At 42.1% G+C, this 69,776-nt stretch overlaps 7 protein-coding genes across 15 annotated transcripts in view; 2 read left to right on the top strand and 5 right to left on the bottom strand.

Moving 5' to 3' along the window:
• The window catches only part of LOC143474829 (uncharacterized), an 11,060-nt gene extending 7,989 nt beyond the window's left edge, over window positions 1–3,071 (bottom strand). For all 3 annotated transcript variants that reach the window (XR_013120865.1, XR_013120866.1, XM_076972447.1), the window contains exon 1: window positions 888–3,071. Coding sequence is in view for 1 of the 3 variants with exons in the window: in XM_076972447.1 (XP_076828562.1) it covers window positions 888–2,488 (1,601 nt within the window). In the remaining 2 variants the exon portion in view is untranslated. The remainder of the gene's footprint in view (window positions 1–887) is intronic.
• Window positions 3,072–9,528: 6,457 nt separating this feature from the next.
• LOC143475529 (Fc receptor-like protein 2) lies at window positions 9,529–17,079 on the bottom strand. Of its 7 annotated transcripts, none has more exons than XR_013121040.1 (10): window positions 17,037–17,079; window positions 16,535–16,570; window positions 15,792–16,064; window positions 15,401–15,676; window positions 14,629–14,886; window positions 14,441–14,505; window positions 13,975–14,091; window positions 13,645–13,722; window positions 13,201–13,278; window positions 9,529–11,039 (listed from the first exon to the last, which is right to left on the bottom strand). XR_013121040.1 is itself a non-coding variant. In XM_076973396.1 (10 exons), the coding sequence occupies exons 1-10, from the start codon at window positions 17,065–17,067 to the stop codon at window positions 11,035–11,037; spliced, it is 1,251 nt and encodes a 416-aa protein (XP_076829511.1). In that variant the 5' UTR covers window positions 17,068–17,079; the 3' UTR covers window positions 9,529–11,034. The 7 variants fall into 7 exon arrangements, 4 of the variants coding, with proteins under 4 accessions (XP_076829511.1, XP_076829508.1, XP_076829509.1 ...); XM_076973396.1 differs by having other exon boundaries at window positions 14,407–14,505; XR_013121039.1 differs by lacking the exon at window positions 9,529–11,039 and adding an exon at window positions 12,747–13,079.
• Window positions 17,080–19,474: 2,395 nt separating this feature from the next.
• LOC143475549 (zona pellucida sperm-binding protein 3-like) lies at window positions 19,475–21,408 on the bottom strand. Its single transcript, XM_076973417.1, has 8 exons — window positions 20,805–21,408; window positions 20,612–20,730; window positions 20,435–20,538; window positions 20,187–20,364; window positions 19,992–20,109; window positions 19,836–19,921; window positions 19,667–19,758; window positions 19,475–19,582 (listed from the first exon to the last, which is right to left on the bottom strand). Exons 1-8 carry the CDS (start codon window positions 21,375–21,377, stop codon window positions 19,524–19,526), a joined length of 1,329 nt encoding a protein of 442 aa, XP_076829532.1. The 5' UTR covers window positions 21,378–21,408; the 3' UTR covers window positions 19,475–19,523.
• A 2,346-nt stretch (window positions 21,409–23,754) lies between these two features.
• LOC143475560 (zona pellucida sperm-binding protein 3-like) lies at window positions 23,755–25,708 on the top strand. The gene is made up of 8 exons (XM_076973428.1): window positions 23,755–24,374; window positions 24,449–24,567; window positions 24,644–24,747; window positions 24,818–24,995; window positions 25,073–25,190; window positions 25,261–25,346; window positions 25,424–25,515; window positions 25,601–25,708. Exons 1-8 carry the CDS (start codon window positions 23,802–23,804, stop codon window positions 25,657–25,659), a joined length of 1,329 nt encoding a protein of 442 aa, XP_076829543.1. The 5' UTR covers window positions 23,755–23,801; the 3' UTR covers window positions 25,660–25,708.
• A 10,250-nt stretch (window positions 25,709–35,958) lies between these two features.
• Window positions 35,959–37,921, bottom strand: LOC143475312 (zona pellucida sperm-binding protein 3-like). Its single transcript, XM_076973131.1, has 8 exons — window positions 37,318–37,921; window positions 37,125–37,243; window positions 36,948–37,051; window positions 36,700–36,877; window positions 36,505–36,622; window positions 36,349–36,434; window positions 36,180–36,271; window positions 35,959–36,066 (listed from the first exon to the last, which is right to left on the bottom strand). The coding sequence occupies exons 1-8, from the start codon at window positions 37,876–37,878 to the stop codon at window positions 36,008–36,010; spliced, it is 1,317 nt and encodes a 438-aa protein (XP_076829246.1). The 5' UTR covers window positions 37,879–37,921; the 3' UTR covers window positions 35,959–36,007.
• An 11,035-nt stretch (window positions 37,922–48,956) lies between these two features.
• Window positions 48,957–50,919, top strand: LOC143475311 (zona pellucida sperm-binding protein 3-like). The gene is made up of 8 exons (XM_076973130.1): window positions 48,957–49,572; window positions 49,647–49,765; window positions 49,839–49,942; window positions 50,013–50,190; window positions 50,268–50,385; window positions 50,456–50,541; window positions 50,619–50,710; window positions 50,824–50,919. Exons 1-8 carry the CDS (start codon window positions 49,000–49,002, stop codon window positions 50,880–50,882), a joined length of 1,329 nt encoding a protein of 442 aa, XP_076829245.1. The 5' UTR covers window positions 48,957–48,999; the 3' UTR covers window positions 50,883–50,919.
• An 11,696-nt stretch (window positions 50,920–62,615) lies between these two features.
• Window positions 62,616–64,628, bottom strand: LOC143475555 (zona pellucida sperm-binding protein 3-like). Its single transcript, XM_076973424.1, has 8 exons — window positions 64,021–64,628; window positions 63,828–63,946; window positions 63,648–63,751; window positions 63,400–63,577; window positions 63,205–63,322; window positions 63,049–63,134; window positions 62,880–62,971; window positions 62,616–62,766 (listed from the first exon to the last, which is right to left on the bottom strand). The coding sequence occupies exons 1-8, from the start codon at window positions 64,591–64,593 to the stop codon at window positions 62,708–62,710; spliced, it is 1,329 nt and encodes a 442-aa protein (XP_076829539.1). The 5' UTR covers window positions 64,594–64,628; the 3' UTR covers window positions 62,616–62,707.
• Window positions 64,629–69,776: the final 5,148 nt, after the last annotated feature.

The following is a 69,776-nucleotide window of genomic DNA, read 5'->3' as shown; positions in this document are numbered from 1 at the left end:
AGCAGTGTGATTTCCCTAATTTTACGACTGTGATGTGCCTGGCCAGTTTTTCCCCGTACCACACCAACAGGCCTCCAGAATCTCGACCGCGCTGGACTGAGCTTAATTTGATTGAGGGCACAATGACCTCACAGTAACCTGAGGGACAGTGGGTGGGCGTGTCTTCACGACACCACGTCTCTGTGAGAATGAGGACATCTACACCTTCAGTGTTCTTTATAAAGTCAGGATCTCTACTCTTCAGACCAAACGCTGAGGAGTAGAGACCCTGGATGTTCCAACAACTGATATGAAATGAGCGCATTTATACAAAGTTTTAAAATACATCAATTAGGTCTACATTGTGAGACAAAACAGAAGAAATTATCTACAAACAGTAGAGTATAAGCTATTTGGAAATATTATTTCAAAAAGTATATTAACCAGTGCAATTTAGCTAAATAGATAAACATTGTATTGAACAGTGCAATTATTATTATTTATTTATTTATTTATTCTCTTCCCAGAAGTAGTATACTTCTCAGAAGTAGTATAATAGCAGTATATAGAAGTATATTTGCTTGAATATGAACAGGAGACGTTGCTCTTAATTTGGCAGCAGTCTTGTACACAGGGTGTAAAGCAGCTCTTTTATTTCTCCTAGCTCATGTGTAGCTGATGGGGGTGCTTTGGGTGGGGGTGGGGGTGCCTGTGCCACTGCAGCGGCATAGCTCTGTGGCCTTTGTCGTGGGGGGGGTTTCCTTACAGGTGATGACTTCTTGGTTGGGGGGTGTGGAGCAGCAGGTGAGTGTGGGGCTTGTGTGGATGCAGGTAGGTATGGGGAAACAGGAGGGTGGGTGTGAGGAGCCCAGGGCCTGCTGAGCCTGGCAGGTGATATCGGGGCATACCTTGGGATATACAGGGGGGGTGGTCTGAAGGAGCCTGCAGGTGGTGTGAAGTGTGGTGCAACCGTGTTGCGGCCCAGGGCTGCATCTTTTAGGGTCTTCGCAAAGATCCGGACGCCGTCCTCATGAAGGTGAATTCCATCGTGCATGTGGCGGGGTGTGATAGAGTGGTGGTAGGCCAGGTGGACGTTTGGTAGAGACGCACATCCTCTGCTGATCTCCGCGTTAATGCTGCTGATGACGTGAGGAGGAGTGTCGGAACGTGCCAACAGAGTAGAGATGATGATGCGGCTCTCGGGGAACTCTGTGCTGGCTCTCTCTGCCACTTTCCTTACTGCCTCTGCAGTGTTGCTCCGCTGGGTGTGGAGGTCATTAGTGCCTGTGTGGATGATAATACACTGAGGGCACCCAAGGGCCTCCTTTTTTAGAAGCTGGAGGGTGTGGCCAGTGGTGCTGCAGCGTTTTGCTGTTATCGTGTGTCCAGGGAAGAGCTTCTGGGGGTCAAGGAACCTTCTGTTGGAGTCCATGAGTAGCACGACATGAGGTTTCTGCTTTGCTGATGTGGCAGTAGTGGGCTGTGGGTGAGGCGTGGGTTCAGCAGGAGTTTTCTGGGTGTGTGGAGGTGGGTCGTCCTCCTTTTCAGGTGGGTTTGGCTGGTGAGGGAGACTGAGGATGTCTGAGCTGGGAGGGCTTGAGGTGACTGAGTGTTTTGTGTAGTCAGTGTCTGGTGGTGTTTGTGTGGAGGCTGAAGCACAGGGTCTGGTGTTCTGGATCTGTTCTTTCACGTCCTGTATCTGTGTTGTTAAAGTTCTCACTCTTTTTATTTCTTCTTCTTTTAGTTTTGCTATCTGTGCTCTCAGGCTGTGATTTTCTTGCTGTAGCTCTCTCAGGCTCACTCTGAGCTCAGCGATGCTGGCCTGACTCTCCCTCTGTATCTGGAGCACCTCCTCTCTGAGCTGTTGGATGGGGCTGGTGGAGCTGCTGGTGTCGTTGTGTGAGAGCCTGGCCTGTGTGTGTTCTTTGAACTCAGTAAAGTCCAGCTCCAGCATAGCCAGACTCTCTCTCAGCTGCTTGTCAGACGGGGATGGGGGCGGGGCTGTTGTGGGCTGTGTGGGCGGGGCTGTGGTGAGCTGTGTGGGCGGGGCCTCTGAATCCTCTTCAGAGTCAGTACCATTCACAGTGGTGCTGTCTACCTCTCTTTCTACCTGAGCTCTCAGGTGAGGAAAGCTCAGCTGAAAGGAGTTGAGGCTGAGCTCATTTCCCTGCACTAACACTGTCCCTTTAGTGTAATAGGTGATGGTCAGTACGGGGTTCTCAGTGTCCAGGAGTTCGTCTGTACAGACGGTTATCCTGCCCCCCCTGCCGATCCCCTCTTTGAAGGTGAAGTGGTAGTGGCTGCAGATAGCAGATCTCCAGGCAGACAAGGCGGCAGTGTGGAATATCAGGTTGTTCTTCACCCTATTGCCGTGTATTTGTATGTAGTCTGCGTACAGGGTGTCTGGGTTCTCCTGTAGGATCTGCTGCTTGTGTTTTTTCTTGGCCTGGGCGCTCCTGCATTTCTCCGGGTACGCAACCTCTCTGCACGGTGCGGCCTCCGTCTCCATGGTAACCACACAACGTATCGGTTTCTAACGGCTGCGTCTGGAGCTTAGCTAGTTAGTTTAGCGATTAGCCTGAATTACTAGCGGCTAGCGGAGTTTTAGCTGTTTATAATCTGTTTAAAAATCGGTTTTACAGACTTTCTGAAGTATTTTCAGTGTTTTCTTCCTACCTCTCTCTCTCTCGCTCTTTGGCGCTCTCTCTCTCTCTCTCCCTCTCTCTCTGCGTGTGTAGTGCTGTATTAACTCCGGCCGGTGTGTGTGGAGTTCCAGGTCTCTTTCTGCTGATTTGTCCAATGGTTTAGCAGAAATATGAAGATAAACTCCCAAAAATGTTCACAATAGATGTAATAAATAATATTTTAAGGTTAATTCTTCTGTTTGTCGCACTTTAAGACCCAAATTTGAAAGTATTTCAGGAGCTCATTTTAACTGTGGCTTCCCTCTCTCTCTCTCCCTCTCTCTACACCTGTCTCCCTCTAATTACATCTGTCTCCCTCTCTCCTTACTGCTGTCTCCCTCTCTCTACACCTGTCTCCCTCTAACTACACCTGTCTCCCTCTAACTACTGCTGTCTCCCTCTCTCTACACCTGTCTCCCTCTAACTACTGCTGTCTCCCTCTCTCTACACCTGTCTCCCTCTAACTACACCTGTCTCCCTCTCTCTACTGCTGTCTCCCTCTAACTACTGCTGTCTCCCTCTCTCTACTGCTGTCTCCCTCTCTCTATACCTGTATTCCTCTCTCTACACCTGTCTCCCTCTAACTACACCTGTCTCCCTCTCTCTACTGCTGTCTCCCTCTCTCTATACCTGTATTCCTCTCTCTACACCTGTCTCCCTCTAACTACACTTGTCTCCCTCTAACTATACCTGTCTCCCTCTCTCTACACCTGTCTCCCTCTCTCTACACCTGTCTCCCTCTAACTACACCTGTCTCCCTCTCTCTACTGCTGTCTCCCTCTCTCTATACCTGTATTCCTCTCTCTACACCTGTCTCCCTCTAACTACACTTGTCTCCCTCTAACTACACCTGTCTCCCTCTAACTACACCTGTCTCCCTCTCTCTACTGCTGTCTCCCTCTAACTACTGCTGTCTCCCTCTCTCTACTGCTGTCTCCCTCTCTCTATACCTGTATTTCTCTCTCTATACCTGTCTCCCTCTAACTACAGCTGTCTCCCTCTCTCTACTGCTGTCTCCCTCTCTCTATACCTGTATTCCTCTCTCTACACCTGTCTCCCTCTAACTACACCTGTCTCCCTCTCTCTACTGCTGTCTCCCTCTCTCTATACCTGTATTCCTCTCTCTACACCTATCTCTCACTAACTACAGCTGTCTCCCTCTCTTTACACTTGTCTCCCTATAACTACCCCTGTCTCCCACTGACTATATAACCATATAATCCATATACAGTACCTAAAACTTACTTGAAATGATTTCACTCACATTTAGACATTCCAGTTGCATATTTTAGTTACTTAGTTATTTTTGATTACAGTAAAAGTTTTGAAATCATGTAGACATTTACTGTATTCAAATTTCAATTACTGTAAACGTGTGCACCAAGGTTGAGGAATACAGCAAATGTAAGAAAAGGCATTTCTGAAATTTGAATCTAAATGAACTCAAAACTTCCTTATGAAATATAATCTACATGTTCATACTGTATCTAATGCTGCAAAACCACTTTCTGTCCTTCATAATATCAACACATGCATATCATGCATTGTTACATTACTGTAACAAAAATATGCATTAAAGTTCAATGTCCATCTGAAATTATTATTTTCTTTCTCATGCATGTAATATAATCCACTACTTGTTACTGTAATCTGAATGAATTACTGTAAAGAATTGCCATTTTAGCACAGTTGAGAACTCTCACCAACTCTAAAGGATGAAACAGATATCTACCTGATATTTACCGAAACGATGTGACTGGGGGAGATGAGCAAGCTGGAACACAGCCACGGCTCCCATTGGCTGGACTGGACTGAGATGGATTTCCATTGGCTGGGCTGGAAGAGGTTCTCACTGACTGGTCTTGATGGACCCCAATTGGACAGGCTGATAGAGGCTCCTATTGGCAAGGATAAGACAGAATCCCATTGGTTGGCTTCAGATGGACTCCCACTGGCTGGGCTGGGATGGATTCCCATTGGCTGAGCTGGGACGGATTCCCATTGGATGGTCTTAGATGGATTCCCATTGGCTGGCTTGGGATGAACACCCATTGGGTGGGCTGAAAATAGGCTCCCAATGGCTTGTATCACCTTTGTTGTTATCCCAGGGTGCTGTTGGGGTGTGTGTGTGTGTGTGTGTGTGTGTGTGTGTGTGTGTGTGTGTGTGTGTGTGTGTGTGTGTGTGTGTGTGTGTTTCCAAAACTGTGAAGATCCTTCAGTGAATTCTTCATCTGTTTCTCCACTTCACCAAATATTTGCACCACTATGTCACATGACTGAAATGACAAGAGAATGATTCATGAAAAACTGAAATGAATTTAGCTTAGTGATATGAAATCATGGGTATGTTCATCTCTTTATTAATCGGTTTTTAATGGGGTCTGACTGAGGGTTTGAAATTCACTTTGGCAATTTCAATTCAAATGCAAACTGGAAATGTTTGTATGCATATACTGTATATACCCCACTTGTCTTAGTGGTACATTCTGAATAGACCCAATGAAAGGGCCTGCAGTGACCCTATAGGCACTCCATACATACCCCCCACCCCTCTTCCTCCTCATGAGGAGGGGTAAACACTCCCCCCTGAGGCTGTCTTCCATCTAGCCCTGGTGGTCCCACTGAGTGAAATCACAGATGGTATTTCAAAAATGCACCAGAAGTCTAATGTTTATGTTATCATATTACCTTCCATTTCGGGATACGAACAGGACTCATTGTATCCATTTGGAGTATCTGTGATCGGATGTGAGCTTGCTCATCGTGACGTCTTTATTTCATGAACTGAAATCTAAAACAGATGTTGTAGGTAGGGACAATTCACTCATCATCAGAAGTAATGCATTATGACTCATGCAAAATGTGATAATTGTGCTGTTTTGAAGTATTCTAATATTTCCAAAAAGCATTTAAACATCCACAACATGTGAAAAATTACAACAGAATCTCAGCCATCCAAGAGGCCCTTGGCCTCATGAACACACTCGCACTGAGTTCTGCAGTGGAACTTCAGCAAATAGAGGACCAAGAATGGTACCGGAAGCTAATCTGAGCAACACTGGCCCAGACATGAAGGTGGATTATTTCAGTAGAAGGTCCTTTGCAATGCGTCCCCAAGTTTCAGAGAGGCTGGGTCTCGAGAGAGCAGTGCAGGACATTACAGCGGGAAGAAACCCAGACTGAAAACTGAGCCTGATCCCAGAGCCTCAGGCTGGGCCACAGTTACCATAGTAACAGCTCACAACAAAGGCAAGCAAAATTTTGAACCATTCTCAATCATTGAAAAGTTATTCTAATATTTTCTAAATATATCATTATTAAAAATAATGATTAATCGTAAAAACCTTTAAAAGGTTTTATAGCTATAAATAATTCTAGCCAGAGATGGGGTGGTGGGATACATATTTATGGAATGTTTTACTGTAACAGTTCATAACTATACATGCAGCCTTAAGTTTTGTAGCTTAGTTCAACGTTCCTAAAAGCTCCTGAACTCCAGAACACTGCAGCTGATCTTCAACGTTCCAAAGAGCTCCAGAGCTCCAGAGCTCCAGAACTCCAGAACACTGGAGCTGATCTTCAACGTTCCAAAGAGCTCCAGAACTCCAGAGCTCCAGAACTCCAGAACACTGGAGCTGATCTTCAACGTTCCAAAGAGCTCCAGAACTCCAGAGCTGATCTTCAGCATTCCTAAGAGGTCACTCCACTACTGCCTTCAGATGACTGGCTCCTGGGACTGATAATATCATATTGAAAACTCTGAGACATTCCTACAAAAGTGCACCTTCTCCCTCCTACTTGATGACAATTTGGTGGGCTGAGCTCCTACTTTCTTCAGACTGAAGTTTATCTCTGACAAACGTTTAGAAAAAACACTAGAATATAACCTAATCTATATATGCCCATGAATTGTTTTTGCACTGAAATGTCTAGTAAATGTTCTCAGATCATCTGTCAGTCTAGGATTTTCTGGTGATTTTTGGTTATGGCAGTATGTTAGATTAAGGGTATTTTCTACTAGCTAAGGATACTTTTCTGAGTAGACTAAGCACTTTTGAAAATTGCTTTGGAGTGTTTGCTAAATTCCATGAATGTTAACGTAACTGTTTTCAATTACCCACTTTCACATGCCGTTTTGGGTTTTTTCCATCTTGAGCAGATGAATTGATTGGACAGACCAGTCCTGCAGTTCCGTGTGCCGTACGGATGTGGAAATGCTGACCTGGCTGAACGTAACACGGCGACGTCAGGACGGCCCCGCCCACACTCTAACTCTAGCCAATGAGAATCAGACAGAGGAGGTGTGAAAGCTAATCTGGTTGCACCTCAGTGTGCTGTGGACATGAAGCCCACATATCCTACCACTACGCCTCACGTGGCCACGTGTGTTTCCAATGAACCCTGAAGCTAAACAAGGTGGCATGTCACACATGTTCGATGGTGTGTGTTCTTTTGGCAAAAACATGCCAGAGAAAGAGTATTCTATGTACAGCTAAGTGTTAGACTCACATGAACAGTGTGTTCTGAGTTCAGACCTTGCCTACAAGGTTAATGGAGAAAAGGTTCTTTGTAGTTTACATATCAACTAAAGACCAAGATCCAGGTTATAAAAATCAAACTAACTGTTTAGAATTTGCCTAACAAAATCAGACAAATGGACTGCTGATTTTGGCTCACTGGTGTAGACTGGTTTACATTTCTTTGGCTAACTGGTGTACACGGGTTTACATTTCTTTGGCTAACTGGTATACACTGGTTTACATTTCTTTGGATAACTGTGTGTGCACCATTTCTTTGAATATTGATTGATGTACATTGTTCCTTAGGCGTACAAATGTGTTTCTTCAGGAGATTTGTTCACTGTATCACTCATTTGGCCTCCAATCCATTTTCAGTGGGAGTGGAATGTTACGGTTAAAACCTGCTGAGACACTGAACTCCCCAACGTTACAGAGCAGAAAGTGTTTTTGGTTGTTTGTTTTTAATAAATGATGTTGTTGGAAAGTTCGGGTTTGTGTTGGTTAGTGGATCACAGTGACCATTCGGCTTTTGAAGTTGCAGGATGGATTCTGTGCTGTATCAAGCACTCTGCATTATAGAGTTTATGAGAAATAAACTGATATAATATGACAGTAACATTTGCTCTGCTTACATTCCTTGCACACGAGCACCAGTTTATGTTGCAGTAATTAGAGAGCATATTTCATGTAAAGATAACCTGACTGATGATCTGCCTATTTCCATAATCACATAATAATCAGAAATTCTGTCATAAATCTCAATTCTTAATAGAACATTGAAAATCTTTCATAATATCACTGATGAAAAAACCACGTGTTGATTAACAATGTCGTCTCTCATTGCGAATTCCTGCAGGTTCAACATGTTCTTCTATTAACCTCAAAGAATTTATTTGTATTGAATTGTTCCTTAAACCAATGTAGTGAAGAGAAGTTGCACAAGAAGAATTGAGGTCTAAATACTTTTGGAATGCCTTACAAAATCATACACGGGGTCCAGTGTTTCTAAAAAGTCCATCACAGAGCAGATGACACCACGCCCCCTGTTTGAACATGCAGAATAGCTTAAAGTAGCAGATATGAAGTGATAACTCTCCCAATTTGTCCGTTCTCCTTCTCTCTCTGTGTCTCCTCGGTCAGATTACGTTTGCGAACATAAGGCCTGTTGACCGATTCTTCACCCTGTGCAACACACCTCTCAGGTGGCTTCACACTGTTTAAAGAGCAGTTTCCTGAACTTTATGTGGCATTATTGTATCCTGGGCCTCGCACACAGACGCGCAGACGCGTTTAAAGGCGGGAGGAAGCTCAACGGGTGAATGAGCCCTGGATGTCTTTCACGCTGATTCGCAGCAGACAACCGTCTAACTGCAGCTCCGCAAAACATCCGTGAATAACTGCGGCCCTGTTAGGAAGAGCTGGGGTGGGTTACAACATCGCAAACCCCCGGGGAACTGAGATCTGTGTTTGCCTTCCGTCTTCCTGTCTCTCGTGGACACACATTGTACATATACAAAGATGGTTCCATAAATACATTTACAAAGCCCATTAAATGGACAATTAATGTCCTCAGAATTTCTCCCCTTCTGATGTTAAATGGGTGGTCCTAATGTTGGGGGACGCCTACGTCAGCTCTGCTTGTGTGGCGTTTGAGCCTGTGGGATGTCAATCATCAATGCTCATTTGAATATTAGGACCACACCCAGACTAAGCCAGTTAGACACATTTCTAAACAGTGTATTATAATATTTCTTGGTTTTTAAATATAAAATGTGTTGAATGTTTTGTATAATAAAATATTATTTTGTATTTTGTAGGTCTTTAAATGTTGTGTGTTATTATTATTTTAATGTTGATATTATTTTAATGTCTTAGGGAATATGTAAGACCTTCCACATGTCTCAGACCAGCATGTAATATTTAAATCAGTCTTTACTTATTCTAGGCACTCTGAGCTGGTTCCGGTTCTGATTTAACATTTAATTTAAATCTGCAGTGTGACCTGGTTAGGGGGGATAGTTTTACACGACACATTATTCTTAATATAATACCACCGATCTGATCAAGCGTACGGAAGTCTTAATGCTGTAGTGTATATAATGATAACCTAACAATTATGAAAGTTGTCTCACACTGCCCCCTTGTGGTGGAGAGGATGTCCAACAGATTGCCGCTTCCTGCTGCTGTACAACACACACAGGATCAATTAACCACCACAGCAGTAAAGCCCTCCCCCCCGGAAGATGGACCCTGGATTTGTACAGGATAACTTTGTCCTTTTTAATATATTTATTTTATACTTCATTTTTTTATTTAATGAAAAAAATGGATGTTAAAAAAATTTGATTAAATCTACTGCCAATATGAATATTTGCCCAGGAAGAACATGGCCACAGTGTTCTTGCCACATCTGTCAGATAAATGATTACAAAGCAAACTGACCCAGCAGGAAGGAGCAGAATGTCCATCAAAGACAACCATGTGTGACCAAGAATACAGGACGAACGTCCCAGTGTGTGGGGGGGGGGGGGGGGGGGGGGGTACACAGACAACCAGCGGTGTGACCAGGGGTTAAAGGTCATGGAGACTTTAAGTAAGTAAGTAAGTAAAATACATTTATATAGCACTTTTCACAGGCACAAGCCACAAAGTGCTTTACAACGGAAAATAAAATAAATCAAAGACACAAAAACACACACTATAAAACAGAAATAAAATACAGTGTACAAGGTCTACAGTGTCAGCTGATCTTAAATGTGGAGGAAGTATGTTCCACAGTTTTGGAGCAACCACCTTAAATGCTCGGTCTCCACGAGTCTTTAGACATGAGCGTGGCACAGACAGTAAACTCAGGTTGTTTGACCCGAGTAATCGTGATGAAGTGTAGGGGTGGAGCAGGTCAGCGACATACACAGGAGCTGTGTTGTGTAGTGCTCTGTATGTTAAAGTTAAAATCTTGAACTGGATCCTGAATTCTACAGGAAGCCAGTGTAGAGATTTTAAAATGGGTGTTATGTGAGACCGTCTGCTTGACTTGGTCAGTAACCTCGCTGCAGCGTTTTGAATTATCTGTAAACGTCCACGAGCTGATACACTAATGCTTGCAGGGCTGTCGCATAGCTGCGACCGTAAGTGGTGAGCGATGGTTGTGCAGCAGGAGACGCTGGAGACATGTCCTGGAAATGGACACTCCGTAGTAATGTCCTGTTCTCCTCGGAGGGACGAGGTGGTAGAAGAGGAAGGCACACGTGTCTCACCAGGAAAACGACACGTGATGATATTGGTGGTGGAGCGTGAGCAGACAGTTCCAGCAGTGGTTGAAGGAAGCGTAGTGTCTTCCTAAGTTATTATCTATGTCAAAGATCATTTAGGGATATCAAGAACACTGAGTTTCTTTCTCCTTCATGACAGTACGCGGCTACAGTACAGACACCCGGAAAGCCAAGTTAAAAACGTCTTTAAAAAAACAAAGTTGTGTTTCACATAGAGTTTAAAAGTCCTCTCCCTGTATCTCACCATGTCTCTTTGTTTGATCATTCCGTCCACTACCGTCTCAGCGCAGCACAACGTGTCTTTGTGAAGTCCTCGTGCTGTTTCTTCATGCCTGAGCTGGTTTCTCTCTCTTTCCTCCGCTCCAGTGTTCGTCTGTTCCGGGTTCTGGATCTCCTGTTTGCTTTGGTTCTGATTTTTGACCCTGTGTGTCAGGCACGGCCAGGGAGACAGGATGAAATTGAAGAGGAGACTATTTGAAACACGATCCATAACGGGCAGGCAAACCCGTAGCAGCAGGCTGATGATCAGGCAATCAGCAAACAGAGTCCAGAGGGGCAGATGGGAGCGCCGAGCTCGGATCACCCTGGGGAGAATGAACAAATAACGGTCCAGACTCGAGAAGAGGCTCCGGAGACTTCACACACCGTGATGGGAATAACCAGGTTTAACTAAGGCAGGAAACAGGTGCAGGGGTGTGGCCAGTGATGCGTATGGGAGGAGGCGGGGCAGGGGGTGTGACTCTGTTACTATATGTTCTGTGATTGGCTGTGATCTACCTGTGTGTTTGGTGACAATAAATTCTTCACACGTATTTCTTATTTGCACTAACTCTGCAAAGGACATTTGAAATAATACTGATAAAAATAGTTTGAAAGCGATTTTAATTTCCTCAAAAAACAATATAATATGAATTTTTTAAAGATGCAAATAATTTAATTATTATTAGTTTAATTTAATTAGTTTAATATTTAGGGCAGACCAGGTATGGTTGTAACACTTTTTGCTTCAGCACCTGTAGCTCAATGAATTTTTGAGCTAGAATTCTCAAACTTTATACAAAGTACAGACATTTGTTTACTACAAATGGCATCAATTCAAACCTCAAATATCACAGCCCTCATGAGTTGATGTCAAATACATGGTGTTCCCTTGTTACAACCTGCCCCACTACCAGGGTATGTTGTAACACATGCAAAAACAGAGGCCACACCATGCAAAATGCTTCAAAAAGAGGTTTTTAAAATAAAATAACAGTCCATAAGAGTCTCTCTGTCTCTGTGACTGACCATAACTAATATTCACTAGTGATGGGCACAGCAGTTCTTTTAGATGAACTGAATAATTAGAATCAGTTCATTAAAAGATTTGTTCAAAAGATTTGTTCACCAAATTGTTCAGTGCTTATCCACTTTCTGTTTTACTCAGGAGTGTGTGTGTGTGTGTGTGTGTGTGTGTGTGTGTGTGTGTGTGTGTGTGTGTGTGTTTGTAAAGCTTACAACGTGGGAACTTCGACCTGAATACACACCAATAAAGTGGGGACGTGTGTCATCGTGGGGACCTAAAATCGAGTCCCCACGAAGTTAACCATTGTAGCATGTATATTTCGATGAGATACACCCCCACCAAAAATATCTCAGAAGTCCCCAGCATGTGTGTGTGTGTGGTGTGTGATGTGTGTGTGTGTGGTGTGTGATGTGTGTGTGTATGTGTGTGTGTGTGTGTGTGTGTGCGTGGTGTGTGTGTGTGTGTGTGTGTGTGTGTGTGTGTGTGTGTAAATTAATGTACTGGAACAAACTTATTTAACAATATGTATGCTTAATGAACACTAATACAATGTACCTGTGTAAAGAACATGTAGGTCCCTCCTACTCTCCCCATGTTACAACCATACCCGGTCTTCCCTTCTCTATATCTCTTATACATACATAACTTACATTTAAGAACCTTAAATGACACCTGAGCACATTAGGGACTTGGTGCTATAATACTGGATCTCCAGCTTAAGATGTTTAAACGTTCCAAACGCTGCTCTCACGAGGACGCTTTAGAAATGCACGTGTCTATTTGACATTTTACACACATTTTAAATCCCTCCTTTAGCGCAACAGCTCCACCCCCTAGTGGACAAAAATATATCTGCGATTTATACAAGTAACAAAATGAAAAATAGTATAAGAACGTATTTTACTTAAATAGCACTTTTAATTTTGCGTTCAACCTCAAAGCGTTTAACAAAAAAGAATTTAAAAAATACAGTTGTTAGAATGTTATAATTAATCACTTCCAAATAGCAAGATAATGTATATGTATTAAATATATTGCATAGGGTATATTTATAATTAAATGAAAAGCTTCTGAGATACAATCACACACACGTATCTGTGTGAACTCTCAGTGCAGCAGTGTCCGAAGCTGTGTGTCTGCAGTAGTTATAGGACTCAGCCAAACACCATAAAATGTTTCACTGCTTGCGTTTCAGGCTTGTTCACAGCACTGTTCTGTGGTCAGAGTGCCCTGTAAGCACAACCTCCTGTGTGTTATGCCACGGTGACACTCTCTGCTTTAGCTGTAGTCTACTTCAGCTCCGAGTACACAGAATCAGCAGCTACACTGGTCTTTTCTACTGGAGGAAAAGAGCTTGATTTAAACGAGAAGAACAGCACCATATCTGTATTGCTAAACACACACTGCTTATTACAAAACCTGCACACAGTTACACATTTGAAGTCACATGATCACTTTACCTTGTTTCCTCTTTTCGTTATTTGTCGAGATCAGTGTGATGTCAGCATAAGTCACATCAGTGGGTTCAGAACCAGCGTCTGCAACAGCGCACAACCACAACAGAGAAACACAGCTGAAACCTTCTCAAAGACCTGCAGCTTTCTAACAAACCAGACACTCACACACTCACACACACACGCTCACACGCACACACACACACACACACTCACACACGCACGCACGCACACACACACACACACTCACACTCACACTCACACTCACACAAAGCCCTTGGTGGGGTTTCAGACCAGACCTTTCAGATACGTTGATTTGTCATCAGTTGGCATCGTTCAACACGAGATGTTTATATGTAGTTATGCTTACATAGATGAGGCTCTGTTATGATTATTTGGTATGTGAGATATTGCTTGGAATGTTATAGTGTTAAATAAATCAGGACGCACTTTTGTTCGCTGGTTTCTCGTTTTTGAAAATAATGCCTTGAGAATAAGTGACATCACTGGGTTCTGCTGCAGGGCCACCTGGTGGAGAATTCAAGGCGTGAGTCAATACACAGGCTTCTATGATTTACAGTTGTGCTCTTTGATTGGACAACATCATGAATGTTTACACTTCCTACAAAAGAGAAAACAAGGGAAAAACATTCCCAACTTGACAAGTGTCAGGAAAAAAGTAAATCTGAAACTTTCATCAGAAATGGCATAAAGTCATGCTGCTTATTACAGACTGCATGATTTGAATTAAACATACAGAAAAACATCCCTCTGACTGACCTGCCTGTGGTGGAAGACCTGGCTGAGAGCTTTTACAGTCCACCTCCTGCTGGTTTTGGTCTGATGTCTGGTTGCTGTTCTGCTGATGTCCAGTAGAGGGAGACAGACATCCGTGACCTTGTCAATACAGTAATTAGATTAGATTAGATTTAACTTTATTGTCACTGTGCAAGTACAAGTACGTGCCAATGAAATGTGGTTGGCATCTAACCAGAGTGCAATAGAAAACATTATTTACAGAAAGTGCGGTAGTGCTGATTCGTAAATATAAATGTAAAATTGAATGTAATATAGAATATGATACAGAATATAATACAGTTATATGGTATATACAGTAATATATACCATATAACTGGTATAATAAAGTAAAAGTGTAAAATATTGTACGCTTTATGCAGTACGTTTTAAGTACATTTTATTCAATGGCCAGACCTGTCTGAGCTTTGTAGTAATAAAGCAAGATCACCAAGATGAGCAACAACAGAGATGAACCCAGACCCACAGCAACCAGACCAAGAGGGTTGTGACCAGCTGAAAGTCAGAATAACATGACAACACTTTAACTCTGAAGCAATTCAGTACATGATTGAAATTCTTTCCAAACACTTGTAAAGCCTATGCTATTGTTTTTGTAACAAATCATTGCATCCTCACCTCTGACTGAGATCCAGCTTTTGGGGGAGTCAACTTTTTCTGAGTGGTTACAGTAGTAGAAACCCTCGTCTGACTTTGTGACAGAGTGGATGGGCATTTCTACTGTGGTCTGCTTCTTGATGAGAGACCCATCTTTATAGAAAGCAGCGATGACATGAGTAGCTCTGTGATTGGTTGTGTTCTTAACCAAACAACGTAGAATCAGACGATCTCCTTCAGTCAGAGGATGGACAGGGCTGTCCAGGATCACACTGCCGTCTACACCAGAGACAGTACGTAATAATAGAAATATAAAAACAACCATGCATTAGTAATGTATCGCAAGAATCATTACAACATGAATGCTGTTCTGATGAACTGATTCCCTCATTAGCACCTTAACTAGTGCTAGTTTAGAAGAGGAACTAAACTGTGTAGGATAGTAGACCTCCAGGATGCCTCAGGCATCTCTGGGCTGCAGTATAACCACATCCTCATTGGAGGCTGCAGAGTGTTGTTGTAAGAAGGGAACCTCATGAGTGAGACGAGGTGTTGTAATGCAGAGTTGAGACAAACACTTTTAATCTGCTTCATCTGCTTTGAAACTGCCCAGTTCTGTTCTTTCTCTACTCCGACACATCTAATCCAGTCTAAAATCTTTGCTTCAGGTCAGCTATGAATAAAATAAGTTTGTAAACCCTCCAGCAGTCACATCTCGTGCAGTGTTCCTAGTGTAGACTCATAATTGGGGACATTGTGTAATCATTGTCCTTTGCACTACATGGAGACTCACTGTGCACTGTGATGTTGACACCGATGCTGCTTCCTGCTGATTCAGACTGACACCAGTACACTCCAGTGTGGTTTGTGTACAGGGAGCTGATGTTGCATGCAGATCCAGTAACTGATCCCCAGCCTGATGAACAGTTTGACGCTGCCCCACTGTATGTGTATCGCCTCACTCTCCATCCAGTAGAGTCACCCTTGACCTCACAGCTCAGTGAGAGAGAGTGACCACTAAAGTGTTGAGTTCTGCTGGGAGTGACGTTCAGAGAGGCTGAGTGCACACCTGTGTGACAGAGAGGTGCAGACAAGCTTCAACAAGAGCCCTGCTGGTGGATAACACAAACTCACTGTTCTAGACCTACACTCTTGAATGGCTGGACCAAGCTGGTCAGACTCACCTGATACAGTCAATATAACAGCAGAACTTAAATGTGATGTCTGATTAGTTCCATTATGATGTCCTTCACATAAGTATGCACCAGTATGAGACCAGGTAACATAACCAAGACGGTATTCCTGTCCCACGTGGACAATGACAGGTAAAGTGTTCTTATACCACTTATACGTCCATTGAGGGTTCTGTTCCCCCACTATCTCACATCTGAGAGTGACCTTCTCCCCTTTGGACACATGCTGGCCAGGGTTAATGGTCACCACAGTCTGTGGTTTCCCTGGATGAACAAAACAGGATAAATGTTGGAATCCAACCTGTGTTTACATCTTACAGAATGCTACACATATACATAATGATGAATAAACTTGAATTACTATTACTAAATAATTAGCATCATTTAGTAACGCACAAATGCAAGTGCTCAGTAAATGAACAGATTAATAGTCTCACTTGGTACAATTAGATTACCAACATATCTGATCTCATATGCCTATGCATTTATCTAAATTGGTCTGTAGGTAAAATTAGACTTTAATACTAGTGCACTCATACTGTCTTAAAACTGTACTAATTATCTGGCTGACTGAAGACTGTGCTGTTTGTAGCTAAAACCTGATCAGCACATGTGTACATGGGTATGTAGATATGTAGATATGCAGATAAGTAGATATCCAGAAATACAGATATGTAGATATGTAGATATGCCGATTAAAAGTTAATATTAACTTTAACTAAACTTTATATCACCTTGAGCAAGTCCAGTCTGAGCAAGTGAAATCAGCACTAAGCAGGACAAACAGAAAAACAAAACACATTTAGAGGAAACTACCCAAATACAGTGTAGTACAAATAATTACCCAAATATGGTGTATTACAAAATCCATTATGAAAGAGCCAGAAGTGGAATAAAGTGAAGTTCAACCAGCCAGTAAATACTGACTTCACACTCTGACCACTGTGCTAATCTGTACTGTTCCTTCAGGGTAATTTTAATCTGCTGATCTGAAGCTGTTAGACTCCATTTCCACCTGTGTGTACCACCAGCACCCTCATTAGCAGTGAGTTCCCCTCCCACCAGGACACCATCCAACTTTGTGCCATCCAACTCCTCTCACATTCAGCTCGTCTTTACAGGCAGTGGCACCCTGTGAGTGAACAAACTCACCACCTGGACCTCATCTCTCAGGAGTCTGAATAACTTCACATGCATCCTCACTGTAATGGAGACATAAAGAGACCTTTAACTCACAGAGCATCACAGAGAGGGAACCCGGCTTCATACTGGCACAATGATGAATGACTCATGCATTTCCTGTGTTCTTACAGTTATAACACATCCCCGAGAGGTGTGTGAGTGAGTGAGAGAGAGAGAGAGAGAGAGAGGGGAGGGAGGGAGAGAGAGAGAGAGAGAGAGTGGTGTGAGAGATGGACAGAGAGAGTGGTATCATGATTGGATCTTTTTCAGTAATGGAACAGCCTAAACAGTTAAAATTTTTTTACATATTTTAAAACATATTTTACTTTGTTGGTTTTTAATAACAGCACAAACAGAAGTGCTCTGTAAATTAAGAGATCTACAGTCTCATTTAATACAATTAGGATACCAGCATATTGTAAAGGGTGCGGTGTGAGGAGAATGCCAAGACAAGCAGCCCACGTAAACAGTTTATAGTTCAGGAGCGGCCAACCCACGACTCTTTGTGCCGTGCTGTGCCCAGGTCCGATTGGGGAGAGGTCAGAGTTCTGGACCCTTACGTTTATATTGAAGTTTGAGTTTTTTTTTTTTTATGTGCTTCTTGCTTTGCTTGAGTTCACCCTGGTATTTTCGTCAGTACACACAAAGTTCATTGTTGAAAATTACTTTGTGTGTTACATTTACAGTAAATGGCTGAGCAGAGGTCTCTGTGTGTGTGTGTGAGAGAGAGAGAGAGAGAGAGAGAGAGAGAGAGAGAGAGAGAGAGAGAGAGAGAGAGAGAGAGAGAGAGAGGGGAAGGGATGGGTGATGTTCAAGTGTGCCCATGTGTATGATGTGGCTCTTTGCTGTAACAAAAAAAAAGTGGCTTTTGGTCTCTGACGGGTTGGCCACACCTGCTGTACAAGATTATTTGGGTAATATGTTAAATATGACTTTGAAATTACCCCCTCCAGGACATCATGCATACAGCAGACATCACACATACACATGGGGAAGTGTTGGGCTTGACTGTATAGTTTCACAATGTTCCAAGTTTAGGTATTTGGTTTGCAATGTCAATGTCTTCATCTTCACAGAACACAGCTTCAAATGTTCCCTGTTCAGAAAGGTCAAACTTGAAGCACTTCCAAGAATTAAAGGATTCACCAAATTCAAACAGGTTATGTAACCCAAGATTATCTCCAGTGACTTCCACAATGCTGCCATGTACACAATCCCTCAAGGCTTCTTTTCCCTCAGACTTCTTTCCCCCCCTTTTTCTTTTGTTATTCACAAGAGGCTCAAAAATTGCCTCAAATCCATACATTTGTACATCCTGTATATGACAAAGTCCACAGAAATGTCTATTTAAACCCACAAAAGGGTTGACTTGTCATAGTACAACTGAATCTGTTGAGTATTTTAATCTTTAGCACACGGCGTTATTCAACAACGGGTTAAATACTCTATTAAATGTGAAAGGTTTGATTTATTTTTGCAAATTTCACACACAATACTTCGTTGAATCACCTTTGGCAGCAGTTACAGCCTCAAGTCTTTGAGTGATGCTACAAGATCGGCACATCTGTTTTTAGGCAGTTTCTCTCATTCCTCTTTCAGAACCTCTCGCGCTCCATCAGGATTCATGGGGAGCATCGGTGCAGAGCCATTTTCAGATCTCTCCAGAGATGATCAAATCAGGTTCTGGGCTCTGGCAGGGCCACTCAAGAACATTCACAGAGTCGTCCCAAAGCCACTCCTTTGTCATCTTGACTGTGTGCTTAGGGACGTTGTTCTGTTGGAAGATGAACCTTTGACCCAGTCTGAGGTCCAGAGCACTCTGGAGCGGGTTTTTCGTCAACATCCTCAATACGTTGCTGCAAGGAAACTAAATAAGGACACTACAGAAAAACAAAAATCACAAAAACATTACTTTTCAAATTCAAGAGTGATAGACACCCATTGAAAAGCATCTTGCAAAGAAAATGGCAGCAAATGAACCAAAGGTGGCAAAAAAAAAAAAAAAAAAAACCTATGACACGCTGGACCAGCATCAGCAAAATAATTAATTTTAAAAAAAAAAAAAAAAAAAAAAAAAAAAGCACGATCCTCCAATCGAAATCGCTCCTCAAAGCTCTGCTCAGTGGAGGAGTTTGGCGATTGATCGCGATATAATACTTAATTTGTCCATTTACAGGAGATGAAATTACCTCAACTTCATTCCAGGAAGAGCTCCAAGACAAGACCTGCCCCTTATGAGGACACCTTTCTCCAGTGGCTTCCACCAACCTTCCTTTGTTCCTCATGTCTGGTTTGAGCATCAAAGATGCTACGCAGGAGTACAGCAATCTCACCTCACCTTTGGCAGTTGGTCATTTACTCAAAACACCATGTATAAACCCAGCTCAAATTTGGGTTTGATCACATTACATTTGGCAATTAATACATCTATTTACATCCCAGCTGAAGACCTAGACTGGGCTCAGCCCAATTGCAAAGCAACACAGGACAAGTTGTGGAGTCACAGCACAAAGTTTATTTCAGTCTAGACATGGAGACCCATCAAGCACTCTCCTCAACCATGATGGGACCAAGGATTACTTCCCCTTCTAGCTGTGTACCTGCAAAAAAAGGGAATCACGTCTAGTCCAACACCCAGACCCTCTCCAAGAAGCATCAGGTATTAGAGCATGGCCTACACGTACCTCTGTCCTCAGACAAGTCTCGCCACTTCCGCAAGCTACAGGTGGTGTCACAGCAGCCACACACCTGGTTGACACCATATGCTTCAGTCCACCTGTGAAGCCAGAATACCCAAGCTTACGAGCAAGGCCTCACCAGTAACCTGCTGGTTTCAGGAACACAGCCACATACCTGTTGCTAGAGAACGAACAAGCTTTGTGCTCAGCATCAGCAGGGTAAGAAGCTGGAGTTGCCTTCATAAAGCATGTGAAGTAGAGCTGGAGAGACAAGGGTTAGTTCATACAGCCAGTCATTCTAGTCACCCCCCTACCAAACATGGTTACATACCAAACCACTGTTGTCCTGCTGAAACTTGAATGCCTCTAGCTGAAACCTCAGGTGGTCTGCTTCAGTTTGGGGCAGGAAGTGAGACTGGGAACCCGTGAGCTTGGCATCAATCAGGCACCTGCAATCATTTGTGCAGTTAGACCAAAGCTACTTGACCTCCGCAGCCATCACAAAGCCCAGAAGGATGCCACTCACCCATGGTTATCAATGAAGGCATAACTAGGGACTGCATTCACATCAGGAACCACCGTGGCCACACAGGTGTCCAGATACACACGAAGGGGCACATGGTAGAACTGAATTACAGATGCCTCAACACTGATCACATCATGCAGGAAGTACTGGTTGGAGAGCCTTTCAGATTTCCAGTCATCTGGAGAAGAAACCTCATTAGATCAAGTTCTGGCACAGATCAGCAAGTCTGGTGTAGCCATGGGACAAACCTGTCATGAGCCTCAGGGAGAAGACGAGCTGTTCCTCAGCAACTTGGGTAGAAGCATATGGGATCCAGGCAGGCATCAGAGCATTGCTGCTTACATTGTGGAGCCTGCAAAGCATTTGATAGTCATTAGATTGAACAGAGCCTTCCAAATACTGAACAGCACATTTGGGTCCAATACCTTGGATAGTGACACTCTATACGAACCACAGCACCAACAGTTCGCACAATAGGAGTGTGAGCAAAGTTGTGGGGAACATAGCGGACGTAGAAGACGTAGACCAGCTCATCCTGGGTCATCTGTTAAGAAAGAACTGGTGTTATTGCACGCAGATTTAACACAGCACTGAAGAATTGACTGCATAGAGACTCACACTGGTAGTACTGTTGCAGCCCTGCAGTTCTGACTGGAAGATGAGGACTTGAGCAGCACGATCCTCCCCACTGACGGCACAGTTTCCCAGGGTGACCTCAGAGGGATTTATCAGCTCACCAGTACCAAACAGGTCCTTCTTGACCTCCACATGTATGCCAGTCTCACCACACTCTGCTGCTACACTGGCAGCAGGAACAGGGGGGCTCATCTGAAACTGCATTAGTGGCTGTCTTGCTGGTACCTGCGGTTCATTGGGGAAATGCCACACCACCTGCTTCACAGGTCCCTGCAGTACTTGCTGGGACTGAACGTTGGAAGTCTGCTGTACAGGTACCTGCACAGGATTCCAAGACTGCTGGCTAAATGAGCCTTGTGCAGGCCCTGTGGGGCTAGAAACATGGCTCCCCTGAGAAACCCCTCCAGCAACAACTTGCCTTATTGCTTGTGGCTGCTGATGAGGTTGTAGTCCAGCTGGAAGTTGAGATTTGAACGCTCCTTGTAGTTGTGCATCAGACAACACAAACACATCCAGCAACAACACCACACCAAGCCCCACTTTATTCAAACCCATTGTTCTTCTATCTAATAAAATAAATTAAAAAGCTCACAATAGCAGTCTTGGTCGACCATTCCATTTTATATCTTAAAGGAGGCTTGTAGCCCCACCCCCTCCTAATGAACTTAACGCCCCTCTGAACCTGATGATGAGATTGCTACTCTTTCACAGCTGACACAAATCAACACTCCTCACTCTTAAAACAGGTTCTTAAACTGTTGTTTATGTGGGTGTATGGTTCTATAGAATTGCACTAAATAACTATTAGTTCCATATGGCACCTTTAAAGAATTATCTTCTTTTATTTTATTGATTTAATGTATAATATTGCCATTATTTATCTTTAAAGTATGCCCACACTACAGAGTAATTGGTCTGATTTTAAATCCAGTTTGCCCCTCCTGATTATTACATGATTTCAAAATCATATTTATTTTATCTTCCCAAATAATCTCATGATGTTCAGAATATGTAGTAGTGGGCAAACATTTTTAGAATAGCACAAGGTTTTGACCAATTTTGCTGCCTCAGTTTATTTAGAACCTTATGTCAGAGGTTTATATGGTATAATGATATATAGCAATCCATATATTTATCTTTTTATTGACAAATGCATCCAGTTTAAATAACTAAATAATCTTATTATTAGTCGTCAAAGCATCGGAAAGTGATCACTAGTGATGTTATTTGGACATTTTAGTGATGTACGAGCATTGAATGGGAAAGAATGAATGATTTACATAACATAGATGGCAAGGACTAAAATGCTCCAAGACAAAGAGGCACCTGCCTGGTTCTTTGTCCATGTGTAGTGTTGGTGCTGTGGGTTCCTGGAGGACTAGAGGGGAGACACCTGCATCTACACCACCAATGAAGCCCTAGTGTGTTTGAAATGTATCTCAATGATAATTCTATTTATGGAAGAATTTTAATTTGTGCATGTGTGTGTTTATGGCAGGGGCATATGAATGGGGAGGGGGTAGTTTTTGTGTGGCATATGTAAGTGGGTGTGTGTGTGTGTGTTTGTGTGTGTGTGTGTGTCACACCTTGCTTCCAGGTGAGGGCAGATACGATCCAACGAGACTGTGGGTTATATTAAAGCGTGATGGCAAGCCACTATAGCCGATTCAGTACAAGGGTGTTTTTAATGAACACCCTAAATAACACTGCCATTAACTGAAAATGACAAAACACAAAAAAGTACAAACAAACCAAAGAAAACTACTTACAGCAACAACTCAACTCACAATACATTGGTTGAACCATAAACCAACCATCTATACCTCTCCCCTAACAGACCTGGGGCCTCATGTACGAACGGTGCGTACGCTATGTTTCACGCAAACGGTCAGGGCCCGTATTTATCAAACTTCTTAGAGTGGAATTTTGGACTTAAGTGCTGAAAAATTCTTAGATTTGCTCCTACTCACAGAGTTAAGTGTAAGTGCCAGTTATCAAAACTCTCAAGTATAAGAATCACTCTTACTCTCCTGAAAAGTTAAGACTGCACCAGAGGACTCATAAGTCATTAAGAGTTGCCACCAGGGGGCTGAGATGGCACTGAGAAGACAGAGATGCATGCAAACCTTCATTTTAGGTACACATACATTCATTCATTATCTGAACCGCTTAATCCCACTAGTCGGGGTCACGGGGGGCTGGAGCCAATCCCAGCATCTCCGGGCGAAGGCAGGGTACACCATGCGCAGGTCGCCAGTCCACCGCATGGCCAACACACATGCACGCACTCACACCTACGGGCAATTCAGAGTGATCAATCAACCTACCCGGAGGAAACCCACGCAGGCACAGGGAGAACATGCAAACTCCACACATCTCTTTTTATTAGGATTATTTATTAACTACGTAAATACGCTGTGTTATTTCACAAAATTATGACAGCAACATTATTAAGTTAAATGTGAAGGTACTGCAACATTTTCTGAATTTTATCTTGACATGTCTCAGGAAATATTATTGAACATGAAATCCGATCCAGTGATTGGTTCTTGCAGGGGGTTTTGAAACGACGTCATCCAGGATCAGCTTAGCGGCACAGCCAGGTGTCATAAATCAGCTCTGAGACTGACACTTATGAATTGCTCCTACACTTCGCTTAAAGTGAGACTAAGAGGCTTGATAACTAACTTTTAGTCTCAGCTTTTAACTAAGAATTATTTTAGACATAAGTCAATTCTTAGAAACATCCTTAGGAGTAATTCTAAGAAGTTTGATAAATACGGGCCCTGATTTAAGAGTGAGGAGTGTTGATTTGTGTCAGCTGTGAAAGAGTACTAAACCTCATCATCAGGTTCAGAGGGGCGTTAAGTTCATTAGGAGGGGGTGGGGCTACAAGCCTCCTTTAAGATATAAAATGGAATGATTAAACCAGACTGCTATGTGTGAGCTTTTTAATTTATTTTATTAGGTAGAAGAACAATGGGTTTGAATAAAGTGGGGCTTGGTGTGGTGCTGTTGCTGGGTGTGTTTGTGTTGTCTGATTCACAACTACAAGGAGTGTTCAAATCTCAACTTCCAGCTGGACTACAACCTCATCAGCAGCCACAAGCAATAAGGCAAGTTGTTGCTGGAGGGGTTTCTCAGGGGAGCCATGTTTCTAGCCCCACAGGGCCTGCACAAGGCTCATTTAGCCAGCAGTCTTGGAATCCTGTGCAGGTACCTGTACAGCAGACTTCCAACATTCAGTCCCAGCAAGTACTGCAGGGACCTGTGAAGCAGGTGGCGTGGCATTTCCCCAATGAACCGCAGGTACCAGCAAGACAGCCACTAATGCAGTTTCAGATGAGCCCCCCTGTTCCTGCTGCCAGTGTAGCAGCAGAGTGTGGTGAGGCTGGCATACATGTGGAGGTCAAGAAGGACCTGTTTGGTACTGGTGAGCTGATAAATCCCTCCGAGGTCACCCTGGGAAACTGTGCCGTCAGTGGGGAGGACCGTGCTGCTCAAGTCCTCATCTTCCAGTCAGAACTGCAGGGCTGCAACAGTACTACCAGTGTGAGTGTCTATGAAGTGAATGCTTCAGTGCTGTGTTAAACCCACATGCAATAACACCAGTTCTTTCTTAACAGATGACCCAGGATGAGCTGGTCTATGTCTTCTACGTCCGCTATGTTCCCCACAATTTTGCTCACACTCCTATTGTGCGAACTGTTGGTGCTGTGGTTCGTATAGAGTGTCACTATCCAAGGTATTGGACCCAAATTTGCTGTTCAGTATTTGGAAGGCTCTGTTCAATCTAATGACGACTATCAAATGCTTTGCAGGCTCCACAATGTAAGCAGCAATGCTCTAATGCCTGCCTGGATCCCATATGCTTCTACCCAAGTTGCTGAGGAACAGCTCGTTTTCTCCCTGAGGCTCATGACAGGTTTGTCCCATGGCTACACCAGACTTGCTGGTCTGTGCCAGAACTTGATCTAATAAGGTTTCTTCTCCAGATGACTGGAAATCTGAAAGGCTCTCCAACCAGTACTTCCTGCATGATGTGATCAGTATTGAGGCATCTGTAATTCAGTTCTACCATGTGCCCCTTCATGTGTATCTGGACACCTGTGTGGCCACGGTGGTTCCTGATGTGAATGCAGTTCCTAGTTATGCCTTCATTGATAACCATGGGTGAGTGGCATCCTTCTGGGCTTTGTGATGGCTGCGGAGATCAAGTAGCTTTGGTCTAACTGCACAAATGATTGCAGGTGCCTGATTGATGCCAAGCTCACGGGTTCCCAGTCTCACTTCCTGCCCCAAACTGAAGCAGACCACCTGAGGTTTCAGCTAGAGGCATTCAAGTTTCAGCAAGACAACAGTGGTTTGGTATGTAACCATGTTTGGTAGGGGGGTCATTAGAATGACTGGCTGTCTGAATTAACCCTTGTCTCTCCAGCTCTACTTCACATGCTTTATGAAGGCAACTCCAGCTTCTTACCCTGCTGATGCTGAGCACAAAGCTTGTTCGTTCTCTAGCAACAGGTATGTGGCTGTGGTCCTGAAACCAGCAGGTTACTGGTGAGGCCTTGCTCGTAAGCTTGGGTATTCTGGCTTCACAGGTGGACTGAAGCATATGGTGTCAACCAGGTGTGTGGCTGCTGTGACACCACCTGTAGCTTGCGGAAGTGGCGAGACTTGTCTGAGGACAGAGGTACGTGTAGGCCATGCTCTAATACCTGATGCTTCTTGGAGAGGGTCTGGGTGTTGGACTAGACGTGATTCCCATTTTTTTGCAGGTACACAGCTAGAAGGGGAAGTAATCCTTGGTCCCATCATGGTTGAGGAGAGTGCTTGATGGGTCCCCATGTATTGACTGAAATAAACTTTGTGCTGCGACTCCACAACTTGTCCTGTGTTGCTTTGCAATTGGACTGAGCCCAGTCTAGGTCTTCAGCTGGGATGTAAATAGATGTATTAATTGCCAAGTGTAAGGTGCTCAAACCCGAAATTGAGCTGGGTTTATACATGGTGTTTTGAGGAAATGACCAACTGCTAAAGGTCAGGTGAGATTGCTGTACTCCATGTTTACTTTGATGCTCAAACCAGACACAAGGAACAAAGGAAGGTTGGTAGAAGCCACTGGAGAAAGGTGTCCTCATAATGGGCACGTCTTGTCTTGGAGATCTTTCTGGAATGAAGTTGAGGTAGTTGCATCTCCTGAAAGTTATTTGTAGGAATCGCTCATGAAGCAGTGTTACTCTAACCATTTGAGCCTACCTCAAGTAATCCCTAAAGCTGTCAGAGAATGCGTGTATACCTTATTCTTGGTTTGACCAAGGTTGTAGTGGGACAATGACCAGTCTGTGCTATTTACACAAGCAAAGCTTATTTGGACTAGAATTCTTTGGTCAGGTCAACATTGAACTTTTGCTTTACTGAAGTAACTCATCTGATTTAGACCGAGCTACTTCTGCAAAAGGTTCTTTGCTAGGAGGGTGTAGTGCATCTAGATGGTACGACCATCAGAAAGCTGTTAATGACCTGAGCTACCAATGCTTCACACAAATGAAAAACAGTATAGCAGAAGACTAAGAGCTTATCTGAGTTTTTAATCCTCATTCCTCTGCCTTGAGCCTGTTAAAGCCTTGTACTTAGCCTGAGAGATGGAACGGAGAGTGTGTGTGGGTAGTATCCACTAGGATATCCACAGTATTAATACATCTCAATTGCCCTACTCAGTAAAACTGGGGAAAATTTGTGTTTAACTCTGACACCCACCTCTGACATTTCCATAGGGGAGTTATTGGTAATCCATCAAACAAGATTTCAACTCCTTGCAGTGTGTTGTCTCAGCCCTGCGACCTATTTTGCAGCCTTTAGTTGATTTGTTGCCATTTTCTTTGCAAGACCAATAGTGTCGGTCACTCTTGCATTTGAAAAGTGTTTTTTTTTTTTTTTTTTTTTTTTTTTTTTTCTTCTCACGTAGTGTCGTTTTCTTGCAGCAACCTATGGAGAACGTTGAAGGAAAAACCCGCTCCAGAGTTCATTGCTCTGGACCTCAAACTGGGGCAAAGGTTCATCTTCCAACAGAATGTCCCTAAGCACACAGTCAAGATGACACGGGAATGGCTTTGGGACGACTCTGTGAATGTTCTTGAGTGGCCCTGCCAGAGCCCAGAACCTTATTTAAACATCTCTGGAGAGATCTGAAAATATGTGGCATAATTCTCAATGTTTAAATTGCTGGTGTCAATTTGAACCCAAGCATAATAGATGTTAGTAACATTATCCAAATAATCTTATGGTGTACAGAGTAGTCATCGGCAAAGGTTTAGAAAATGGCACAAGGCTTTCACCAAGTTTGCTGCCTTCGTTTTTTAGAACCTTCTGTCAAGATGTTTATATGGTGTAATTATGCAGTTGATGGTATAATATAAGCGATCCATACGTTCATCCAGGTTAAATAACTAAATAATCGTATTAGTCATCAAAGCATGGGAACGTGATCGCTAGTGATATGACACTTTAGCGATGTAGGAGCATTGAATCCGACACTCTTTAAATTGCAATTCTGACACATAAGACATCCGAAAATAGAAAGCTTGGGCAGTATTCTGATGTTAATGTTACGTCTCAGGGACGTGTCTGCTATCTAGATGCATGTTAAACTCATTCATTAGCGTATTTGAAAGTATGCTCAAAAGATCCCTTTCATTAACCTTTTGTGACATCATTCTAGGTTCATTCTAATTGCATGGCATCATAAGTGTTATCAGTAAAAGAAAAATCAACTTATAATATTTTACCATTTTAAAAAGACATTGTGAAGAGTTAACTTAAAAATGTGGCTGAACACGTCTACTGCAGAGAAGCCTCCTCAAGTCAGGACTCTTGTGGGCCAGTGCCTAATGCACAGGAGAACATTTAAACAACATACACAGGAGTTTTAGGGTGGTAGCAGTTCAGTGGCATTTTGTTGATGTTTCAAAAACGCTATCTTCCATGCCAAGTGGATGCATGATCAGGGTACAACTGCCATTGAAAAATAGCACCATGGTACAACGAGCACACGCGTAGTCTCAAACAAGCCGCACGGATCCTGAATCATAAATGGAGAAATTCTAAGTTAGAAGTGTATAGACCAGGGGTACTCAACTGGCGGACCGCGGTCCGGATCCGGACCCGAACGCAGTCCTGTCCGGACCCAATCTCATTCCTGATTAACTGGATACGGACCAAAACAAAACCGGAGCATTTATTTCAGGGCTATTGACAAAACACTCCGTCACGAGTGTTACGTTTGCCACCCCCGCTCAACAACTTACGTTCGCCACCCCGCTCAACAACTTAAAATAAACCAGGCTTTAAGCCTGCCTGGTTGACGCTTCGCGAGCGACGCGAGGGTCCGCGCGGCGAAAATAACGTAATCGCTGTGGCTCCGCGTGTGCGCGAGTGCCTCGCGCGCTGTCGGTTCGAGAGGTTGTGCACCTCTCGAATTTTGTAACTTCGCGCGCGCCGCGCTTCAGCGCAATGAACAAAGTCACGTTTTCAGGGTTCATACACCTATACAAGATGGAATTCAAGCACTTGTATGTCACTTTCAAGGTCCATTTCAATATTTCCCAGCATGTTAAACATAATTAAGTTAAATATTTATACATATACTCGAAATAATTCGCTTTTTATCACATTATTTAATGGTTGTTTATTTTAAAAACGCCCAATCTTCACGTCTTCACGTTCTCTCATGTTTCGTCCTGGAATTACAAGAGGCTCGTATTTGTTAACCTAATACAAGAGAATTGTTCAGTCAGACAGATATTTGTTGTGAAACCAAGTAGTTACAATTTCAAGCATTTTAAAGTACTTTAACCTAAATTCCAGCTCTTTTCAAACCTGAAACACATAGCAACATTAAAATCGGTCAGGTAAATGTTCATTCCCCTGTTTTGAGGGGTGTTTCTACCACATATCGTTTCGGAGAACACTGCAGTGACGCTCGCGAAAGTATAAAAAATAAACGCCTCCACCGTTCGCGCAGGGTCGCGCGAATAAGTAAGTAAGTAAGTAAAATACATTTATATAGCACTTTTCACAGGCACAAGCCACAAAGTGCTTTACAACGGAAAATAAAATAAAATAAATCAAAGACACAAAAACACACACTATAAAACAGAAATAAAATACAGTGTACAAGGTCAACGGCTGCAACCTCCACCACTAACTAAATGCCTGCGTAAAAAGGAAAGTCTTTAGCTGTTTTTTAAAAGTATCTACAGTGTCAGCTGATCTTAAATGTGGAGAAAGTGTGTTCCACAGTTTTGGAGCAACCACCTTAAATGCTCGGTCTCCACGAGTCTTTAGACATGAGCGTGGCACAGACAGTAAACTCAGGTTGTTTGACCTGAGTAATCGTGATGAAGTGTAGGGGTGGAGCAGGTCAGCGACATACACAGGAGCTGTGTTGTGTAGTGCTCTGTATGTTAAAGTTAAAATCTTGAACTGGATCCTGAATTCTACAGGAAGCCAGTGTAAGGATTTTAAAATGGGTGTTATGTGAGACCGTCTGCTTGACTTGGTCAGTAACCTCGCTGCAGCGTTTTGAATTATCTGTAAACGACCACGAGCTGATACACTGAGAGATGAAAACAAGGCATTACAGTAGTCTATGCGAGATGAAATAAACGCATGGATCAGCATCTCTAGATCTGCAGTTGAAACCATAGATCTCAGTTTACTGATATTTCTCAAGTGGAAGGTGGGTGGAGTCACGCGCTACAGTCACTCGTGAAAGTACCAGGCTTTACGTTCGTCCCCCCACCCCCCACCCCTCCCTCGGTCAACAACTTACGTTCGCCACCCCCGCAACGGACCTCAGGTCACAGGTATCTGCCAAAATTGGACCGCGGACAAATTTAGTTGAGTACGCCTGGTATAGACCATCATGGAAAAGCAGCCTTATTGAATATAAGCATGTCCTCCATACAGCAAAATCCTTTAAACGGCTTTAATAGAAAAACATAAAAACAATCAAGGACTCCTATTTAAAATGTGGAGCCATGAACAAATCAATTCACTAATGCCACTAGAGTGCAGTAGTAACAATTTTATGAAATTCTTTAATGATAAAATTGATATTAGGGAAAACATTTGTAGTGCTATCTCCAGAGCCTGTCAACATGCCAATGCACCTTGACAGTTTTATGAAATTATGAGCACTTTGCACAAGTTGTAGCTTCTTTATGGACTGTTTACAGCATCCAATTAGAAGACCATTACAGTAGTCCAATCTTGACGAGACAAAAGCATGGACCAGTTTCTCTGCATCAGCTAATGAAAGCGAGTGTCTCAGCTTGGCGATATTACGTAAATGGAAAAAGGCAGCCTTAGTGACATTGCATATATGTGTGTAAAATGAAAGATCCGAATCAATAGTGACACCTAAGCATTTTGCGGTAGATTTAGGTGTTACTGAAAAACCATCTAGGGTAAGGGGAATATCAGCCCAATTGCCGTTGGCACGCCGAGGCATATATCACTGGCACGCGACACGCTGGACCAGAATCAGCAAAGAAAATTTATAATAAAAAATTTCAGATGGCGAGCACGATCCTCCAACTGAAATCGCTCCTCAACGCTCTGCACTCAACACCCGCCACAGACCCATGTTTAAGAAGCATTTTGAGACAAAACATGACAAGACGTATAAAGATCCCGCTGAAAGAGCCGAAGCCGTTAAACGTGCCGTGGCTAGGTATGGCAAACAGTGCAGCTCTCCTAAAGTAGGGTGATTAAACATCCATATTTCCCGGGACATGTCCGTATTTCATGTCCTGTCCCGGGCATCCTGGGTTTTTTTTTTAAGTGAGGAAATGTCCTGGTTTTTAAATTACCTTCATTGGATTATTAAAATTAAAAATTTACATTTACATTTACGGCATTTAGCAGACGCTCTTATCCGGAGCGACTTACAAAAGTGCTAAGTGTTTAGTCAGAATATGCATCTCTATCTAGTATAAACAGGTTTAAGTCCAAACTACTCAAGCTCAAACAGTTGCCAGTGTTGATACCTAGAAAGAAGACAACAAAATATAAGATTAGACACAGAGAAATACCTAGCAAGACTGAAATACCTACAAGACTACATTAGCAAGTGTTCCCAGAGATAAAGTGCAATTACGATTTATACCAATGCTTCAGTAGATTAGTGCTTATAAGTGCTTTACAAAGAGATGGGTCTTCAGTCTGCATTTGAAAACCGTGAGAGAGTTCGCTGTTTGGATAGCCAGTGGAAGTTCGTTCCACCATCTGGGAGCCAGGACAGAGAAGCATCTTGTCGCATGTCTTCCATGAATCTTGAGGGATGGCGGGTCAAGCCGAGCCGTACTTGAAGCGCGAAGGGCTCGAGGTGCGGATCGACTCTTGACCATTGCCATAAGGTATGAAGGAGCTGGTCCATTTTTGGCTTTGTAGGCAAGCATCAGAATTTTAAACTGTATGCGAGCAGCCACGGGAAGCCAGTGAAGGGAGCACAGCAGTGGAGTGACATGAGTGAACTTGGGTAGATTGAAGACAAGCCTTGCTGCTGCATTCTGGATCAGTTGCAAGGGCCTGATGGCCTGCAGAGGAAGATCAGCCAGGAGAGAGTTGCAGTAGTCGAGCCTTGAAATGACAAGAGACTGGACAAGCCCCTGGGAGGCCTCCTGAGAGAGGAAGGGTTGGATACGTCGGATATTGTAGAGAAAGTATCTGCATGACCGAGTCAGGTTCGTAATATGGGCAGAGAATGACAACTGGTCATCCAGAGTCACCCCAAGGTTTCTTGCATCTTCAGACGGAACAATCAAAGAGTTCTCGAATGAGATGGCAAGATCCTGCTGAGGACCTGTAGCTCCAGGGACGAAGAGCAGCTCAGTCTTGCTGGGATTGAGGTTTAGATGATGAGCTGCCATCCATGAAGAGATGTCACTCAGACATGCCGAGATACGCTGCAAACCTGAGTATCAGATGGTGGGAAGGAAAGCATTAGTTGAGTGTCATCAGCATAGCAGTGGTACGAGAAACCATGAGAGGTCATTACATCACCAAGAGAACGGGTGTAGAGTGAAAAGAGGAGAGGACCTAGCACTGAGCCTTGAGGGACACCAGTAAGGAGCCTGCAAGGAGCAGATGTAGACCCTCTCCATGTTACCTGGTAAGAACGTCTCTCTAGATAGGACTCAAACCACTTCCATGCAGAGCCCGCAATTCCCAGGTCAGCGAGGACAGATAGGAGGATCTTGTGGTTCACTGTGTCGAAAGCTGCAGAGAGGTCCAGAAGGATCAGAACCGATGACAATTTGGATGCTCTTGCAGTCTGGAGCTTCTCAGTCACCGCTATGAGGGCCGTTTCTGTTGAGTGTGCTGGTTTGAAGCCCGACTGGTTGGGGTCCTGGAGCAGGTTCTGAGTGAGAAAGAGAGACAGTTGGTTGTATACAGCACGCTCAAGAATTTGATAGGTAAGAAAGGAGTGATACCGGTCGGTAGTTGCAGACATCTGAGCTGTCCAGGGTGGGCTTCTTCAGAATTGGGACCACTCTGGCAGTCTTGAATGCAGCTGGGACCTGGCCTGATGACAAGGAGCTGTTCATGATGAACGTGATGAAGGGCACTAAGGTGGCACGGCGCTGCGTGTGATGTAATCCCTGAGCCACGTCAAAGCTGGATTATTTATTATGGATTATACTTTCACGAGTGACCTTAGCGCGCGATTCTGCATACCTCGCGCAAACCTCCGCGAACGGCGGAGGCATTTAAAGTTGACGCATCACATTCTTTGCAGTGTTGTCCGAAACGATATGTGGTAGTATAAAGAAACACCCCTCAAAAACGGGGAAGGAACATTCACCTGACAAAATGTTAATGTTGCATTGTGTTCCAGGCTTGAAAAGTGCTGGAATTTAGGCTAAAGTGAGGGCAGCGTGAATGTAGACAGCGTGACTGTCAGTACGTAACATGAAACATGAAATGTGACTGAAGGGTCATAGGTTCGATTCCCAGGCCTGAGGCCATGACTGAGGTGTCCTTGAGCAAGGCACCTAACCCCAACTGCTCCCCGGGTGCCGGGTTAGAGCTGTGTGTTTCTAGCTGCACAGATGGGTAAAAGCGGAGGACAAATTTCAATTGCGGAGGAAAAAAAAAAAAAAAACACACAATTGACAAATAGAGCACATTTACATGCCACATATATTTTCAGATTCCAGCCATTTTCAGATCTCTCCAGAAATGTTCAAATCAGATTCTGGGCTCTGGCAGGGCCACTCAAGAACATTCACAGAGTCGTCCCAAAGCCACTCCTGTGTCATCTTGACTGTGTGCCAGAGGTGGGCAGTAACGAAGTACATTTACTTAAGTACTGTACTTAAGTACAGTTCTTGAGTATTTGTACTTTACTTAAGTTGATTTTTTTTTAAATACTTATGACTTTCACTTCACTACAGTTGAATAACAAATACAGTACTTATCACTCCACTACATTTCTGTCCAGCTCTCGTTACTCGTTACTTCCACACACAACTCTCCTCCCCTCCCCCGATAGTATTTTCACAGGTGACAGCCTATCAGCAATCAAGGATGTGTCTGCGAGGTGTAAAATCAAGTTCGGTGTCGCTAGTCGTTCTTTTCCTAAATAACAGCAACATGAGCGTAGACGGCGGTGATGGAGCATGCCAGGGTTGCCAACTTTTCAAGATCGCTTGGAGGGTGATTTGAACCTGGACTTGGTGGCGAGTGTAAATTGTTGATCGGGGGGTGGCGAACGTTACCGGGGCGGTGAAAAATGGACACAAATTAAGTATTATATCGCGATCGCCAGTGGTTGATAGATATAGATCAGAGGTAAATAAACTATTTTTTTTTTCGGCGTGAGATATCGGAACTGTGGCGTGAGAGAGTGTGAAAACGGTCAAATGCGTGTGTCTCACGCTCAATGTGTGAGAGCTGGCAACCCTGGCATGCTCTTTTGCACCCATGGCCGTATCTCGACAAAATGTTCCAGTTTTCTGAACGGATGAATCATTCCTATCGTTTTAAATGCATGCTTTGTTTGCCAAAAACAAACTATATCACTGCATACCAAAATTCACCGTCCCACCTGAGGAAGTATATTACGGTATGCAGCCTAAATGTTTTGTTAAGTGACTATGTAGTCAGAGGAGCTTTGCGGTAAGGCTAGTGAAATGACTTTGCCTGCTCACTCCACTGCTAAGTCTGCTAGGATCACTATAAATAATGTTAACATTATATTGGCAAGTAATTCAAACTACGGAAACATCAATAAGGGAAACCGTGTGGGTTAATCGAATCTTGTCAAATAATGTTTCCATTCTAATGTCAGTGTAGAATTAATGTCAATAATTCTAATGTGGCTGTGATTTCTAGTTTGAAAAGAGTTTGTTAGCATGTTGGGTGGCATGGAGTTGGTGGGCTTTGGCCATACTGCAAAAGGTTGTAGCAAGGTTAGACTACCAAGATGCCACACTGCTAATTTTACTTTGTCTTTGTTTATATTGACTGTAGCATAATGTTGTATTGGATGACTGAATACCTAACTAGCAAAGAGAGAAAACCATCATTTTATTATTGACTTTTAATATGGTAACATAATTTGCTTAAACAGGTTAGGCTAGGCTAATCAGTGAATTGTGGTTTTAGAAAATGTTTTTGTTCCTTAAACTAAACTGTAGGTTAAACTTTTCTGCTACCACTACCTGAATGATGTACATCATTGGAATATGCCTTATGGATTATTATCAAAGACTGTATGAATATTATGCCCAAAGAGGATTTGGTAGGATGTATAATACTTTTAAACTATAACTTTTTTACAAATGTGACGGAAGGTGTACTTTAATACTTAAGTATTTTTAAAAGCAAGTACTTCAGTACTTTCACTTAAGATTTTGAACATGCAACTTTCACTTGTATCGGAGTAGCATTTGACCAGTGGTATCTGTACTTTGACTCAAGTAATGAAATTGAGTACTTCGTCCGCCTCTGCTGTGTGCTTAGGGACGTTCTGTTGGAAGACGAACCTTTGCCCCAGAGCACTCTGGAGCAGGTTTTTCTTCAACGTTCTCTATATGTTGCTGCAAGGAAACTAAACTATATAAGGACACTACAGAAAAATGAAATCACAAAACATTTTAAATTCAAGAGTGATGGACACCTATTGAAATAGACATCTTGCAAAGAAAATGGCAGCAAATGAACTGAAGGTGGCAAAATAGAAGGCAGAGTTCATGAGAACACTGCAAGGACTTGAAAATATTTGATGGATTACCAATAACTCCCCCATGGAAATGTCACAGGTGGGTGTCCGAGAGTTAAATTATTGAAATACTATGGATATCCTAGTGGATACTAGCCACACAATCTCAATTCCATCTCTCCTCAGGCTCAGTACAAGCATGATGGTCCCTTACCTCCTGTCTGAACTATCAAAAGGTTAGCAAGGCAGAGGAATGAGGATCAAATACGCAGATAAGCTCTTAGTCTTTTGCTATACTGTTTTTCATTTGTGTGAATCATTGGTAGCTCAGGTCATTAAAAGCTTTGATGGTCATAGTCAACCACTGCAGACAAAGATGTACCATCTAGATGCACTATACCCTCCTAACAAAGATCCTTTTGCAGAAGTAGCTCAGTCTAAATCAGTTACACTTCAGTACAGCAAAAGTTCAAGGTTGACCTGACAGACTTCTAGTCCAAATAAGCTTTGCTTGTGTAAATAGGACAGACTGGTCATCGTTCCAAATGATTAGAATAACTTTCATGAGCCATTCCTACAAAGAGCATTTTCAGGAGCTACACCTACCTCAACTTCATTCCAGAAAGATCTCCAAGACAAGACCTGCCCATTATGAGGACACCTTTCTCCAGTGGCTTCCACCAACCTTCCTTTGTTCCTCGTGTCTGGTTTGAGCATCAGAGTAGACATGGAGTACAGCAATCTCACCTGACCTTTGGCAGTTGGTCATTTGCTCAACACACCATGTATAAACCCAGCTCAATTTTGGGTTTGATCACCTTACACTTGGCAATTAATACATCTATTTACATCCCAGCTGAAGACCTAGACTGGGCTCAGCCCAATTGCAAAGCAACACAGGACAAGTTGTGGAGTCGCAGCACAAAGTTTATTTCAGTCAATACATGGAGACCCATCAAGCACGCTCCTCAACCATGATGGGACCAAGGATTACTTCCCCTTCCAGCTGTGTACCTACAAAAAAGGGGAAGGGGTTTAGGGTGTGCATGCAAACCCCCATCACCTCTAGTCCAACACCCAGACCCTCTCCAAGAAGCATCAGGTATTAGAGCATGGCCTACACGTACCTCTGTCCTCAGACAAGTCTCGCCACTTCCGCAAGCTACAGGTGGTGTCACAGCAGCCACACACCTGGTTGACACCATATGCTTCAGTCCACCTGTGAAGCCAGAATACCCAAGCTTACGAGCAAGGCCTCACCAGTAACCTGCTGGTTTCAGGAACACAGCCAAATACCTGTTGCTAGAGAACGAACAAGCTTTGTGCTCAGCATCAGCAGGGTAAGAAGCTGGAGTTGCCTTCATAAAGCATGTGAAGTAGAGCTGGAGAGACAAGGGTTAATTCAGACAGCCAGTCATTCTAGTCACCCCCCTACCAAACATGGTTACATACCAAACCACTGTTGTCCTGCTGAAACTTGAATGCCTCTAGCTGAAACCTCAGGTGGTCTGCTTCAGTTTGGGGCAGGAAGTGAGACTGGGAACCCGTGAGCTTGGCATCAATCAGGCACCTGCAATCATTTGTGCAGTTAGACCAAAGCTACTTGATCTCCGCAGCCATCACAAAGCCCAGAAGGATGCCACTCACCCATGGTTATCAATGAAGGCATAACTAGGGACTGCATTCACATCAGGAACCACCGTGGCCACACAGGTGTCCAGATACACATGAAGGGGCACATGGTAGAACTGAATTACAGATGCCTCAATACTGATCACATCATGCAGGAAGTACTGGTTGGAGAGCCTTTCAGATTTCCAGTCATCTGGAGAAGAAACCTCATTAGATCAAGTTCTGGCACAGACCAGCAAGTCTGGTGTAGCCATGGGACAAACCTGTCATGAGCCTCAGGGAGAAAACGAGCTGTTCCTCAGCAACTTGGGTAGAAGCATATGGGATCCAGGCAGGCATTAGAGCATTGCTGCTTACATTGTGGAGCCTGCAAAGCATTTGATAGTCATTAGATTGAACAGAACCTTCCAAATAATGAACAGCAAATTTGGGTCCAATACCTTGGATAGTGACACTCTATACGAACCACAGCACCAACAGTTCGCACAATAGGAGTGTGAGCAAAATTGTGGGGAACATAGCGGACGTAGAAGACATAGACCAGCTCATCCTGGGTCATCTGTTAAGAAAGAACAGGTGTTATTGCATGTGGGTTTAACACAGCACTGAAGCATTCACTTCATAGACACTCACACTGGTAGTACTGTTGCAGCCTTGCAGTGCTGACTGGAAGATGAGGACTTGAGCAGCACGGTCCTCCCCACTGACGGCACAGTTTCCCAGGGTGACCTCTGAGGGATTTATCAGCTCACCAGTACCAAACAGGTCCTTCTTGACCTCCACATGTATGCCAGCCTCACCACATTCTGCTGCTACACTGGCAGCAGGAACAGGGGGGCTCATCTGAAACTGCATTAGTGGCTGTCTTGCTGGTACCTGCGGTTCATTGGGGAAATGCCACGCCACCTGCTTCACAGGTCCCTGCAGTACTTGCTGGGACTGAACGTTGGAAGTCAGCTGTACAGGATTCCAAGACTGCTGGCTAAATGAGCCTTGCGCAGGCCCTGTGGGGTTAGAAACATGGCTCCCCTGAGAAACCCCTCCAGCAACAACTTGCCTTATTGCTTGTGGCTGTTGATGAGGTTGTAGTCCAGCTGGAAGTTGAGATTTGAACACTCCTTGTAGTTGTGCATCAGACAACACAAACACACCCAGCAACAGCACCACACCAAGCACCACTTTATTCAAACCCATTGTTCTTCTACCTAATAAAATAAATTAAAAAGCTCACACATAGTAGTCTTGTTTGACCATTCCATTTTATATCTTAAAGGAGGCTTGTAGCCCCACCCCCTCCTAATGAGCTTAACGGCCCTCTGAACCTGATGATGAGGTTATTACTCTTTCACAGCTGACACAAATCAACACTCCTCCTTGTCCTATGTGACATGCACTGGTATGTATAATTTTCCCTTCTTTCTTTTGTTATTCATATATTTTCTCAGATTTATTTTGGATACTGCATACATTCTAACCGAATCACATTCAGGCGGAGGACCACCGGGCAAGCCTCTTAGCGCAGTTTGTGTGGTGGTGCAGTGTATCATGGGGGAAGACATTAATGAAATTCTAAAACATATCAAAGACAAAGTTTTTATAATTTATTTAGATTTGCACACAAACACTGTAATGCTAATTGTCACTTCAAAATTATTGCATCTGTCAGTAATAAAGAAGCTGCTGGTGCTCCCGACCCTGCTGGCTTGAGCGCAGACTCTCCATCTTCCCCTCCCTCTCTGACAGCACTTCCAAACACCTCCAGTCATGAATGGCCAGAGGAAGAGTGAGCATCTGAAGGACGTCTGACAGAGGACTCACTCCCAAATGACATACAATAACTGACAAGGCAGATGTCAAAGCTTAAAATTAAAGTATTAAAATCGCAGCATGAATATTACACTCTTGCACGAAAAAAATGAAAGGAAGAAAAAAAAATGAAACCCATGCTTATCTTAATGCCTAATTATTGTGCATATTTGTGCATTGTGCATATTTATGTGCATATTTATATATCTATAAAATTGAAATGTGTACCTAAAATGAAGGTTCGCACGTGTCTTTGTCTTCTCAGTGCCATCTCAGCCCCCTGGTGGCAACTCTTAACAACTTATGAGTTCTCTGGAGCAGTCTTAACTTTTCGGGAGAGTAAGAGTGATTCTTATACTTGAGAGTTTTGATAACCGGCACTTACACTTAACTCTGTGAATAGGAGCAAATCTAAGAATTTTTCAGCACTTAAGTCCAAAATTCCACTCTAAGAAGTTTGATAAATATGGGCCCTGGAGTGGTCTATAAACATCCCCCTGGTCTACTCAATCCAGCCCATACCATTCTTTCTCCTCTGTAGGGGAAGACTACAATAAGGATCATATATATACACTGCTCAAAAAAATAAAGGGAACACTTAAACAGATGGCACAGATGGCAAGGACTAAAATGCTCCAAGACAAAGAGGCACCTGCCTGATTCAAATTATATACTTGAATCATATGATCATATACTGCTCAAAAAAATAAATGGAACACTAAAATAACACATCCTAGATTTCAATGAATAAAAATTCAAAAAATAAAAAAACTAATTTCTAACTGTTGTCTGTTCCATTTGCACAAGAGCAGTTGAAATTGATTCACAATCAGTGTGGATGACTTGGAGTTACATGTATGGTGTGATTTTTGTTTCAATAGTTCCACAAAAGCAAAAGTAAATCCAAGAGCAGAAAGTATATGTTATGAATGCAAAACAGAAAAAAAATATATCAAAAGTATATTTTTTAATATAATTGGTTATTTGAAACTTATTTTCGTTTGCATTTTGACAAGTTTTTGGTTCCATTGTTTTTGTTTTTTTGGATTTTCCCAGTAAGGTCTTTTGCTTCTGGAATCTCTCTTTGCTTCTGCTTCGTTTTTTGCTTCTGACTTTTGGAACACATTTCACGTGTGGGAGGGTCTTAGATGAAGGCGTTCCTCTGCAATCTCCATTGGTCACTGATTCCGGACTGACACAGAGCTCTGAGACCGCCTCTGGGACCAAGCCACGCCCACCTCACCAGCTTCCCAACGTTTTCAAACATAGCGGAACGCGGGGGTTCTGTTTCACAGTAGCATGTAAACTGAGTTTTACCATTAAAGTTTATACAAAGGTTTTAGTTAATTGCTAAATGGTCTGTAGATATTGCAAATGTACATAATAACTACATTAAGCATGCTCACTAGCGTGAGCTTTTTAAAATTTTTGTGAACTGGATGGAGAGAACATTGATGTGTGGAAGAAATATGAGTATTTGCAATATCTGGTATGGGGACAGGTGTAGGATATATAGTAAATTTACAAATATAGTAAAATACATAATGGTAAAAAATACCAAAATTAAAGCAATACTGAAAAGTGGCCACCCTATATTTATTTTTATTATTTTATTATTAGGATCCCCATTAGCTGCTATCTCAGAGCTGCTATTCTTCCTGGGGTCCAAAAAGACAAACCACACTAACAATACAAGCCAACATAATAACAATAACAACAATCATAAAATAAAAATTAAAAATTAATACTAACAATAATAATAATAACCATTATAATAAGAACAATAATACTAATCGTTTCCATTATTGCCATTATCATTCTCACCATCACCATAATGACATTATCAACAATATCAACAACTGAATAAGTAAAAAAAATAAAAAATAAATCCACTTATAAATAAATACAGCAGTAACATAAAAAAGGAAGTTTAAACAAAAAAACACAATTCTAACTTAATTCCATTAATTTATATTATTTGTTAAATAATGTTTCTTAATTTGTTTTTTAAACATAAATTTGCCCTCTATTTTAAGTAATGAAACTGGCAATGAGTTCCACTCCTTCATAGCTCTATAAATTACAGTTCGGCACATATAATTAGTTTTTGCTCTAGGTAATTTGAAATAGTTTTTTGTTGTATATCTTGTAGAATTGGTTTCTCTTCCTTTTACACGCTCCATTTGACCATAGAGCTCCACTGGATGTTTTTGTTCATATATGTTTGTTCATATATGTATCTATAAAATTGAAATGTGTACCTAAAATGAAGGTTCGCACGCGTCTTTGTCTTCTCAGTGCCATCTCAGCCCCCTGGTGGCAACTCTTAACAACTTATGAGTTCTCTGGAGCAGTCTTAACTTTTCGGGAGAGTAAGAGTGATTCTTATACTTGAGAGTTTTGATAACCGGCACTTACACTTAACTCTGTGAATAGGAGCAAATCTAAGAATTTTTCAGCACTTAAGTCCAAAATTCCACTCTAAGAAGTTTGATAAATATGGGCCCTGGAGTGGTCTATAAACATCCCCCTGGTCTACTCAATCCAGCCCATACCATTCTTTCCCCTCTGTAGGGGAAGACTACAATAAGGATCATATATATACACTGCTCAAAAAAATAAAGGGAACACTTAAACAGATGGCACAGATGGCAAGGACTAAAATGCTCCAAGACAAAGAGGCACCTGCCTGATTCAAATTATATACTTGAATCATATGATCATATACTGCTCAAAAAAATAAATGGAACACTAAAATAACACATCCTAGATTTCAATTAATAAAAATTCAAAAAATAAAAAAACTAATTTCTAACTGTTGTCTGTTCCATTTGCACAAGAGCAGTTGAAATTGATTCACAATCAGTGTGGATGACTTGGAGTTACATGTATGGTGTGATTTTTGTTTCAATAGTTCCACAAAAGCAAAAGTAAATCCAAGAGCAGAAAGTATATGTTATGAATGCAAAACAGAAAAAAAATATATCAAAAGTATATTTTTTAATATAATTGGTTATTTGAAACTTATTTTCGTTTGCATTTTGACAAGTTTTTGGTTCCATTGTTTTTGTTTTTTTGGATTTTCCCAGTAAGGTCTTTTGCTTCTGGAATCTCTCTTTGCTTCTGCTTCGTTTTTTGCTTCTGACTTTTGGAACACATTTCACGTGTGGGAGGGTCTTAGATGAAGGCGTTCCTCTGCAATCTCCATTGGTCACTGATTCCGGACTGACACAGAGCTCTGAGACCGCCTCTGGGACCAAGCCACGCCCACCTCACCAGCTTCCCAACGTTTTCAAACATAGCGGAACGCGGGGGTTCTGTTTCACAGTAGCATGTAAACTGAGTTTTACCATTAAAGTTTATACAAAGGTTTTAGTTAATTGCTAAATGGTCTGTAGATATTGCAAATGTACATAATAACTACATTAAGCATGCTCACTAGCGTGAGCTTTTTAAAATTTTTGTGAACTGGATGGAGAGAACATTGATGTGTGGAAGAAATATGAGTATTTGCAATATCTGGTATGGGGACAGGTGTAGGATATATAGTAAATTTACAAATATAGTAAAATACATAATGGTAAAAAATACCAAAATTAAAGCAATACTGAAAAGTGGCCACCCTATATTTATTTTTATTATTTTATTATTAGGATCCCCATTAGCTGCTATCTCAGAGCTGCTATTCTTCCTGGGGTCCAAAAAGACAAACCACACTAACAATACAAGCCAACATAATAACAATAACAACAATCATAAAATAAAAATTAAAAATTAATACTAACAATAATAATAATAACCATTATAATAAGAACAATAATACTAATCGTTTCCATTATTGCCATTATCATTCTCACCATCACCATAATGACATTATCAACAATATCAACAACTGAATAAGTAAAAAAAATAAAAAATAAATCCACTTATAAATAAATACAGCAGTAACATAAAAAAGGAAGTTTAAACAAAAAAACACAATTCTAACTTAATTCCATTAATTTATATTATTTGTTAAATAATGTTTCTTAATTTGTTTTTTAAACATAAATTTGCCCTCTATTTTAAGTAATGAAACTGGCAATGAGTTCCACTCCTTCATAGCTCTATAAATTACAGTTCGGCACATATAATTAGTTTTTGCTCTAGGTAATTTGAAATAGTTTTTTGTTGTATATCTTGTAGAATTGGTTTCTCTTCCTTTTACACGCTCCATTTGACCATAGAGCTCCACTGGATGTTTTTGTTCATATATGTTTTTAACTAATCTTACAAGGGTCATCTTGCACCTGTCTTCAACCTTTAACCATTCAAGTTTTTCATGCATTTTATTAGTGCTTGTTCTATATGGACATTTTAATGTAATTCTTGCTGCTTTGTTTTGTATTATTTGCAATTTTATCAAATTTTTCTTTGCTGTATTGGACCATATTGCTGCACAGTAATCTAAATGTGATAATACTAATGATTGTATGACTAATTTTAATGAACTCTGCGTTAAGAATTTTGCACATCTCCTTATTACTGCTAGAACTTTTCCCATCTTTTTAATCATGTTTTCGATGTGTTTTGACCATAATAATTTATTATCAATTATGACACCTAACAGTGTTGTTTCTTTAACTTGTATTATTTTTTCCTTACCTATATTCAATATTAACTGTGGCTCTGTTTTAAATAATGATTTTGTCTTAATTATAATACTTGTTGTTTTCTGTATATTCAATATTAATTTATTACTTTCCATCCAATTCACTACCATATTCAATTCTTCGTTCAATATATATGAAAGGTCTCTCTCTGTCTCAGCCGATACGTATAAGGTGGTATCATCAGCGTACATCTGCATCCTGGCTTTATTTAGCACTAAAGGAAGATCATTTATGTATACTGAGAAGAGTAAAGGGCCTAGACAACTTCCTTGTGGGACTCCAAGTTTCACCTTCCTACTCTCTGACAGACACCCGTTGTAAAATACCCTTTGACTCCTGTCCAACAGATAGCTTTGAAACCATGCTATCACTGTCAAATCTAGCCCATAAACTGCTAGCTTTTTCAATAAGAACTCATGATTTAGCACATCAAAAGCAGCACTAAGGTCTAAAAGTACTACTCCAACCATCTTCTTACCTTCTAATTCTTTTAACCAGTCATCATTCATTTGTATATACAACCAGCTTTGTTCACTCACACTGTTTTTCAGTGTTTTTTTCAGTGTTTTTTATTTTTTGAATTTTTATTAATTGAAATCTAGGATGTGTTATTTTAGTGTTCCCTTTATTTTTTTGAGCAGTATATGATCATATGATTCAAGTATATAATTTGAATCAGGCAGGTGCCTCTTTGTCCTGGAGCATTTTAGTCCTTGCCATCTGTGCTACATAAATCATTCATTCTTTAATGGAACTGGCTCTATAATCTAAGTAGATCAACCTTTAGAAGAAGAAGACTAGGGAAGGAAGCTGCACCAACCCCGTACTATGAAGTCATGCTCATTCTCTCTCACCAGACTCCTTTTTCAAGTCCCCAGTTAAAATAAAATAATTTGTTGCAAGTAATCAGGGGTGTTGTGTCTTTCAGTGTGCACACTTCAATTAATATTTCCTTCTCATAAGATTTACAATTTAGTTTCATTTATTGAGGGGGGATGCATGGCGATGTTGCTCTGATTCTGTGCCGTCCTTTCCAGAGTACTGAGATGTGGAAGTTCTTCTTCGCCTTCTCCTGAGACGCTACCAGACTCAGCAGAACTCCAGCTTGCTCTTGAATGAATGTTTAATTTATGTAGCGCCTTTCAGGAAACCCAAGGCGCTTTACAATTTTAACACAGGTACAAGTCTCAGATAACCAATCACACACACACCGGCGAGAAGTGGCAGCCAATTGCGCACAGCGTAGTCTCTACCGGGATCCACAGACCACTGGGGGACTGAATGGGGGAGAGGACAGATCCTAGTGGCAGAGCACCATCCACCACTGGGCATACAAACACACACACATTCATGCACAGACACTCACACAACTGCTTTTATTGAACAGAGAGACACAGGCACACACTCAGGGAGAATTTGTCAGGGACTGCCAATTTACCTAACCTCCATGTTTTTGGACTGTGGGAGGAAACCCACGCAAACACGGGGAGAACATAGAAACTCCACTCAGATAGGGACTTGAACCCAAGACCCCAGTGCTGAGAGGCAAACGTACTAACCATCAAGCCACCGTGTTGCCCTCTTCATGCTTGTTCTCCTCTTCTTTCTCTTTGGGGCATTTTGGGAGCGTAAAGGGCGACATGGGATGTAGTAAGCAATGAGCTCACTCAGATATTGTGGGGCAAGACCATTTAACGCCACTCTCGCGGCATTACACTGGTTTCCGATTAAATATTGAATTGAATTAAAAATTCTTCTGTTAAGGTATTAACAGAAGACCGGGGTAGACCGGGGGATATTTATAGACCACTCCAGGGGCCTCATGTACAAAGACTTGCGTGGATTTCTTACAAAAAATTGGCGTATGCATAAAAAAAATCCGGATGTATCAAACTGTGCGTACGCCGGAATCCACGCACAAAAGTGGTCAGACATCAAGGTGGATGTGAAGCGGAGGCTGACTACGCATCGCCAGAGTGTTACCCAAACAGGCGGGGGTGCAGCAGATGTCGACATTACCCAGTTTGACTGGAGAGTTGCCGGTATTATGGGTGACACGGCCCTCACCGGGGTGGTGGGTCCGAGTGTGGGGGATTCAGATTGGACAAAAAGTAAGTATTTATTTCTATAAGTCAGTGTTGATTGGACGTGTCATAAAATATTGTTTACGTACTGGTGACAAGAATAAACTCAGTCATTTTTGTTTTTACACATTTTTATTTTCCTTTCAGGGACTGAAACTGGAGAGGACACGCAGTCTCAGCCAGCTGCCACAGACGAGGGATGCTCCTCCACCGTCCCTGGTACATCTGGGGTCACGGAGACCTCCAGCGCGCCCCACCTGCCAGCAGCTGATGACCGTCCAACCAGCCGTGTCCTGACTACGGCTGTCCTGCAATCACAGGACGAGATTGTGAAGGGAATAGGTGAAATTTCTATAGACCTAAGAAATATCTGTGATGTGCTCACAAGAATCAGCAACTCAATAAATTCATTCGTTAATAAATGAATACTGTCTCTTACCTTTTTTATATTGTAGTTATGACTTGTTGCCTTGTTTGTATGGCACCTGGGTTAGGCTGCGCATTAATTTGTCCTGGCTCTGGGTCCGCTGGTTGCTCCACCGCCTTCAACAATGGCACAGCATACCTGTGCGCAACATTGTGCAGGACCCCACATGCCCTCACAATACAGCATACATTCTCTGGCCGATACATGAGCATCCCCCAGTCCTGTCCAGGCAGCGCCACCGGCTTTTCAGCTACCCAATCGCCCTCTCCATGACTGACCGGGTGCGAGAATGGATAGAATTGTATCTCCGCTCCCGGTCAGTCTGTAGATTACAAAGGGGGGTCATCAGCCACGTCTTGAGCGCGTAGCCGCTGTCTCCTAAGTAATGTAACAATTACCCATGTTTTAAATTAATTATTCTAAGCTGGAAATGTCAAATGCTTTTATTTAAATGCTTTAAAAGTGTTACTTACCAAGAAGCCACCCATCACGCACTCTGCCAGCTTGTAATCTTAGCCCAACTATGCTGTTTGTAAGGATGTGGGAATCATGGGTTGATCCAGGCCACCGTGCCACTACATTAGTAAGGCACATTTTTGCATCACAGATGATTTGCACATTTATGGAATGAAAGTGCTTTCTATTCACATAAGCAAATTCCTCCTCAGATGGTGCCTTTATAGCAAAGGGCGTCGCGCGCTGTCGATTCGCGAGGTCGTGCACCTCTCGAATTTTGTAACTTTGCACGCACCAGCACATTAAACTTAATAAAGTTAAATATTTATACATCTATTCGAAATGATTCGAAATAATTCACTTTTTATTCACATTATTTAATGGTTGTTTATTCTCAAAACGCCCAATCTTAACGTCTTCACGTTCTCTCATGTTTGGCCCTGGAATTACAAGAGGCTCGTATTTGTTAACGTAATACAAGAGAACTGTTCAGTCAGATAGCTATTTGTTGTGAAACAAAGTAGTTACAATTTCAAGCATTTTCAAGTACTTTAGCCTAAATTCCAGCACTTTTCAAACCTTTATTACTTTTTTCATTTAATGTACAGGACATGTTTTCTTTGAAGGAAGTTTGTTTTTATCTGTTTGCTTGTTGAAAAATGTTTTCACTTGAAATTACTGACAGATCATTTAAGCATTAAATAATATACACTGTGTTAGGTCTTGGTTCAATAGGCTATGTGCAATCATTTCAATATGTTTTAATAAACATTGAACCAGTCCGGCCCTCGGCTTGTAGCAAATTTGGTTTTTTGGCCCTCGGTGTATTTGACTTTGACATCCCTGCATTAGGAAAACCGGCTATCGCTGCAAATTGCGCTTTAATGTTTGCCTGGTCAACCGCATCATATGGGAACTTTATATACCTAGCTGATATGCAGATGATCCCATCCAAAACAGCTGGCATGGCCCGGCTCAAAGATGACTGGGACATCCCTGACCGGTCTGCCAGTTCTCTTTGAAACGAGCCAGTTGCCAGGAAGCCGAGCGTTGTCAGCACCTGTAAAGGAACTGGCAATGTGCAACTCCTCGCCGTTTCTCTCTTCAATACTGGACCCAACTCAGCACAGAGTTCCAAGAAGACAGCTCTTGGAAGTCTGAAACAGCTTATAAGCCACTCATCATCATGGGCCAAAAAATCATAATGGTCACGGAAAACGCGCTCTCGGCGAATTCGGCCATTAGCAATATCTTCCAGTAATGCCAACGCTGCCATCTCCCAAGAACTCCAGCGCAACATTTAATGCATGTTTATATAATCTAGGCTAAGTGGAAACACGTTGAATGATTATTTCAGTAAGGCAGTGAAATTTTCTGATTAATTTACTGTTTAATTTTCTGATTAATTTACTTTATTTTACCCAATAAAGGCTTACTACAATGTGTGCGTGAAGGATATCTTAATAGTTGTAATTTCAATGCATCACCTCTAAGTGTCACTAATTGACGAAAACACATTAGAAACATGCGTACGCCAGAGGTGAAGGTGTCGTGGGTGTACGCACTTTCTCACGTTCAAATCACATTTCGTACATCTGACCGTTTGTGTGAAACATAGCGTACGCAATGTTTTTGTGCGTACGCACCGTTCGTACATGAGGCCCCAGGTCTGTTAGGACTGTAGAGGTATAGATGGTTGGTTTATGGTTCAACCAATGTATTGTGAGTTGAGTTGTTGCTGTAAATAGTTTTCTTTGGTTTGTTTGTACTTTTTTGTATGTTTTGTCATTTTCAATTAATTGCAGTGTTATTTAGGGTGTTCATTAAAAACACCCTTGTACTGAATCGGCTATAGTGGCTTGTCATCACACTTTAATATAACCCACAGTCTCGTTGGATCGTATCTGCCCTCACCTGGAAGCAAGGTATGACACAAACACACACACCCACACACACACACACCCACTTACATATGCCACACAACAATTCCCCCCTCCCCATGCATATGCCCCTGCCATAAACACACGCATGTACAAAGTTTAATTCTTACATAAATAGAATTATCATTGAGGTACATTTCAAACACACTAGGGCTTCATTGGTGCTGTAGATGCAGGTGTCTCCCCTCTAGTCCTGCAGGAACCCACAGCACCAACACTACACATGGACAAAGAACCAGGCAGGTGCTTCTTTGTCTTGGAGCATTTTAGTCCTTGCCATCTATGTTATGTAAATCATTCATTCTTTCCCATTCAATGCTCGTACATCACTAAAATGTCCAAATAACATCACTAGTGATCACTTTCCGATGCTTTGACGACTAATAATAAGATTATTTAGTTATTTAAACTGGATGCATTTGTCAATAAAAAGATAAATGTATGGATTGCTATATATCATTATACCATATAAACCTCTGACATAAGGTTTTAAATAAACTGAGGCAGCAAAATTGGTCAAAACCTTGTGCTATTCTAAAAATGTTTGCCCACTACTACATATTCTGAACATCATGAGATTATTTGGGAAGATAAAATAAATATGATTTTGAAATCATGTAATAATCAGGAGGGGCAAACTGGATTTAAAATGAGACCTTTGGCACCTTTAAAGAAAGATCATTCTTTAAAGGTGCCAAATGGAACAATTAGTTATTTAGTGCAATTCTATAGAACACCCACACAAACAACAGTTTAAGAACCTGTGAGGAGTGAGGAGTGTTGATTTGTGTCAGCTGTGAAAGAGTAGTAACCTCATCATCAGGTTCAGAGGGGCGTTAAGTTCATTAGGAGGGGGTGGGGCTGCAAGCCTCCTTTAAGATATAAAATGGAATGGTCAAACAAGACTGCTATTGTGAGCTTTTTTTTTTTTTTTCTTTGGGGGAATAACAATGGCTTTGAATAAAGTGGGGCTTGGTGTGGTGCTGTTGCTGGGTGTGTTTGTCTTGTCTGATGCACAACTACAAGGAGTGTTCAAATCTCAACTTCCAGCTGGACTACAACCTCATCAGCAGCCACAAGCAATAAGGCAAGTTGTTGCTGGAGGGGTTTCTCAGGGGAGCCATGTATCTAACCCCACAGGGCCTGCACAAGGCTCATTTAGCCAGCAGTCTTGGAATCCTGTGCAGGTACCTGTACAGCAGACTTCCAACGTTCAGTCCCAGCAAGTACTGCAGGGACCTGTGAAGCAGGTGGCGTGGCATTTCCCCAATGAACCGCAGGTACCAGCAAGACGGCCACTAATGCAGTTTCAGATGAGCCCCCCTGTTCCTGCAGCCAGTGTAGCAGCAGAGTGTGGTGAGACTGGCATACATGTGGAGGTCAAGAAGGACCTGTTTGGTACTGGTGAGCTGATAAATCCCTCCGAGGTCACTCTGGGAAACTGTGCCGTCAGTGGGGAGGACCGTGCTGCTCAAGTCCTCATCTTCCAGTCAGCACTGCAGGGCTGCAACAGTACTACCAGTGTGAGTGTCTATGAAGTGAATTCTTCAGTGCTGTGTTAAACCTGCATGCAATAACACCAGTTCTTTCTTAACAGATGATCCAGGATGAGCTGGTCTACATCTTCTACGTCCGCTATGTTCCCCACAACTTTGCTCACACTCCTATTGTGCGAACTGTTGGTGCTGTGGTTCGTATCGAGTGTCACTATCCAAGGTATTGGACCCAAATTTGCTGTTTAGTATTTGGAAGGCTCTGTTCAATCTAATGACTATCAAATGCTTTGCAGGCTCCACAATGTAAGCAGCAATGCTCTAATGCCTGCCTGGATCCCATATGCTTCTACCCAAGTTGCTGAGGAACAGCTCGTCTTCTCCCTGAGGCTCATGACAGGTTTGTCCCATGGCTACACCAGACTTGCTGGTCTGTGCCAGAACTGGACCTAATGAGGTTTCTTCTCCAGATGACTGGACATCTGAAAGGCTCTCCAACCAGTACTTCCTGCATGATGTGATCAGTGTTGAGGCATCTGTAATTCAGTTCTACCATGTGCCCCTCCGTGTGTATCTGGACACCTGTGTGGCCACGGTGGTTCCTGATGTGAATGCAGTTCCTAGTTATGCCTTCATTGATAACCATGGGTGAGTGGCATCCTTCTGGGCTTTGTGATGGCTGCGGAGATCAAGTAGCTTTGGTCTAACTGCACAAATGATTGCAGGTGCCTGATTGATGCCAAGCTCACGGGTTCCCAGTCTCACTTCCTGCCCCAAACTGAAGCAGACCACCTGAGGTTTCAGCTAGAGGCATTCAAGTTTCAGCAAGACAACAGTGGTTTGGTATGTAACCATGTTTGGTAGGGGGGTGACTAGAATGACTGGCTGTATGAACTAACCCTTGTCTCTCCAGCTCTACTTCACATGCTTTATGAAGGCAACTCCAGCTTCTTACCCTGCTGATGCTGAGCACAAAGCTTGTTCGTTCTCTAGCAACAGGTATGTGGCTGTGTTCCTGAAACCAGCAGGTTACTGGTGAGGCCTTGCTCGTAAGCTTGGGTATTCTGGCTTCACAGGTGGACTGAAGCATATGGTGTCAACCAGGTGTGTGGCTGCTGTGACACCACCTGTAGCTTGCGGAAGTGGCGAGACTTGTCTGAGGACAGAGGTACGTGTAGGCCATGCTCCAATACCTGATGCTTCTTGGAAAGGGTCTGGGTGTTGGACTAGAGGTGATGGGGGTTTGCATGCACACCCTAAACCCATTCCCCTTTTTTGCAGGTACACTGCTGGAAGGGGAAGTAATCCTTGGTCCCATCATGGTTGAGGAGAGTGCTTGATGGGTCTGTCTTGACTGAAATAAACTTTGTGCTGCGACTCCAACCTGTCCTGTGTTGCTTTGTAATTGGGCTGAGCCCAGTCTAAATTTTCAGCTGGCATGTAAATCAATGTAGTATTTGCCAAATGTAAGGTGATCAAACCCAAATTTGAGCTGGGTTTATACATAGTGTTTTGAATTGGCGAATGTAATTTGTTGAGCGGATTGCAGATTGGCTACCATGAATGTCAATCAAAATACAACAGTCAGTGCAGATGGGCGATTCATCTACGCACATTCCGCGATCGACGTAATGAGCACCCCTGGTGTAGTGCATCTAGATGGTACATTTGTCGGCAATGGCTGAAGATGCTCATTAAAGCTGTTGATTACCTGAGCTACCAATGATTCACACAAATGAAAAACAGTATAGCAAAAGACTAAGCTTATCTGCGTATTTGATCCTCATTCCTCTGCCTTGCTAACCTTTTGATAGTTCAGACAGGAGGTAAGAGACCATCATGCTTGTACTGAGCCTGAGGAGAGATGGAATTGATATTGTGTGGCTAGTATCCACTAGGATATCCATAGTATTTCAATAATTTAACTCTCGGACACCCACCTGTGACATTTCCATAGGGGAGTTATTGGTAATCCATCAAATATTTTCAAGTCCTTGCAGTGTTCTCATGAACTCTGCCTTCTATTTTGCCACCTTCAGTTCATTTGCTGCCATTTTCTTTGCAAGATGTCTATTTCAATAGGTGTCAATCACTCTTGAATTTAAAATGTTTTGTGATTTCATTTTTCTGTAGTGTCCTTATATAGTTTAGTTTCCTTGCAGCAACATATAGAGAACGTTGAAGAAAAACTTGCTCCAGAGTGCTCTGGGGCAAAGGTTCATCTTCCAACAGAACAACGTCCCTAAGCACACAGTCAAGATGACACAGGAGTGGCTTTGGGACGACTCTGTGAATGTTCTTGAGTGGCCCTGCCAGAGCCCAGAATCTGATTTGAACATTTCTGGAGAGATCTGAAAATATATGTGGCATGAATTTATAAATGTGCCCTATTTGTCAATTGTGATTTTTTTCACTGCAATTGAAATTTGTCCTCTGCTTTTACCCATCTGTGCCGTTAGAACACACTAGCAATTACTAGGGGGCTGTGGTGCACAAGTGCCCAGAGCGATGGGCAGCCCTAACCCGGCGCCCGGGGAGCAGTTGGGGTTGGGTGCCTTGCTCAAGGACACCTCAGTCATGTCCTCAGGCCTGGGAATCAAACCTTCGACCCTTCGGTCACAAGACCAGTTCCCTACCACCAGACCATGACTGCCCAACATTTGGTTAACAATTTTAATTATAATTCTCAACATTTAAATTGCTGGGGTCAATTTGAACCCAAGCATAAAAGATGTTAGTAAATTTCAAGATAATATTTTCTAAATCTTATGGTGTAGAGCAGGGGTAGCATTTCGTCAGGTGAATGTTCCTTCCTTGCTTCCTTTTGAGGGGTGTTTCTTTATACTACCACATATCGTTTCGGACAACACTGCAAAGAATGTGATGCGTCAAGTTTAAACGCCTCCGCCGCTCGCGAAAGTATAATCCTTAATAAATAATCCAGCCTTGACACGGCTAAGGGATTACGTCACACGCAGTGCCGTGCGGCCTTAGTGCCTGTACATTTTAATAGTCCAATGAAGGTAATTTAAAAACCAGGACATTTCCTCACTTAAAAAAAACCCGGGACAGGACGTGAAATATGGACATGTCCCGGGAAATATGGACGTTTAGTCATCCGACTTTAGGAGAGCTGGACTGTTTTGCCATTCCTAGCCACGGCACGTTTAACGGCTTCGTCTCTTTCAGCTTTATACGTCTTGTCGTGTTTTGTCTCAAAATGCTTCTTAAACATGGGTTTGTGGTGGGTGTTGAGTGCAGAGCGTTGAGGAGCAATTTCGATTGGAGGATCGTGCTCTCCGTCTGAGATTTTTTAAAATAAATTATTTTTGCTGATGCTGGTCCAGCGTGTCACATGCCAGTGATTATGGTGCCATAGGTTGCCGACCCCTGGTGTAGAGTATATAGTCATCGGCAAAGGTTTTGAGAATGGTACAAGGCTTTCACCAAGTTTGCTGCCTTGGTTTTTTTAGAACCTTCTGTCAGATTATTTATACTGTTTATATGGTGTAATTATACAGTTGATGGTATAATATAAGCAATCAATGCATTCATCCAGGTTAAATAACTAAATAATCGTATTAGTCATCAAAGCATGGGAACGTGATCGCTAGTGATATTATGACACTTTAGCGATGTAGGAACATTGAATCTGACACTCTTTAAATCGCAATTCTGACACAAGACGTTCGAAAATAGAAAGATGCTGATGTTAATGTTGCGTCTCAGGGACGTGTCTGTGCTATCTAGACACATGTTAAACTCATTCATTGACGTATTTGAAAGTATGCTCAAAACATCCCTTTCATTAACCTTTTGTGACATCATTCTAGGTTCATTCTAATTGCGTGGCATCATAAGTGTTATCAGAAAAAGAAAAATCAAATTGTAATATTAACATTTTTAAAAGACATTGTGAAGAGTTAACTTAAAAATGTGGCTGAACACGTCTACTGCAGAGAAGCCTCCTCTAGTCAGGACTCTTGTGGGCCAGTGCCTAATGCACAGGAGAAAATCTAACCAACATACACAGGAGTTTTAGGGTGGTAGCAGTTCAGTGGCATTTTGTTGATGTTTCAAAAACGCTATCTTCCATGCCAAGTGGATGCATGATCAGGGTTCTGCCATTGAAAAATAGCGCCATGCTACAACGAGCACACGTGTAGTCTCAAATGAGCCGTGCGGATCCTGGAGCATAAATGGAGAAATTCTAAGTTAGAAGTGTATAGACTATCATGGAAAAGCAGACTTATTGAATATAAGCATGCCCTCCACACAGCAAAATCCTCATACTTATCGGCTTTAATAGAAAAACATAAAAACAATTCAGGACTCCTATTTAAAATGAGGAGCCATGAACAAATCAATTCACTAATCCCACTAGAGTGCAGCAGTAACAATTTTATAAAATTCTTTAATGATAAGATTGATAATATTATGGAAAAAAAAATTTGTGCTTTCTCCAGAGCCTGTCAATATGCCAATGCATCCAATTAGAAGACCATTACAGTAGTCCAATCTTGACAAGACAAAAACATGGACCAGTTTCTCTGCATCAGCTAATGAAAGTAAGTGTTTCAACTTGGCGATATTACATAAATGAAAAAAGTCAGCCTTAGTGCCATTGCATATATGTGAGTCAAATGAAAAATCCGAATCAATAGTGACACCTCAATAGTGACACCTTTTAATATGTCTTATTTCGAAGAAGTTGACATGGTAACACTACTTGATGTGATTTCATGTGAACTGGACCCTTTACCAACATGCTTTTCAAGCAGATTCTGAACTCATTAGTTAATGAAGTTCTAAAGATTGTTAATCAGTCTCTGCAACTGGGAGAATTCCCTAATATTCTTAAAACTGCTATGGTTAAACCACTATTACTATTAGAACAGAAATCTTGATCCCACAGTTCTCAATAACTATCGACCTATATCTAACCTTTCCGTTCTTAGCAAAATCATTGAAAAAGTTGTGTCAATCCAGCTGAATGATTATGTCAAAGTAAATCAGATAAATTACACTTTTCAGTCTGGTTTCAGATTTCTCCACAGCACTCAAACAGCACTAGTTAAGGTAGTAAAGGACCCGAGATTGAATAAGGATGCAGGCAAACTCTCAGTCCTTTTTCTGCTAGATTTAAGTGCCGCTTTTGACACCGTTAATCATGAAATACTTCTTGATTGACTACAGAGATGGGTAGGCCTTAGTGGCTTAGTTTTAGACTGTGTAAGTTTGTTGCTACCCCTTTGATGGAGATTTCGGGTTTACACGCACCTGAGAGGTTGGCCCAAGAGTGTGGGTTGGCGAATCTCAGGAAGGACTCCAGCATATAGATACCAAAAGGTGATTTATTGTGCGACGTGAAAGAAACAAACAAAACACTGAACAACACGAAATTAAATGGGAATATAAATATATACACTATTCACAGTTGGTGGCTCCGGCTACAACCAAACCAATAAATGAAGTCAGCCGCGAGGCTATAACTTCTACTACAAAGGCTGCTAGTAGTTATCTACATTCCACAAGAGACTCTCTTGAATCAAATCTCCTATGACACTTATACTCTAGGCCCCGCCCCAGGCCAAACCAGTGTATCGCCCTAGTGGTGTACATCCCTCCCAGCAATACTTTAATTAATCTTTTCTTACAGGACCTGTAACAAACACAAAGCATGGAGCCCCCTTCCCTCTCAAACCAGTGGATCCTCCTGGCCCAGAGAAAAGGGACCCCTGCTCCAGCTGGCACTCTTTTCATACCCATTGACCCTACAACATCTCCGGTCAGTATTCTCCTTTGTATCTCTCAGATTGTGCATTAAGATCTCTATAGTTCCTTAGGACCACCTTAAAGTGGGTGATGGGGTATGCTGGTCACCACATCACAGACTGGTTTAGATCGTATCTAACTGGGCGTGATTACTATGTTGCATTAGGTACCTCTTCCTCCACACGTCAAAAAATAACTTGTGGCGTCCCCCAAGGATCAATTTTTGGGCCGTTACTGTTCAACTTGTATATGCTTCCGTTACCACACATCATTAACAAACATGGTATTAGTTATCATCAATATGCAGATGACACTCAACTTTACATTTCTCTAGAACCTAAAGCCCTAAAATCAATTTGCTAACTGTTTGACTGCATAGGTGATATACAGACATGGATGTCTGACAATTTTCTGCAATTAAATAAAGAGAAGACAGAAGTTACTGTTCTTGGTAGTGACTCACAAAGGAATGATTTCCAGATTTATTTAAATCAAATGAATCTGAATGCCAAACTATGTGTTAAGAACCTGGGTGTCACCTTTGATAATGAGCTCAGCTTCAAATCACACATCATGACTACATGCAAGACAGCCTATTTTCACCTTCAAAACATTGCTAAGGACAGAGATTTGCTCTCTCCTGCTGACTGTGAAAAACGTGTCCATGCATTTATCATACCAAGGGTAGATTATTGTAATGCTGTTCTATCTGCTCTTCCAAAGAGTTCTATTTCTCACCTACAGCAAGTTCTGATTGCTGCTGCAAGGGTTCTGACCATTGACTGTATATATAATGGACGGTATGTCACCGTTGACTCCCATTGTGAGTTTTTGAAGCCACCAAGATGGCCGCACGGACGCTGCCATCTTGAAAATTGGAGCCAGAGCATGCGCATTAGAACCGGTAGACAGGACAGTATCTCCGCCAGAGACCGTATCTCCGCCCCGACATTCGTTAGGATACGCCCACCAGTATAGACACTTTTGACGTTTTACAAAATAAACAAAGGTAAAAGGTTTTAATACTGCTGTCGAGAGCTTTGCTGTCGAGAGTTTTGCTGGTGAGCGCGTTCACGTTTGAGCGTCTGGTATTAGATGTCAACCAATGCAGCTATTAACTGTCAATCACCTTATCGCCACACCCCTTTAAATAACGCTTAATAACTTCTATAAAATCTGTTTATTGTAGAGAAAAACACCGGGAGAAATACTAACGCAATGGGGTCTTATAGAATTGACAAAATATAATTGCTCAAAAAACTTATTTTACGTGTAATAAAAATTCAAAGTTTCTCGTCCGGCCCGTTCACTTACATGGGAATGGGCGGGGTTAAAACTTGTACTGCAGCCAGCCACTAGAGGGCAGCTGACTCACGGAGGCTTCACTTTTCACTCGCGTCGTCCAGTCCACTTATATATACAGTCAATGGTTCTGACCCACAGGAGAAAGATCACTCCAGGTCTGTCCACTCACTGCACTGGTTACCTGTCAGCTTTAGAATAGATTTTAAGGTTTTAGTGATGGTTTTTAAATGTCTTCATGGCAGAGCCGGCGCTAGGGGGGGGGGGCAGAGGGGGGCATTGCCCCCCCAAATTGTGTCGTTGCCCCCCCAAGCACAATGCAAGCAACAGCTATTTTTAAAATTATTTCTGCACCAATCACAAAAATACATTTTGCTTTACAGCGTGAAGATATTTCCTTGCTTATTTCTGATTGGCTCTTTGAGTCATATAAAATCGGCAGATCGCCCCAAACAGTTCAGTTCGGTATATGTTCTGTTAGTGGGAGTGAGAGGCAGGCATACTGGATCTTCTGAGTTTAAACTTGACCTCCACATGGTAATATTTGCTTTACTGTGGTTTTTCGTTGCTTTAATGTTACTTACGTCTTACGATACATAGGTGTTGTTTAAATTATTTTATTAGCCATTAGCGGTAAGGCTAACTTGGTTCTCCTAACACAGGCTTAAGTTTATTGATGTCTTTCTGTGTGCATTTTTCATTTAATAAATATACATTGTAGAAACACTTATAATGCATCGTTTTTTGATCTCAAAAAAATCATCTGACCGTGTGAGTGTCACACCCGAGGGCTCCTCCACACCATGTCAAACACCACCAGCGTTAGCTGACTGTGCTCTTTCCCCCGCGCAAGCCGTCGCGGCTCATGGTTTAAACCATTCCGCGCCATCACAGCCAGTATTAAATGCTTTTCCGAAGCGAACTTTTGGCCACACAGCGCGAGCTTTTAATCCGAGCTGGTATCGATCCAGGCCATGGCTTGAGTACTCTGTAAAAACTGATGCATGCTTTTGCTTTCTGTGTCGTATATTTGAGGATAAAAATGATAGAGATTTAGCGTTCACAAAGCATGGTTATACAAACTGGAAAGCGGCACTTGACAATGATAAAGGCTTTCAGAAGCATGCATCCAGTCAGTCATGTACGAGTAATGGCTTTGTGGGCAGAAAAGAAACAGAGAGAGTCAAGAGGTGACACAATCACTGGTCTATTGGGTCCAACTCAGACAGAGAAAAACCGCTACTATGTTCGAGGCATAGCAGATGTGGTTCGGTTTTTGGCTGTAAATGAATTGCCTTTTCGTGGTACACAGGAGTCAACTCGTGAGTCGAGTCAAAATGACGACATATCAGCTGGCCTTTTCATCAAGCTTTTTGAATATACTTTAACCAAAGACCCTAAATTGGCAGATATAGCAAAACATATTCCTCAGAATGCAAAATATACATCGAAAGATATGCAAAATTAGATCATTGACACACTAGCAAATATGGTTTTAATTGAAATTAAACACAAATATGACAATGCAGACACAGCAGGCATTTGTTTAAAGAGTGATGGAACCCGAGACAGGTGTAATGTAGAGAACCTTTCCTAATGATCAGGTTCATCTGTAATTCTGTTCCAGAAGAGCGTCTTATTGGCTTACTTGATTTAGATCAGCTAGATGCTGAATACATAACTGATCAAATACTAAAGCATCTCTCTGATGGAGGTTACTGTTCTGATCACATTATAAGTCAGTGCTATGATGGAGCAGCTGTAATGAGTGGGTTGAAAGGTGGAGTGCAGACACTGCTTCAAAGAAAACTTGGTAGAGAAATTCCCTACATTCACTGTTATAGTCACCAGCTACATCTCACAGTGGTCCATGCAATGCAAGCAGATTCGCGTGCTAAATCCTTTTTTGCACTTTCTAGCACACTTCATTCATTTTTCCAGCGACATTATCTGGTTCGGCATTATGACACCCCACCTCTCAAAAAGCTTCTAGAGATCCGGTGGACCAGTCATTTTGATGTGACAAATTGCTTAGTGCAGAATGAAGATGTCATTTTAAAAATTCTGTCTGATGTGTCTGAAGATTCTGATGCACCTGTGGATTTATGCACAGAGGCATCAGGGCTCTTAGTGCAGATGAGAGAAAACAATTTTTTTTTTATTGGAAAGTTCCTTTTAAAAGTTCTTGCCATTTTGAAGCCGGCCAATTCAATCTTGCAAGCCAATTCTGTAGACCTGTGTAAGGCTGGGGAGGTCATCTGTGCATCGCTGAGTGCTTTAAAAGATCTACGTACTGATGAATCCCTGAATGATCTGGCTATGTCAGAGAGTCCACCTTCAAAGCGGAAAAGGACTATGAACACACAGTTGACTGACAGCGTGGTGCTTTCCAGTGTAGGGCACAGACCTGGTGACTCATGTCATACACCAAATCAATCTTTGAGGAGGTCGCTTCTGGAAATTTTAGACAGAGCCATTGCTGAAATGAAGAACAGATTTTGTAAAAAAAATCTGGATTTGATGACAGCTGTTAATGGTCTCCTTCCTCACGATAACTCTTTTCTTGATCTGGCCATATTAGAGCCCCTACAGTAACATTATAGGTACTGACACAAACGGTCCTGAGAAATGAAATAAATGCGGCAAAGCCTATGTTGCAGAATAAATTCTTGACAAAATCAGCAAACCTTTCAACAGTGTGCAATCATCTTCAGGCCTATAAAGAAGCTCGTTCTCTACACTGTCAAGAGTTCTTACTCCCTTTCGTCGCACAATGCTGCATGACAGAAAAAGAAATTTAGTGAATCTGGGCCATGAAAAGTCAATAACCAATAGACTTGATATGGAGGAGTTTGTCAGATTATTTGCTGAAAGAAACAGAAGACTGCTTCTGTAAATTCTTTGTTCCGAGTTCATTTTAGAATACAGGCTCAGCTAAAGGTTTTAGATAATTGTATCCACAATGTGCATTTAGAGATTTCAATTTTTGTATATAGTTTGTTTGGTTATGTAATTTTTAACTTGGCATTATTTTTACATGACCTTCTGGTTGCAAGGCAGGAGTGTTACTACCACAATATACAGGTGTAGAGTTGTGTTCAATGAAAATATGATTACTGTTGTTCATTTGCACTTATAGTCTTTATATAATTTGTTATACTGTGCATAAATACTGCATTGTCACGGTATGGCGGGCCCCCTACTGATCGCCTCCGTCTACAGCAGCAGTTGTGTTGTTTTGTGTTCGTCCCTCAGATGGGCAGAGCCCGTGATCTGTCTCACCTGAGGGTCGTTTGTTTGTCTATATGTCTTGTCTTTGTACCAGTTGACCACTGGTCATTATATCCTTCATTTGGATCAAGTCACAGGTTTTTGGTTTGCACACTTTTTCTATTAAACCATCCTTTTTCCCTGAGACTTGGCGTGATCGCTTCCATTTTATTTCCCTCACCCTGCCCGTCACACATTGTACCAGTACGTTTCATAACATCAATAAAAACTTCAATACATTACCAGATTTTTTACCATTAAAGTGCAGTAGATAGGAACATTTTCCTTATTTTATGTACTTTCATATTTTTTTTCTTTTTCAAAATAGAAATGTGAAGAATACCCCCCTTCTTTACAGAATTTGTATTCTTTTTTCTTTATATTTTAATTTAACAATAATAATTTATTCCCAATATAGTTCCCAATATTCTCACTCATTCCTATTTCCACGTTTGAAAATTCTCAATCTGTGTGTAGGTACATTTGTCAGCTTTGACTTAAATTTGTATTAAAGCAATAGAGTTGTTCTATTAGTAATGGCAATTTAATTAAGTGGCCATATTAAAATTAAATACAATTAGATAATCTCCATTTACATAATCAACATGTATTTTTTAATCATTGGGTTTTAAGTTTAAGTTCAAAAACATGCATTTTTATTTCTTTACCTCATGCATCACTTTAAGCCAGTATCAATAGTTTGGCTGTCATTTATGCACAAATCAAGCCTTGAATATATATTTGGCTTATATAAAATTATATTATATACAAATAATATATAAAAACATGACTATCAACATGCCCCCTCATTAGGTTTTACTGCCCCCCCCCCCCCCCCCCCAAGCAAAGCAGTCCAGAACCGGGCTGCTTCATGGTTTTGCTCCTCTTTACCTCAGTGAAATGATTAGATATGTTTGTCAGGTCTCTCAGGTCTTCAAACAGTAATCTACTGGTGATTCCTAAAAGCCGATTAAAGATTGGCGAGGGTGCTTTTAGCCACTATGGCCCAAAGCTCTGGAACTCTCTTCCTGAAGAGCTCAGAGGTATTTTCCTCCCTGCACAGCTTTAAGAAGAGTCTCAAATCCTTCCCGTTTAGATTTGCTTTTAGTTAAGCAACCCTAAATCTGTTCCATCGAATTTACTTTATTCACATTTTATTGTTTCCTTTTTATCTTTAATTTCTTAATATTTTCATTGTCTTCTTATCTTTGCTTCCTTTTAATGTTTCTTTTTTATTTATTCTGTAAAGCACTTTAGCATATTATATGCATATATATAGTTACTCAAGTAAAAGTAAAAGTACGCATCCAAAAATTTACTTGAGTAAAAGTAAAAAAGTACTTTGATAAAAAGTTACTCAAGTAGTGAGTAAATGTGTAACGCTCACAGAGTCACACAGCGACTAGAGGGAAACCATCAGTAACGTTTCACCCGCACTAGATTACTGCCAACGAAAATAAACTTGTTGGACTGCAGAGACTGAGATGCAGATCATTTATTATACAGAATATAAAATACCATACATTCTTAAAAAGAAGCACCGTGCGGTACAACCACAAGCTTTTAGGAGCAGCCACCTAACGGGTTACCTCACTTCCACCAGCGGGGGTTGGCGCGCACCTAAAAGAATAAACCAAACAACTCAACCACACGTTCGCGTGAAACGATCCAAATAAACTCAAATGCACTGCAAATAAACCCAAATATGTAGGTGCTCCCAACACCTCACTCGCTCTGCTCCCACCGTTCCCCAACAGTACCGCCGGGCTAAAAATAAAAACAATAAATCGCATTCCATAAAAGCACGTCCGACGCTAAAAGACTCCAATCCCTAAAAGAGAGAAAAGTGGCCTAGCTCCAACGCGCACTCTGATGGCTCCTGTAAAACAATAACGCACTTTAACTAGGACGAACATCTAAAAATTGTCTGCGCTCAAAGCTCAAGCCCTACCGTGCAATGGCTGGAATAACTACTCGCCCGAAAAATTAATTTATTCCACCCACATTGAATGCATCCCATTATTATTTTACTTACTGCTCACATGCAGCTCAAAACACCCAGTCAAGCGTCTAAAAGGCCCCGAACAATCTCAACTCTGCGTGAATGGGTAAAACTCACAACCAAGACTAGAGCGTGTATCTAGTCGTGTACAATCAGCTTCAGGGCTAACGAGAACAAACGAGAGTTAATACCCTTCGTGATGTACACTAATTCAACAGGAAGACTTTGTTACAGAGTGTGCCTGAAGATACGGTGCCCTTAATTAAAAGGGCCGTATCTTCAGGCACACTCTGTAACGGAGTCTTCCTGTTACAAATGCATGAGCACTGTCTAATGTCAGTAAATTACATCATGGGAAATTGAATTACTGGAAACAATGACTTAATGATAAATTTATTATAAATATATAAAATTTATGGCTTCATGAGCCATTCCTACAAACATTTTCAGGAGATGCAACTACAGTCATTCCAGAAAGATCTCCAAGACCAGACCTGCCCATTATGAGGACACCTTTCTCCAGTGGCTTCCACCAACCTTCCTTTGTTCCTCGTGTCTGGTTTGGGCATCAAAGATGCTATGCAGGAGTACAGCAATCTCACCTGACCTTTGGCAGTTGGTCGTTTGCTCAAAACACCATGTATAAACCCAAATTTGAGCTGGGCTTTGATCTCCTTAAAGCTACATTTGGCAATTAATACATTGATTTGCATCACAGCTGAAGACCTAGACTAGGCTCAGCCCAATTGCAAAGCAACACAGGACAGGTTGTGAAGTCACAGCACAAGGTTTATTTCAGTCAAGACATCATGCCCATCAAGCACTCTCCTCAACCATGATGGGACCAAGGATTACTTCCCCTTCCAGCTGTGTACCTACAAAAAAGGGGAATGGGTTTAGGGTGTGCATGCAAACCCCCATCACCTCTAGTCCAACACCCAGACCCTCTCCAAGAAGCATCAGGTATTAGAGCATGGCCTACACGTACCTCTGTCCTCAGACAAGTCTCGCCACTTCCGCAAGCTACAGGTGGTGTCACAGCAGCCACACACCTGGTTGACACCATATGCTTCAGTCCACCTGTGAAGCCAGAATACCCAAGCTTACGAGCAAGGCCTCACCAGTAACCTGCTGGTTTCAGGACCACAGCCACATACCTGTTGCTAGAGAATGAACAAGCTTTGTGCTCAGCATCAGCAGGGTAAGAAGCTGGAGTTGCCTTCATAAAGCATGTGAAGTAGAGCTGGAGAGACAAGGGTTAGTTCAGACAGCCAGTCATTCTAGTCACCCCCCTACCAAACATGGTTACATACCAAACCACTGTTGTCCTGCTGAAACTTGAATGCCTCTAGCTGAAACCTCAGGTGGTCTGCTTCAGTTTGGGGCAGGAAGTGAGACTGGGAACCCGTGAGCTTGGCATCAATCAGGCACCTGCAATCATTTGTGCAGTTAGACCACAGCTACTTGATCTCCACAGCCATCACAAAGCCCAGAATGATGCCACTCACCCATGGTTATCAATGAAGGCATAACTAGGGACTGCATTCACATCAGGAACCACCGTGGCCACACAGGTGTCCAGATACACACGGAGGGGCACATGGTAGAACTGAATTACAGATGCCTCAACACTGATCACATCATGAAGGAAGTACTGGTTGGAGAGCCTTTCGGATTTCCAGTCATCTGGAGAAGAAACCTCATTAGGTCCAGTTCTGGCACAGATCAGCAAGTCTGGTGTAGCTATGGGACAAACCTGTCATGAGCCTCAGGGAGAAGACGAGCTGTTCCTCAGCAACTTGGGTAGAAGCATATGGGATCCAGGCAGGCATCAGAGCATTGCTGCTTACATTGTGGAGCCTGCAAAGCATTTGATAGTCATTAGATTGAACAGAGCCTTCCAAATAATACTAAACAGCTCATTTGGGTCCAATACCTTGGATAGTGACACTCGATACGAACCACAGCACCAACAGTTCGCACAATAGGAGTGTGAGCAAAATTGTGGGGAACATAGCGGACGTAGAAGATGTAGACCAGCTCATCCTGGGTCATCTGTTAAGAAAGAACTGGTGTTATTGCATGCAGGTTTAACACCGCACTGAAGAATTCACTCCATAGAGACTCACACTGGTAGTACTGTTGCAGCCCTGCAGTTCTGACTGGAAGATGAGGACTTGAGCAGCACGGTCCTCCCCACTGACGGCACAGTTTCCCAGGGTGACCTCGGAGGGATTTATCAGCTCACCAGTACCAAACAGGTCCTTCTTGACCTCCACATGTATGCCAGTCTCACCACACTCTGCTGCTACACTGGCAGCAGGAACAGGGGGGCTCATCTGAAACTGCATTAGTGGCTGTCTTGCTGGTACCTGCGGTTCATTGGGGAAATGCCACACCACCTGCTTCATAGGTCCCTGCAGTACTTGCTGGGACTGAACGTTGGAAGTCTGCTGTACAGGTACCTGCACAGGATTCCAAGACTGCTGGCTAAATGAGCCTTGTGCAGGCCCTGTGGGGTTAGAAACATGGCTCCCCTGAGAAACCCCTCCAGCAACAACTTGCCTTATTGCTTGTGGCTGCTGATGAGGTTGTAGTCCAGCTGGAAGTTGAGATTTGAACACTCCTTGTAGTTGTGCATCAGACAACACAAACACACCCAGCAACAATACCACACCAAGCCCCACTTTATTCAAAGCCATTGTTATTTCCCCCAAAGAAATAAAAAAAAAACTCACAATAGCAGTCCTGTTTGACCATTCCATTTTATATCTTAAAGGAGGCTTGTAGCCCCACCCCCTCCTAATGAGCTTAACGGCCCTCTGAACCTGATGATGAGGTTAGTACTCTTTCACAGCTGACACAAATCAACACTCCTCACTCTTAAAACAGGTTCTTAAACTGTTGTTTGTGTGGGTGTATGGTTAAACAGAATTGCCTTAAATAACTCTTTTCAGTTCCCTTTGGCATCTTTAAAGAGTTATCTTGTTTTATTTAATTGATTCAATGTATAATACTGCCATGATTTACCTTTAAAGTATGCCCACACTACAGAATAATTGGACTGATGTTAAATGCAGTTTGCTCCTCCTGATTATTAAATGATTTGAAAATCATATTTATTTTATTATTTTCTGAAATAATCTCATGATGTACAGAATATATAGTAGTGGGCAAACATTTTTAGAATAGCACAAGATTTTGACCAATTTTCCTGCCTCAGTTTTTTTTAGAACCTTGTCAGATGTCAGATGTTTATATGGTATAATGATATATAGCAATCCATATATTTATCTTTTATTGACAAATGCATCCAGTTTAAATAACTAAATAATTTTATTATTTGTCATCAAAGCATCACAACGTGATCGCTAGTGATGTCATTTTGACACTTTAACGATGTACGAGCATTGAATGGGAAAGAATGAATGATTTACATAACATAGATGGCAAGGACTAAAATGCTCCAAGACAAAGAAGCACCTGCCTGGTTCTTTGTCCATGTGTAGTGTTGGTGCTGTGGGTTCCATAAATAGAAATGATAGTTCTATTTATGTAACAATTTAACTTTGTGCATGTGTGTGTTTATGGCAGGGGCATATGCATGGGGGAGGGGGGAGTTGTTGTGTGGCATATGTAAGTGTGTGTGTGTGTGTGTGTGTGTCACACCTTGCTTCCAGGTGAGGGTAGATACGATCCACCGAGACTGTGGGTTATATTATAGAGCGATGGCAAGCCACCATAGCCCATTCGGTACAAGGGTGTTTTTAATGAACACCCTAAATAACACTGCAATTAACTGAAAATGACAAAACATACAAAAACGTACAAACAAACCAAATAAAACTACTTACCATGTTTTTCCATGTTTATTTGCTTCTTCGGCTGCCTTGACCTTTTCTTCAGCTTTCTGGAAAAAAAAAGCTTTTTCTTTTCTTTTCTCTTTTGTTGCTGAAGTTCCAGTTGCTGTTTCTCATATCTCACAGTCAGCTTGAGCATTTTAATTTGCTGATTCAGGTCTCTCTTCAGCTCTGCTATTTCCTGTTTGTTACGTTGTTTAATTCTCTTTTCCTCAAACATTTCTATTTCCTTCGTGTCTTTCTCTCTCTTTTCACTAGGTTATATAGGTAGTCCACAGTCTTCCTTATCAGGGCACACTCATTGTTTTGGTATAAACCAGCATGCTCAGCTTCGATCATGAGTGCAGTCTGCATGTTGACCACACTTGTTTTAAAGTGGGAAATCCAGTCTCCCTGAGATTGATAAGATTGCTTTATAAATATAAGAGTTTACTACAGCAAGTGTCAAAACCTACTCACAATATCAAGTCAAGTCAAATTTATTTATATAGCGCTTTTAACAACACATGTTGTCACAAAGCAGCTTTACAATCGTATGGATCCAGATCCCTAATGAACAAACCAAAGGTGACAGTGGCAAGGAAAAACTCGCTATGATGGTGGGAATTGGGAAGAAACCTCAGGAGGACCAGGACTCAAAAGGGAACCCATCCTCCATTGAGCAGCCAGTTAGCACAAGTTCGTATTTGTGGACAAAAGGCGGTTCTACAGTTACGGTTAAGGTCTTTGTTCCCCGGCCAAGTAGTCACAGTCCCTTCGGTGCAGATGGTGAGCTTCAGGTAGGAGCTATCATCATCATGTTCTCTTGCGGCATTGGCACATCCAACCCTGGCATCAGCACATCCACCTGCAAGCCAGACCATCTCCCAGGTGCTTGTAGGTGCTTGCATGCAATTGTCTTGGGTAGAAGCATGCAAAAAGATAGACAATACAGACTGAGTGTGTGAACATCAATTTAAACCACCATTGATTTAAATGTACATAGCTCACGGAATTTAGTTGAAGAAAATTAGACGCCATCCAGTTTTTAATGTCCTGGAAGCAGTTCTCAATCTTGAGAGTAGTAGTGATATCATCCAGATTGGAAGATATATACAACTGAGTATCATCTGCGTAGCAATGGAAGCTAATACCATGCCTACGAATGATAGTGCCCAGTGGTAGCATATATAATGAGAATAATATGGGGCCCAGTACAGATCCTTGTAGGACACCATATTTTACCTTAGAACGCTCTGAGCATTCGTTATTAACTAGGACAAATTGTTAACGATCTGTCATGTAGGACCTGAACCAGGATAGTGCTTGACCTCTTATGCCAATCAGTGTCTCCAGCCTATTAAGTAGAATATTATGATCAATGGTGTCAAAAGCAGCACTGAGGTCTAGCAGTATGAGAAAAGAAATGTGTCCTTTATCAGCGGATATGAAGAGATCGTTCAGTACTTTAGTAAGTGCCGTTTAGTGCTGTGATGGGGTCTAAATAACTCTAAGACATGTTCTGGCTCTAAAATTTTGGATATGAACAACAGATTAGAGATTGGCCTATAGTTGGACAATTCCTGGGGGTTAAGACCAGGTTTTTTAAATAGCAGCTTGATGACTGCAAGTTTAAAAGAACTGGGAATGTAGCCCAGGCTCAGAGAATAGTTAATTATAGTAAGCAAAGGTTCTACATTGCTATGCAGTAATTCTTTAAGTAGATGGGTTGGTACGGCATCTAGTATGCATGTGGAGGGCTTAGCAGATTCCACCAATGAAATAAGCTCCTCACAACCAATTGGGGAGAAGGACTCTATCAGAGCTGACCAGATAGCTGTAAAGGTGCATTGGCATGTTGACAGGCTCTGAGATAGCACTACTAATTGTTTTCCTTAATATTATCAATCTTATCAAAGAATTTCATAAAATTGTTACTGCTGCACCCTAATGGGATTAGTGAATTGATTTGTTCATGGCTCCTCGTAAGACTGGAAACAGTTTTAAATAGGAGTCCTGAATTGTTTTTATGTTTTTCTATTAAGGCCACATTTTATTTTTTCAATCACTGAAGGGGCCAGTTACGGGGGGTGGGGGGGGGGGGGGGGGGGGGGGAGTATGTAAACTGTCGACGGGGGGGTGGCGAACGCATTTGGGCGTCTGCTACCTGTTTGTTGTTGCCATAAAGGCAATCCCCGGCATCGTCTTGTGCACTTTTCAAAACAGCTCGCAGGCCAGAAATAGATAGCCCGCTATTTGAGTATGGGGGGTCTATACACTTCTAACTTAGAATTTCTCCATTTACGCTCCAGGATCTGTGCGGCTCGTTTGAGACTACGCGTGTGCTCGTTGTACCATGGCGCTATTTTTCAATGGCAGAACTCTGATCATGCATCCACTTGGCATGCAAGACAGCGTTTTTGAAACATCAACAAAATGCCACTGAACTGCTACCACCCTAAAACTCCTGTGTATGGTGGTTAGATTTTCACCTGTGCATTAGGCACTGGCCCACAAGAGTCCTGACTAGAAGAGGCTTCTCTGCAGTAGACGTGTTCAGCCACATTTTTAAGTTAACTCTTCACAATGTCTTTTTAAAATGGTAATATTACAAGTTGATTTTTCTTTTTCTGATAACACTTATGACGCCACGCAATTAGAATTAACCTAGAATGATGTCACAAAAGGTTAATGCAGTGGTTCCCAAAGTGGGGGGGCGCGCCCCCTAGGTGGGGCGCGGAGCTATTGCAGGGGGGGCGCGGAGCTTGAAAGTAAAACGTGCACATGTTTAGGGATGCACCGATTCCGATATTAATATCTGAAAAAATTCTAGATCGGGTATCGGGGACAATGTGACCGATCCATAAAAACAGATCTATTCACTCTAATTCTATGCTTGTATTGCTTGCTTTTCGGAGTTAGTTCAACCCTAATACTCGCGCTGGTGGTATTCCACTTAGTCCGTTTATTTGCTGGTTGACCAAAATAAACCTGGGCTCCAGCAATACTTCACTGTTCATACATGAACTGGTGAGTTGTCCAAAGCTCATTTAATGCGTTACTTACAGAAATAAATTAAAGAGTAGTGGTCTGACTCGGTCTACGGCGGAAAGCTAAAAAAACAATATTCCATACGCACGCTCAACTCGCTCCCTTAAAGGGACAGTACACATATTTCTGGCCGTTACATGCTTTGTGCTCTGCGTGATGTCTGCGCTTGCAAACTAGCCGCATATGTATTGCTGTTTCTCTTATTTCATCTCCTTATTTATTTTAAATTACATTTAGAATTCTTGAACCATTTAAAATGTTTCTTGCAGTTAATTTTTTTCATGTTTGACCAAAGTTGTGAACCTATTGTTTTTGTAAGTTTTCAACACATCCCTAGTCAATATGGGGGGGGGGGGGGGGGGGGCGCAAAAATATTCTCATCTACTAAAGGGGGGCACGGCAGAAAAAGTTTGGGAACCACTGGGTTAATGAAAGGGATGTTTTGAGCATACTTTCAAATACGCTAATAAATGAGTTTAACATGCGTCTAGATAGCACATGCACGTCCCTGAGATGCAACATTAACATCAGAATATCGCCCAAGCATCTCATTATATTTTCGAATGTCTTAAGTGTCAGAGTTGTGATTTAAAGAGTGTCAGATTCAATGCTCCTACATTGCGAAAGTGTCATACCACTAGCGAACACGTTCCCATGCTTTGATGACTAATATGATTATTTAGTTATTTAACCTGGATGAATGCATGGATTGCTTATAATTATACCATCAACTGTATAATTACACCATATAAACATCTGACAGAAGGTTCTAAAAAAAACTAAGGCAGCAAACTTGGTGAAAGCCTTGTGCCATTCTCAAAACCTTATATATTCTGTACACCATAAGATTATTTGGATGTTAACTTGAAATTTACATCTTTTATGCTTGGGTTCAAATTGACCCTTGCAATTTAAACGTTGAGAAAATTATAATAAAAATTGCTAGCCAAATTCATGCCACATATATTTTCAGATTTCAGCCATTTTCAGATCTC

Source organism: Brachyhypopomus gauderio, chromosome 14 (assembly GCF_052324685.1).
Source record: "Brachyhypopomus gauderio isolate BG-103 chromosome 14, BGAUD_0.2, whole genome shotgun sequence".
Taxonomy (NCBI): domain Eukaryota; kingdom Metazoa; phylum Chordata; class Actinopteri; order Gymnotiformes; family Hypopomidae; genus Brachyhypopomus; species Brachyhypopomus gauderio.
This window is presented reverse-complemented; position numbering and strand designations above follow the sequence as displayed.

Coding starts and splice junctions, on each gene's coding strand:
- LOC143475529 (XM_076973393.1), bottom strand. CDS start 17,067: ATGAAGCCGGGTTCCCTCTCTGTGATGCTCT. Junction 16,571..17,036: donor TTCCCTCTCTGTGATGCTCT/GTGAGTTAAAGG, acceptor TGTCCTGCTTAG/TGCTGATTTCACTTGCTCAG. Junction 13,080..13,200: donor TAACGAAAAGAGGAAACAAG/GTAAAGTGATCA, acceptor CTTTTCCTCCAG/TAGAAAAGACCAGTGTAGCT.
- LOC143475549 (XM_076973417.1), bottom strand. CDS start 21,377: ATGGGTTTGAATAAAGTGGGGCTTGGTGTGGTGTTGTTGCTGGATGTG. Junction 20,110..20,186: donor GCCTTCATTGATAACCATGG/GTGAGTGGCATC, acceptor AAATGATTGCAG/GTGCCTGATTGATGCCAAGC. Junction 19,583..19,666: donor AGACTTGTCTGAGGACAGAG/GTACGTGTAGGC, acceptor CTTTTTTTGCAG/GTACACAGCTAGAAGGGGAA.
- LOC143475560 (XM_076973428.1), top strand. CDS start 23,802: ATGGGTTTGAATAAAGTGGGGCTTGGTGTGGTGCTGTTGCTGGGTGTG. Junction 24,375..24,448: donor GCTGCAACAGTACTACCAGT/GTGAGTGTCTAT, acceptor CTTTCTTAACAG/ATGACCCAGGATGAGCTGGT. Junction 24,568..24,643: donor ATAGAGTGTCACTATCCAAG/GTATTGGACCCA, acceptor AATGCTTTGCAG/GCTCCACAATGTAAGCAGCA.
- LOC143475312 (XM_076973131.1), bottom strand. CDS start 37,878: ATGGGTTTGAATAAAGTGGTGCTTGGTGTGGTGCTGTTGCTGGGTGTG. Junction 37,244..37,317: donor GCTGCAACAGTACTACCAGT/GTGAGTGTCTAT, acceptor CTTTCTTAACAG/ATGACCCAGGATGAGCTGGT. Junction 37,052..37,124: donor ATAGAGTGTCACTATCCAAG/GTATTGGACCCA, acceptor AATGCTTTGCAG/GCTCCACAATGTAAGCAGCA.
- LOC143475311 (XM_076973130.1), top strand. CDS start 49,000: ATGGCTTTGAATAAAGTGGGGCTTGGTGTGGTGCTGTTGCTGGGTGTG. Junction 49,573..49,646: donor GCTGCAACAGTACTACCAGT/GTGAGTGTCTAT, acceptor CTTTCTTAACAG/ATGATCCAGGATGAGCTGGT. Junction 49,766..49,838: donor ATCGAGTGTCACTATCCAAG/GTATTGGACCCA, acceptor AATGCTTTGCAG/GCTCCACAATGTAAGCAGCA.
- LOC143475555 (XM_076973424.1), bottom strand. CDS start 64,593: ATGGCTTTGAATAAAGTGGGGCTTGGTGTGGTATTGTTGCTGGGTGTG. Junction 63,947..64,020: donor GCTGCAACAGTACTACCAGT/GTGAGTCTCTAT, acceptor CTTTCTTAACAG/ATGACCCAGGATGAGCTGGT. Junction 63,752..63,827: donor ATCGAGTGTCACTATCCAAG/GTATTGGACCCA, acceptor AATGCTTTGCAG/GCTCCACAATGTAAGCAGCA.